A 72,089-nucleotide genomic window follows, 5' to 3' on the forward strand; every position below is an offset into this window, starting at 1 on the left:
CCTAGCTGCTCTTAGCAGCAGCAAGAATCAAAAGATTCCTGCTGCTGCAATTTGCAGCAGCCTATATTGTCGGTGTGAATGTAGTCTAAAAACTATGAATGTTATAAAAAAAAAAAAAAACACTTTGAAACAAACAGTATCCTTGGAAATATAGTGCCTAGTGCAAGATGTAGTTAAACAGTTTTTAATGGCTATTCTGTGTTCTCCACAAAATGTTATTATTATATATATATACTTTTTTGTTTTTCATTGATGAATTGCTGCATCAAACTCCTGATAAGTGGACCCTAGTGAGATCCATGAAACGCATAGAGATCCATAGATGCTACAATACATTTATTCATTTACGGATCAATTGTGCATTTTGTTGCGATGTCTTCAGGGCTAATATATACGTATATTGTTTTAATATATGTAGCGCTCACCCCCGCAGGAGCCGCTGATTAGAATAGGGATGGCGTGTTACCTCTGTGAGCGTCTAGGTGTCATGATGATGAGAGCAATGATGGAATGTCCAAGCAGCAGGTGTCTTTTTGTAGCTTTATTTCACCCAACACGACAAAACAGTAAACTTGAGGTAGATAGCAAAAGATAGGTGAGGAGGAGAATTGCAGATTCAGGCTTGAACAAGAAAGAAGCAGTCCTGCTTCAAATAACACTCTACTTTCGTCGCCCCTCCAGCCGAGGGGGTATAGTGTGCCTGGACAGGCCTCTCACACCGACCTGGCAGCCAGGGAATCACTCGGAGCACTGGGAATAAGAACAAGTCTCTGCCACAGACCTGGTGCAAATGAATATCAGGGAAGAACCTCTGCCACAGGCCCTTCCCCGTACGTAGGATTATAAAGTGAATCTTCTCCAGTGAATTTAATGCCTGAATCTCCCTCAGGTATTTTTCCTCGACTGGTTACCGACTGACAGGTCGCCAACAGACAAACTCTCAATGTCCGGTCACCTTGATCCCCAGTGGATCATCTAGGCCCTGTTGGATCGCCTGCCTCCGGGCTCTCCTCAGACTGACTCCCCACCGAACAGCACAACTCGTTTGGGATCTTCTCTCAAAGTTTGGGGAACCCAGTAGCTCCGGGGCCAACATGGCCCCGGAACTAAGGACACCTCGTAGCACGTGCGCCCCGGCCTGTTAGGCCATATGGCCGGGGCCCGTGATGTGCGCACACCCTGAAGGTGGATGCCGCACCGGGAACAAACACCAGAAGACGAACCCCACAAAATGGCGTCCGCCCAAGAAGTACCCTCCCTCAGCATGCCCCGCGAGAGACAACCCCTCCTGATTGGCTGCTGGCAAGAGGCACTTCTGACTGAACTCCACTGCCGCCACCTGTCGCCCCAAGGTGGAAAGGCACCTTTGGAACACAGAATGAACTGACAGTAAAGCCCAGCCTGAGCAGAAGCCTAATTTACACAAATTATCAGGATGAGAGTTAACTAACTCTCTCATCCCCCTCTAAATTTAAGATAGCACCTGGACTGAAAGTACACAGGTGCTACATATATATGGATCTTCTTACTTCTAACGTTTATATGACTTTCTGCATAGATATATTACATGTTTTTTTTACATATTTTTGTATAGCATGAATTTATAATAAATTAACAATTGTATCCTTGTTGTGCCTAGTCTGTGACCCACCTCATTCAAAGTCCCATAACTCCTTTGTTTGTCTTTATATGCATTACCCATTTAGCCCTCATTCACACGAGGCAGATTCTGTAGCTACGGAGTCCGCCAGCTCAGCGGAAGATCTCTCTGCTGAGCCAGCGGATGACAGGTCCCTCTCTGCTCACTGAGCGGGAAGGAGCTTGTCAAACACCGCTGTCTCCTATGAAGAGATCTGATGAAAACGGACTGCATATCCGTTTTCATCATATCTCACCCGATCCGATCCGCCATGGACGGATGGCGACGTATCGCCATATGACTAATTTTGGCAGATCGGATCGGGTTGGATGTCAGCGGACATGTCTCCGCTGACATCCGACACTCCATAGGCTTGCATGGAGTGGCCGTTCAGGTCCGCCGAAAAAACTGACAGGCGGACCTGAACGGTCCGATCGTGTGAAAGGGGCCTAACAGGTCTACCACATGTAATCAACAATCCTGAACAGCACAGGTGTCCAGAACTTTGCAGGTCTAAGACCTCGTTGACACCATAATTACTTTCCACTTGCAGAAGGAAAAACCTCTGACCATTAGAAAGGTTACAGGCAACACTTATCACATAGGAATAACCAGACCCAGGAAACCCTGCAATATCCCAAGCAGATTTTTGCACCCTGCAATATCCCATGCAGAGCATTTTTGATAGAGCTCTCCTGTCCAGGGAGGATAGCCTTGGAGGAAATCAACATTAAAAAGGATACTCCTGGAACAACACCTAGCAAAGTAATGTAGGTAACCATGTCTTCAAACTTGGGGCCAAGGGTTTGCTAGGAGCTGCTGGAATAAAATGATACCAGCCATACACTATACCACTGAGGTGCACTGGAACCGGAGACTCTCCCTGGAGAAGGGGACCCAATGAAGATGGAGAGGGTTTCTCCCCTAGACTGACCAGTGAAGCAACATTGGGATAACCTACAATTATATATCAGACAGGAGGCTCATATCTTATGCATTATCTTTCCTTTAATAATGCTCACAGCAGAAAGTGTATCTAAAACATTAAGTGTAAAAAACTTAAAACAACCACCACCCCTAGCAGTCCATGTAGTCACTAACCACGCCCCAACGGGGACTCCATAAAGAGGGGCTGCTTGTGGTGGATCCTCCTCTTTCTTTCTGCTCACAGGATCAGATAAGTACTTTAGATATTGTCATCAGGAAATATATATATATATTGATGTTGGCTAGGGATATACAGAGTTTTCTCCACTTCTGTTTTCTTTCCCTGGCTTATTCTCACTATTGTTCCCTTTTAATGATATGCTATTTTTATTTATATTTATATTTTTATTTATATATTAATTTCTGACAAGACTTTCCTTGTCTACCCGTTCCTATCGCGCAGTTTTCCCTGGCGCTCGAGACCCTGTCCCCTTTTCACATCACCTCAGCCCCTCCGCTGTCTTCCCAGCGCGCACCGGTGCTTGTCACCGCCATACTGAGGGAAAGCACGTCTCCCTCATTCACTGCTGCGTAGAGCGCGCGTTCGGGGGGGGGCGGAGCCTCTTCTCCATTCGATCGTCCAATCAGCGCCCAGCGGCCGTAGTCTCGCGAGACTTCGTTCCCGGACCGCTGGGGGAGTCCAGGTTCCTTCCCCTCTGTCGCCATTCGACGCCGACGGAGGGGAGGATAGTTGGAACCTGGGACTGTTAAGCTCAGATAGGTTTTTATATACTAACGATTTATATAACAAACGCTTATATAGCAAACGATTTATTTAAGAACGATTAATACCTAGCTAGCTGGCACTTCTGATAATTTCCGGCCTGTGACATACACCACAGGTCCAAATATTTGATAGCTTACAGCTACTTTTTCATAACCCTGCTTTAGTGCCTGCCTGCACTATTTAAGATCTGCCTGTACATTTAATATACCTGCAGTATAGATCATAAGTGGACATGTCTGAGACCAATCCCCTCAATGGAGATTCCTCTCCTGCTGCCGCTTCACACACGTTGAGTGCCACACAATTGCAGGACATTATACAAATGTCCATTCAAGCGGCCCTGGCCTCCACGGCCTCACCCGCTTGGGCTTTACAACCCACTGTGGTACACCCACCACCGCCGCAGAGCGGCGAACCACCTTTAAAAAAGGGTAAAGTACCGCATAAAAGAAAACACACCCTGGTGGTAATTGACTCCCCGGCAGGGGAAGAAAATAACGTGCAACAGGCAGCCCCTAACACGGGCTACCATCCCCAACAATTACCTGAATCTGCTCGACCCCTGGACCCCAGGGAGACTCACCAAAAGGGGTATAGAATTCCTAGAAGAGCCAAGCCGGATTCGTACGAAGATTCCTCTGCTGAGGAATCGGCTGACTTTTCTGAGGGATCAGAACTATCAGATTCCGAATCTATCAATCAGGATGCTGGGGCCATGACGACCGACACAGTCGCCAATCCTGCCACGCAGGACGATGTCCTATTGGACGCTCTAGGGGAACCATTTTTCCACCCGGACGCGATTACTCACCCGCGTTCCGGAGAGTGGACACCCCTGCCACATGTGGCACAGTATGTAGAGCTTTGGGCCAGGAAGTCCCTGGACAGAACGGCCTGTAACAAGCTGAGAGCCGAATGCCCTAGACCCTCATTGCCCAAGAAAGTAGTGGCTACCCCGGAGGTAGACCCGGTCCTCACTAAGTACCTAATTAAAACAGGTAAATTTCAGAAAAAGGGCATTGAGAGGTCCTTCCGGTCAATACAAGACCGAGTTTTGGATCTTATCGGTCCACTGACCAAAATCTTAAATTTGTCCGAACAAGCAGCAACTTCGGGACAAGCAGTTGACTTACCACAACTGAGAGGTTGGGCACAAAGAGCCCTATGCCTAGCGGGCACTGCCAACACGGCATGTTCCGTAGAACGGCGCAGGTCCATTCTCATGCGCCTGGATCCCCAACTCTCACACCTGGCTGAGACTGAACCCGGCCCATCGGCCGAGGGCATGCTATTTGGGGATTCGGTCATTAAGGACATAAACAAATTTGTTGGCCTGTTTTCCAGCCTTGACAAAGCTCAGAATTCTCTGAGACGTACCGGAACCAATAAGGTTTTCAACAGGGCCGGCAGAAGTAGAGGCCGTTCTGCCGGCCGCGCAAATTTTTACAGGCCACAAGGTAGGAACTCTACCCAATATCAGTACCAGGCTCCAAACTACTCCACCCCGGTGGCTCAGCCAGCACCGTTTTTTCCCCCCAGAGGCAGACCCTGGCGCGGACGCGGGGGACGCGGCTACCCTCGATCCAGACCCTATACCGGTGAGTATGCTTTACACCACACTCGATCTCATCCCAGTGGGGGGTCGTCTGAGACATTTTACCCACGCCTGGTCTGCGATTACGGCAGACGCGTGGATCTTAAATTCCGTAGAGGGGTTCACGATAGACATACTTTTTCCTCCTCTACTCAATATAATTCCCCCTCCCATTCGATTTGCAAAACGAAGCTGCCTTCTCATAGACAGGGAGGTGAGAGACCTGCTTACCAAACAGGCCATCGTGGAAGTAGACCCTTCTTCCCCAGGTTTCATAAGCAACCTTTTCCTGGTTCGCAAAAAAGGGGGGGGCTACCGCCCGGTTATCAACCTCAGGGGCCTGAATCAACACGTCCAGTATCGCCACTTCAAAATGGAAGGAATTCACTTCCTACGAGACCTTCTCCAACCCAGAGACTGGCTCGTGAAAGTAGATCTCAAGGACGCTTACCTGACGGTACCCATACACCCGGACTCTCAGCATCTGCTGCGTTTCCCGTGGAAAGGCAAGATGTGGCAGTTTACTTGCCTTCCCTTCGGCCTATCATCCGCCCCATGGTGTTTCACCAAGATCATGAAACCCGTAGTGGCAGCTCTAAGGAGCAGAGGGGTGCGTCTGATTATTTATCTGGACGACATTCTCATCATGGCATACTCAAAGCCCCAAGCCCTGTTACACATGTCATGGGCCATGTCCCTTATACAAAATCTGGGATTCGTAATCAACCGCGAAAAGTCGGTCTTAACCCCATCCCGTCAGATGGAATTCTTAGGTTTCACAGTGGACACCGTCCAATCTACCCTCAGCCTCCCCAAACCCTAACTTACACTTATTCGCAAGGAGATTCGCTCTGCACTTCGCAAGAGATATCTCTCACTCCGCACTCTGGCCCGACTGGTAGGCTTGCTGGCTGCCTCTATCCAAGCCATATTTCCGGCCCCTTTGCATTACAGGGCCCTTCAGAGGCTCAAGATTATGCATCTGAGGCAAGGCCTCGGATATTCAGACGAGATTCCCCTATGTCAGGAGACCACAGAGGAACTGAAATGGTGGCTACACCATGCCGTCGAGTGGAACGGCAGAACTATATTCAATCCCAGCCCAGACGTTGTCATAGAGTCGGACGCCAGTCGACTGGGCTGGGGCGCACGGTGCGGCGTAGCCTCCACAGGGGGGACTTGGTCCCAAACAGAATCCTCCCTGCACATCAATGCACTGGAACTATTGGCAGCCCTGTTCGCTGTCAGGAGCTTCATGCCTCATTCTCCAGCATGCTGTATTCTCTTTCGCATGGACAATGTGGCGGCGGTGCAATATGTCAACCGCCTGGGGGGCACCAGATCCAAAACTTTGGCTTATATCGCCAAGGACTTCTGGCACTTTTGTCTGTCCCACAACATCACGCCTATAGCGGAGTACATCCCGGGAGTCCTCAACTCCGTGGCCGACTGGAACTCTCGATATCTTCGAGATTCCAGCGATTGGAGACTAGATCGACCAATCTTTCTCCTTTTGCAGAGGCTTTGGGGTCCGCTATCCTTCGATCTATTTCCCTCTCGGTTCAATCGACAGTTACCCCGCTTCTTCAGCTGGAGGCCAGATCCAGAGGCTTATGCAGTAGACGCTCTTCGCCAACCTTGGCCGGAGGGGACGCACTACGCTTTTCCCCCCTTCCAGATAATATCCAGACTTCTCCTTCGGATAACCAATCTGGGAGCAACGGTGGTACTGATCACACCATGGTGGCCGACCCAACCTTGGTTCCCTCTGCTATTAGCAATGTCGGTGGACTCTCCCAGACACCTCCCACAATACTCTCACCTCCTCACCAACCCGAACGGGGAACCCCATCCCCTAGTTCTAGAGGGCAATCTCCCACTTCTCGCGTGGTTAGTATCGGGATCCCTACCCCTGATAGAATTCTTTCAGAGTCAGCTCGAAACCTCCTCGCCCTGGCCTGGGCCCCCGGGACTAGATCGGCATATCGATCAGCCTGGAGACGTTGGGTTCGTTGGTGTGATCAACGGCAAGTTGATCCCGTGCAAGCCCCTGTACCCCTAGTGGTCAATTATCTAGCCGATTCCTTCGATTCCGGTAGCTCGTATAGCTCCATTAATATCTACCGTTCAGCCATTTCAGCATATCACCAACCTGTTGATTCTTTACCCATTGGCAGACACCCTTTAGTATGCCGTCTTTTGAGAGGTGCAAAATTCCAACGTCCCCCCAGGCCTAGATACCAAGCGACCTGGGATGTTTCCAAGGTGCTGGATATGTTCGCCAGTTGGGGGGACAACACTAACCTTTCACTTAAACTTTTATCCATAAAACTGACGGTCCTTCTCTGTCTCCTCTCTGTCAAGAGAGTGTCTGATGTCAGAGCCCTGGACATTTCCAGACGACAGTTTTCCCCACAGGGAGTTGAATTCTCCATTGTACGCAGGACAAAAACCGGCATTTCCTCGGTCTTTTACCCATCTTTTCCGGACCATCCGTTCCTTTGTGTCGTTCGCTGTCTTCAGACGTACGAATCCCAGACCTCTGCTCTGCGCTCCGCGGGCTCTTCCCAGCTTCTTCTGTCTTATGTAAAACCCCATTTTCCAGTCTCCCCCGCCTCTCTGGCGCGTTGGGTTAGGACCGCCATGGACATGGCGGGGATAGACGTCACACTTTTCGGGGCCCACTCCACCAGGGGTGCCATGGCCACAAAGGTGCTCGTCACAGGAGGCTCTCTTTACGATTTATTGAGAGCAGCGGACTGGTCCTCGGAGACCACGTTCCGCCAATTTTACTTCAGACCTACAGATCACATCTCCAGATCAGTTCTCTCTTAATGAATATCTTATGTTGTTATGTGTTAAATTTGTGATTGCTACATTAGCTTTGAACTTGCATAAGATATGAGCCTCCTGTCTGATATATAATTTGAGATTTTCCTAGCTTGTGACGGAAAATATTGATTATATGAAGACAGGAGGCGAGTATCTTCCCTCCCTACCCTCCCTATTACGGTTGTTTTCTCTCCTTCACAGGCTATTGACCGACAAACTGCGTTCGACAGACGGATTATCCAGTTTGAAGGATGACGGAATCCCGTCCGTTGGATGAAACACATCCAGGTTTAGCTTCCCCGTTGGGATCGTTCGTTCCCGGACCTCTGTTGGGTCATGGTGAAAAGTCGTCTCTTCTCCACAGAAGACGCCCGTCGTCGACCGGCCGGTCTAGACTTCAAGGTTACATTTTTGTTCTCCTCCGATGCCGTTCTATCCTGTAAGCGTCGCATCAAGAAAGAGGAGGATCCACCACAAGCAGCCCCTCTTTATGGAGTCCCCGTTGGGGCGTGGTTAGTGACTACATGGACTGCTAGGGGTGGTGGTTGTTTTAAGTTTTTTACACTGAATGTTTTAGATACACTTTCTGCTGTGAGCATTATTAAAGGAAAGATAATGCATAAGATACTCGCCTCCTGTCTTCATATAATCAATATTTTCCGTCACAAGCTAGGAAAATCTCAAATTACAGGAGATTCAGCATTGGACCTAACACATTGGCAAACACTCTGGATTGCAAACCACTGGGGTTGGTGACAGTGACAATTGGCTAAAATAAGAACACATCAGTGTATACCTCTAAGGAACCACCAGGACTCAATAACACTTGCCTGCTCAAAACAAAGCAAACACATCCAAAACTGAAAACTGTGTGCAGAGGGAACACCTTGGTGGACTGCTTTGGCATGTTGAAGCCAGAACCACTTGCCTCACCTGGGTTAGGAACTGGGAAATCCTTCAGATTTAAGGTATTATAGCCTGCCTCAGGATAGAGGCTGACATCTGTTTCTGGTCAGTTAAGGATGGGAATGTGGGTCATCCTCGCTGGGAGGACAGGGGTACAACAGAGAGCTCTGCCACGGATGTGCCTGTTGCCGATTCAAAAGTAGTCAGTCAACTGTGTCGGGCTCCACCTAGGAATAGCTGAAAGATAAGCACAGCTTCCACAAGCAGATTGTGACAATAGTTGTGTATTCTGCAACAAAAAGACCAAGGAAAAGGAAAGTTATGTCATAGGATTTGCAGGCAGCCCAGGAATACCATTGGCCAAGGTGAGTACCATGGATAGCACATACCAGGAGTCATAAGATGTACACTAACAGCTGCAAACAACTGTACAATGCTACCTGAGCAATCCAAAGCAGAATGCTTAGTCTTATGCCCTGTACACACAATCGGAATTTCAGATGAAAAAAGTCAGACGGAATTTTTTTAATCGGAAATTCCGACCGTGTGTGGGCCCCATCAGACTTTTTTCCGTCTGAGTTTAGAAATAGAAAAAAAAAATTCCCGATGGAAATTCCGATAGTCTGTGTGGAACTCCGATGGAGAAAAAACCACGCATGCTCAGAATCAAGTCGACGCATGCTCGAAGCATTGAACTTAATTTTTTTCGGCTCGTCGTAGTGTTTTACATCACAGCGTTTTGGATGGTCCGAATTTGGTCTGACAGTGTGTATGCAAGACAGCGTGAACGGAATTTCGACGGAAAATCCCATCGGATTTTATCCCACCGGAAATTCCGATCGTGTGTACGAGGCATTAGGTTATCAGCGGTTGCATAGCAAACCACCTTCAGTACCAGATATAGCAATGCCTGAAGAGGGTAGAGGGCCTCAGCAAGTATGATATCCAACTTCCCTGTGGGGTAGGCAAAAAACCTACAGTAAGTGACATTCCAAGCCCACAACTTTAGGAGGTGGCAATGTGGTCAGGCTGTGGAACCATTTTTTCTACATAAGTGCTGTGTCCTCAGCAACAGAAAAGCCAAACAGTATTGGTCACAGAGAGATGGGTGGAGATGCAACTCAGCCAGTTCCCAGCCAGGCATGCCTCTGCAGGAATCTTATTACTACAAGTCTGTTGCAGTGACTTCCATGTTTTTAGAATCAAACATGAATGTACCTGCGGCTGTTGACTGAAGGAAGAAGAATCCTCACAAGCAAGTCTTGAACAAACAACAAAGCTGAGAAATACATCCAACTTGCCCGTGGCACCAAGGTTATGGGCCCTAGCGGCCCTTTGTGCCTAACATTTAATCTTTTGCAGAGGACATTAAAACCCACAGTTCACAAATATGAAAGACTGTGACTTAATGCAAGATAAAGAAATTTATTTTGCCGATTAAAAAAAGAAAAAGTGGCCATCTTTACACCAGCAAAAATAAGCAAAGCATGTTAAGCCAGTCTAGAACTAATAAGACATTTCTGTAGGTTCCAACACCAACTGGATCCATTGTCTTCACATCTTTTGTTCTTTTAAAACCATTCCTTATAGTCCAATGTGGAGAGCATAAAAGGTATCCAAATAGCCCTGTTTACTAGCCCATGGTGGAAGATTTAGGGGCAGATCCTCAAAGAAATTACGCCGGCGTATCTGTTTTGTGCGTTGTATCTTTGTTTAGGTATCCACCAAACAAGATACGACAGCATCTGTGTTAGATCCGACAGGCGTACGCCTTAGTACGCCGTCGGATCTAAGATGCAATTTTCCGGCGGCCGCTGGGTGGCGTTCACGTCGTAATCCGCGTAGAGTATGCAAATTAGCTATTTCCGACGATCCACGAACGTACGAGCGGCCGTCGCATTCTTTTACGTCGTTTCCGTTCGGCTTTTTTCGGCGTATAGTTAAAGCTGCTATCTGGTGGTGTACTCAATGTTAAGTATGGTCGTCGTTCCCGCGTATAATTTGAAAAATTTTACGTTGTTTGCGTAAGTCGTCCGTGAATGGGGCTGGACGCCATTTACATTCATATCGAGATCAATGACGTCCTTGCGACGTCATTTGGAGCAATGCACCCTGGGAGTTTTGACGGACGGGGCATGCGCAGTTCGTTCGGCGCGGGGGCGCGCTTCATTTAAATGAAACACGCCCCCTACTCACCGCATTTGAATTCCGCGCCTTTACGCCGCGAGAGATACACTACGCCGCCGTAACTTACGGCGCAAATTCTTTCAGGATTCAAAGATTTGCAAAGTAAGTTACAGCGGCGTAGCAAATCTCACATACTCTGCGCCGACGCAAATGTATGTGGATCTGCCCCTTAGGATTTAGAACACCAATCTACTAAGTAAATCTGCCCAGAATATATTTAATGTATAACCTGTCATTGGATTGCCTACTTCTTACATTCAGGCTGGGTTCACATTAGAACACGCAGCGGCTCACAGCAGAAGTCCGGTGCGTCTCTGTTCACCCTTCCAGGTCCGATTTCAAGGGTGGGGAAACCCATGCTGTGCTTAGATTGTCAAATGTTAAGACCTGGAAAAATCAAGTGTTCAAGCTCCTCATGCACAAACACGTTTTGAGGGTAATGTAACAGATTTTGTTTCAATGGGGATAATTGGCAAGTGTATAATAATATGAAGGTGATAAGGAAAGTGCCAAAATCAAACCATAATTTCAGAATACTGAAAAGCGTTAATGAGTGAGTGCTTGTGTAAAAGTAGAATTCTATAAGAAAATGCCTGAAGCAGAAACTGGATATATTCTCCTATAGTTTTTTTGTTCTCCCACAAGTATGCTGCCATGGATTGGCACCAGGGGAAAATTATGTTAAAGCGGTAGTTCACCCCCCCCCGACACATTTTACCATCGAGACAGGCATTGTAGCGCGAGCTACAGTATGCCTGTCCCGATTTTTTTAACCCCGTACTCACCTTGTAGTCGTCCATCGTAGATTTCGGCTCCCGCGGGGAATGGGCGTGCCTATGGAGAGGGAGGATGATTGACGGCCGGCCCTGGCACGTCACTCTCCCCGAAGACAGCCGGAGTAGGTCTCGGCTCTTCACGGCGCCTGCGCACAGGCTGTGCACACGCGTCGTGAAGACCAAGCCTATTTCGGCTATTTCCGGAGAAGCGTGACGCGCCAGAGCCGGCCGTCAATCATCCTCCGTCTCCATAGGCACGCCCATTCCCCGGTATCTTCGATGGACGACTACAAGGTGAGTACGGGGGTAAAAAATTCGGGACAGGCATACTGTAGCTCGCGCTACAATGCCTGATTTTAAGGTAAAAGAAAAAAAAAATTTTTTTTTTCCCGTCGATAGGGTGAACCCCCGCTTTAAGTCATTTATACACTTTTCTGCCTTCCTGGCACCAACTTGGCAGCATACATGTGAGAAGCCAATCAGTCAAAATGTTTTGTTTTACATGCTTTAGTTAGCCAATGCTACTTCATATACACTATGGCCCAGATTCTCGTAGGAGATACGACGGCGTATCTCCAGATACGCCGTCGTATCTCTGAGTCTGAGCCGTCGTATCTTGGCGCCTGATTCCAAGAATCAGATACGCCAAAATTTCACTAAGATACGACCAGCGTAAGTCTCTTACGCCGTCGTATCTTAACTGCATATTTACGCTGGCTGCTAGGGGCGTGTACGCTGATTTACGCCTAGAAATATGTAAATCAGCTAGATACGCCAATTCACGAACGTACGCCCGTCCGTCGCATTACAGATACGCCGTTTACGTTAGGCTTTTCCCGGCGTAAAGTTACCCCTGCTATATGAGGCGTACCAATGTTAAGTATGGAACAGCGTCAAATTTTTTACGTTTTACGTTTGCGTAAGTCGTTCGCGAATAGGGCTGTGCGTCATTTACATTCACGTCGAAAGCATTGGCTTCTTGCGGGTTAATTTGGAGCATGCGCACTGGGATACTTTCACGGACGGCGCATGCGCCGTTCGTAAAAAGCGTAATTTACGTGGGGTCACATTAAATTTACATAACACACGCCCACATCTTCCACATTTGAATTAGGTGGGCTTACGCCGGCCTATTTACGCTACGCCGCCGCAACTTTGGTTTGAGAATACTGCACTTGCCTGTCAAAGTTGCGTAGGCGTAACGTAAATAGGATACGTTACGCCCGCACAAAGATGCGCGCTTCTACGTGAATCCGGGCCTCTATTACTAAAAGTTTTGGATGCCTGCCTTTACACACACATGAACTTTAATGACATCACAGTCTTACTCATTGGGTTCAATCTGTGTCTATGGGAATGTTTGACCATTCTTCCAGAAGTGCATTTGAGAGGTCAGGCACTGATGTGGACGAGAAGGCCTGGCTTGCAGTGTGGAGTCCAATTCATCTCAAAGGTGTTCTATCGGGTTGAGGTCAAGACTCTGTGTAGGCCCCACAAAGTTGAGAGCATGAATATGTCCAAAATGTCTTGGTGTGCTGACGCCTTAAGAGAACTAAGGGACCAAGCCCAACCCTGGAAAAACAACCCCACACCATATCCCTCATCTGCCAAATGATTTAGAGCAGTGCACAAAGCAAAGTCCATAAAGACATGGATGAGCGTGTTTGGGATGGAGGAACTTAACTGGCATACACAGAGTCCTGACCTCAACCCGATAGAACACCTTTGGGAAGAATTAGAGCGGAGACCGAGAGCCAGGCCTTCTCGTCCACATAAGTACCTGACCTCACAAATGTGCTTCTGGAAGAATGGTTAAACATTCCCATAGACATACTCCTATACCTCGTGGACAGCCTTGCCCAGAATAGTTGAAGCCGTTATAGCTTCAAAGGGTGGGCCAACTCAATATTGAACCCTACAGACTAAAACTGGGATGCCATTAAAGTTTACGTGCGTGTAAAGGCAGATGTCCCAATACTTTTAGTAATATAGTATATGTGTTGCACATGCTGGCCTCCTACATCTCACATTTTTTACTTAAAGTGGAGTTTCCAGCGAAAAAATATTTTTGCTTTATAGTTGACATGAGACCGAAAAAAGAAAAAAAAAATGTTTTTACTCACCTGGAAATGCCTGTTGCTATGCTGTTCCACGTAATCTGCCCTCTGATTCACCGAGGATCCTGACGTCGGCTCCCTCGGCTCCTCCGAACGCTGATGCATTTCCCAGGATGCCGTGTGCTTCCCCTAGGGCAAGAATCGCGTTACTTCAATACCGGAAGTGACGCGATTCAATAAATGCATGTTTTTGGTTTATGGGTTGCCATCACAACGGCGTTCACTTCCGCCGCCACCACTCGTTGTGATGGCAACCCAAGTGGTTGACGGCGCTGCTGCTATCTTGCGCATGCGCGAGAATGGGGCGGGACGGGCGGCCCATTTAGGCTCGTCACCAGAGGAATCCCGGAAGTAATTGCTTGTGGGCTTCAAAATGGCCACAAGCAAAATGACAACCGTCTGGAGATTGGAATAAAAAGTGTTCGTTCGCTAGAAGTCTGCGGGACGGGGGCGCATTTTTACCCAGTAAGTGACCCTATGTGTGCAACTAAACAGACAGATGAAAGGACATACTTTAAAAAAATGATAAATGTGGTTGGAACCCTGCTTTAACTTTGCATATTCTTGAATGGCGCACTATACAATGTGCATACTCAATACATTTGACTGTACATTACATGCTCGAGATGGTTACACCCCATGCACTCCGCCACTATCACGTTCCATATGTTGACTACCTTGTAGATCAGCGTTTCTCAACTCCAATCCTCAAGTACCCCCAAGAGGTCATGTTTTCTGAATTTCACTCAGATGAAAACGGCTGTGACAATTACTAAGACCGTGAAACGGATCAAATCACCTGTGCAAAATAATGGAGAGCCTGAAAACATGACCTGTTGGGGGTACTTGAGGACTGGAGTTGAGAAACATTGTTGTAGATGACACGCTCTGGACTTCCACATTCTGCACTGTATATTACATACTTGAGACTGTCACATTCCATACGCTGCATACACTACATACTCTGGACCACCACACTCCATGCAATACTCTGTATCTTACATAGTCTTCTATTAAATGTCTATTCATTTTAAACTGTCCTTGACACCCACTAACAGTTAATATAAGTTGGTGACTGGACTCCACAACTTCTCTATATGCATAAGGGAAACAAAATTGGCTTCTCTTTCGTGGAATGGGAATCGTATTTACAAAAAAAGGATTGAATAAATATAGTCAGCGAAGCATTTTGTATGCAGTAAGGATACCTACCGTACATTGTTTTTTTTAATAATTCAGCAGCGTTTCCAATTTTTTCCCTCATGCTTTACAGTGTTCTGGCAGTGTGTTTGTGAAATGTGTAAGACAACCCTTCCCCCTACCTTTTCCCAACGTCAAGGGTTTTCTCTGAACGTCAGACTGGATATTTTCAGGAAGGTCGGAATTTCAACATCCTGTCCTACAGAGAGCTGACATTTACACTTACGATTCATTTATAGACCTGCCAATCCATCACCTAGGTCAGTGTGACATTTACCAACACAAATGTGACATGTACCCATTCACCCCTCTAACTCTTTAGGCTGATAAATCCACGTTAGGATGCAGCTGTAGTTTACCAAGTTCATCATTGTTTATGTATATTATATTATAACATAGGGAACACACTATGGGGAATTTACTAGACTGAAGCAGCAATGCATGGCAACCAATCAGCTTCTAGCTACCATAGGTGTGCACAGCCTATTGCATTATGGTGTGCCCAAAGCTCAAACACACATGACTTTCTCTGCAATCTCAGCTGGACAGGACAGTGAAAGAAAGGGATAGTGCTTGGTGCTGAGCGGCTTCTTGTTTGAACTGAAGCATAGAAAAATGGACACAGTGAGCGAGTGTGTTCACTATGTTCATTTAGAAATAGAAGGTGGCGGTAGATGACATATTTACTAGCCCCTCCTTCTGCTCTCCATCCTGAAACATCCCCTGCAGCAGCTGGGGGAGAGGAGGGAAGCCAGCAGCACTGCAGAGTGGGAGTGCCAACACGTGGGGGAAGCCCAGGCAGTAGGGGGGAGTCGGCACCTGGCACACCTATACTAGCTACAGTAGTTCTCAGTTTATTGCTACATTTAGAATTGTTTTTTTATATAGTTGCTTTCAGGAACGATGACAAGTTCTTAGGAAGAATCCAACCATGATACAAAATATACATAAACTGTTTACGGTGTATATTCTTGTAGGGTAAAAATGTACTTGTAAGGCTTTGTAAGAGCACTATAGTTTTACAAAGCATCTGTGAAGCTTTCAGGCAATTTTGTGAAAGCCTTTAAACGCAGTCTTTACCTCCAAACAGAATAGGGTGAAAAACATCCTAATGACATAGGAAAGAGACCCTGTCACCCACTTAAAAAAAAATTGTAGATTAAAAAAAAAAAAAAAAAAAAAATCAGGAATTTTAAATGCTCCCCTGTAGTGTTTTTCCTTTCTATAGAAGAAAATGATTTGATTGTAACCTTTGAATTTGCTAGCAAATTTGACATCTGCAAGAGGAGTCAATTCTCTAGAACAGCCCACACGCCTCTTCTGGAGGGCTCTAATTATTCTCCATGCAGCTGCCAGGATCAGAGCAAAGGGGGATGCTATAATATAGATTGTGAATGGAGTGACAGTTCTGATCCCCGTTGATGACATCACATCTAAGACGTTGCCATTCGGAAGCACTCCCAGTCCCTTTGAATGTCCTCACAAGGGAAGCTTTTACAGGTAAATAACATTTAAATATGTTAAAGAACTTCACCCTTACCATAAAGATGACAAAATATATTAAAGAGGAACTTGACTCTTACCATAAAGATGACAAAATATATTAAAGAGGAACTTCATCCTTACCATAAAGATGACAAGAAAGGCAGCTTTAAAACAGGCTTAAAAGAGAAGTATGGGTCCCCCCTCCTCATCATACTTACCTAGGTGGATGCATCGGTCTGATGCTGCATCCGTCTCCCGACACCTCTACACTGAGAACCGAGCGATCGAACATCGCTGATGGCTCAGTTCTCTCAGCTCCCTGAGCAGACAGCTGCTGACTGTCAATCAGCATCTCTCCGCTCTGCTCCTCCACGCTCACTGGAGCGCTGAGCTGTGGAAGGGTGGGGAGTGGCCATCTCGCTGAGATGGGCATCAGTCCAGGCACCTGGAGGATCTAGACTTCCAATGTCAGGATGACGCGGTGCCTAGACGGATTCCTGTGACGTCATTGTACAAATACCGCACTGGTGATCCCACAATAGGGATAAAACTTTTCCGTGAAAGACGCAGACATTTACTAACATGAATAGAGAGAAGCAATTTAACTTTAAACAGCGTAGAGCAGGGGTCTCCAAACTGCGGCCCGAGGGCCAGATGTGGCCCTTTAGTAGCCTTTATCTGGCCCTTGGGGCACAATTCCTTCCACTGATATGAGGCACTATTCCTCCCATTGATACCAACAATGGGGCACTATATTATCCACTGATACCAATGATGGGACACTATTCCTCCCACTAATAGGGGGAATGCTCCTCTTCCTATTGACCACCAACCCTGAGGCCATATTTATTCTCACTGATGACATTTTCTTCCCTTGCTGGCCCCAATCCGGCCCTCCTAAAGTCTGAAGGGCATAAAAGCGGCCCTTTGTTTGAAAAGTTTGGAGACCCCTGGCGTAGAGGGTTCTTTACTGTAATAGCTGTAATGATGTGGAATTATCTTCCACAAGTGGTGGTTTATACAGGGAGCATAGATAATTAAAAAAAACTATTAGACACCTAAACGACCATAACATACAGGGAAATACAATGTAATATTGACATAAAAGCGCGCACACACACAGGTTGGACTTGATGTGTCTTTTTTAAACCTCACCAACTATGTAACTATGTCAGCAGAGAGAGGACTTCAGACCGCTCTCTGCTGAAAACGGGTCACAGGAGTGCAAAAAAAATTGCACTCCTGTGACCCAGAGGAGAAGCCCAACCAAACAAGCTCAGGCTGGACTTCTCCTTTAATATTGACAATCTACAAACTGATACTTCTAGATAATTGACAGCTTTCTATTCTCTGCATACCTTATTTTATTTTTCCTTACATCCCCATTCTTCTCATGCTGCCCATTTTCATAAAGGCAGCTCCGTTTACTACCTGGAACACATGGGTCTGCCTCCTGGAACAAGTGACAGAAAGTTTCAGGGTTACATTGCCTGTGTGTCATTCAGCCAGGAAGGCAAAAAACAGAAACTGTATATGTACTTGTACTTCTGGTGAAAAGGGGTCCATTTTAAATATGCATATAATCTTACAGGAAGATTGTTGTTGAAAGTAATGGTCTGGTAACAGCGCCTCTTTAAAGGTAAAATAAGCTATACTTAGAAACTCACCTTGGAATGGGAACCCCATATTGTAAGGCCATACACGGAGAAAAGTTATTTTCTGCAACCATGGCGAAAGATATTTGCTTAATTCCCCAATCAACACAGACAGTGTTGACAGGGCACTTCCTCCCAGCGAGCCATTGTATTTACTCTCCCGGCGCAGGAAGCCACCCCCGCCGGGAGAAGACAGTGATTCTTTCTAGCAGCTATCGCGATAATCGCATGCAAGATCAGGCTGGTAGTACCCAAGTAGATCGATCGATTAACTTGGTACATTCAGCTTGCCCATACATGGTTTGAATTTTGGCCGGTTCCTGCAGAACTGGCAGCGATTCATACCGTCTATAGCCGGCCTAAGGATCAATTGCTCATTTAGTCTAGGAGTTGAAGAATAGGTTAAAATACGTACCCTATTCCTGACTCCTTCAGGATTCCTCCCTGAGCACTTGACTGGTTAAAGCTCTTCAACTGATGGTTTTTCATAGTATGTGATGAAGCTGAAGGCCCAGCCATATGCCTGGTACACACTATCAGTAGTGTGTTTTTGTTCAACCCAGCGGGCTGAACGAAAAAAAAAAAAAAAGCGGAGGAGTTAGGCAAGACCTCACTGTACTCTCTGATGTTAGTACAACATTTCTTACAGGGGGACTGCCCCTGTGCAAAAACACATTGGTCAGCGCTAGGGGTGCAACGGATCGTCATCGATCTGTGATCCGAATGGGTCAACGTCTGCGGAGCGGCACACCACACGATCCAAGGATTGAGCCCATAGGAAAGGCTGCGGCTTCGGCCTAGCTCCAGAGCAGCGGCCATCTTGTTACACCCGGCGGCGGCCTAGGTGAGCTCCCCATAGCAGTGTGCTGACTGGGGAGATGTGGTGGACATTACAGTGGGGGAGATTTTAGTGGGGGTATTGTGAGGGACATTACAGTGGGGGTGATGTGGGGGACATTAAAGTGGGGGAGATGTAGGGGACATTTGGTGGACATTACAGTGGGGGAGATGTGGTGAACATTACAGTGGGGGAGATGTGGGGGACATTACAGTGGGGGAGATGTTGTGGATATTACAGTAGGGGAGATGTGGGGGACATTACAGTGGGGGAGATGTGGGGGGAGGGATGTGGTGGACATTACAGTGGGGGAGATGTGGGGGACATTACAGTGGGGGAGATGTGGTGGACATTACAGTGGGGGAGATGTGGAGGACATTACAGTGGGGGAGATGTGGTGGACATTACATTGAGGGAGATGTGGGGGGAGGGATGTGGTGGATATTACAGTGGGGAAGATCTGGTGGACATTACAGTGGGGGTGGGGGAGATGTGGTGGATATTACAGTGGGGGACATTTGGTGGACATTACAGTGGGGGAGATGTGGTGAACATTACAGTGGGGGAGATGTGGTGGATATTACAGTGGGGGAGATGTGGGGGACATTACAGTGGGGGAGATGTGGGGGGAGGGATGTGGTGGACATTACAGTGGGGGACATTACAGTGGGGGAGATGTGGTGGACATTACAGTGGGGAAAATTTGTGGAGGACATTACAGTGGGGGAGATGTGGAGGACATTACAGTGGGGGAGATGTGGTGGACATTACATTGAGGGAGATGTGGGGGGAGGGATGTGGTGGATATTACAGTGGGGAAGATCTGGTGGACATTACAGTGGGGGTGGGGGAGATGTGGTGGATATTACAGTGGGGGAGATGTGGTGGATATTACAGTGGGGGAGATGTGGGGGACATTTGGTGGACATTACAGTGGGGGAGATGTGGTGAACATTACAGTGGGGGAGATGTGGTGGATATTACAGTGGGGGAGATGTGGGGGACATTACAGTGGGGGAGATGTGGGGGGAGGGATGTGGTGGACATTACAGTGGGGGACATTACAGTGGGGGAGATGTGGTGGACATTACAGTGGGGAAAATTTGTGGAGGACATTACAGTGGGGGAGATGTGGAGGACATTACAGTGGGGGAGATGTGGTGGACATTACATTGAGGGAGATGTGGGGGGAGGGATGTGGTGGATATTACAGTGGGGGTGGGGGAGATGTGGTGGATATTACAGTGGGGGAGATGTGGATATTACAGTGGGGACTATATATTGTGGTGATCCAAAAAATGATCCGATCCGTGACTCTGATCCGAAACGTGAGTTTTTTTAACCGTTGCACCCCTAGTCAGCGCTAACACCCATTGGCTGCCAGCGCTGATCAGTCATTAAATATTATTGTTGTCTACTCTAGAGGGCTATATGTTAAAAGTGAAATATCTTGTTCCTCACTCTCTGAGGAATAAGGTATCTGGACATAGTTATAACTTTTGGTTTTTGTGCATGTGAGAGAAACATGTAGATTGTCCGGCTGTCATTCTTGGCTTTCATACCAACTCACATCCCTGGAACAAGCATGCTGTAAGGGAGCTAAATGCCTGACATGTATAATAATTTCCAGGACAGTGGATTGGAAATAACTTTAGGTAAAAGATCAGCAAAACAACCAGGGAGATGGCATTTTCAGGTAAGGATTGAGAATAGCAGCCTACATGCTTTTCTCAGACTCTTTTTATAAAAATAAAATACAATGACTATATGAACAGTTATACAGGTGGTCATGCAAGACAGCATCCTGTGTCAGAAGTCGTTTTCTTTTTTTAAGGCATTGCGTGTAACTGCCTACCAGCCCGCTGATATTAAGACATGCAGCTGCTCAGGAGTGTACACACTCCGTGGTGCTGTGCTTGCCGCAAAAATGTAACAGCATGACACATTTAGCAGGTGTTACTGCCACAGAAAACGCCCTATGTAAGTCTATAGGGCCATGTCACAACTGTCCTGCAACTGTAAATCAGGTGGTGAGGAAGCAACATATCACCTTCTCATCTGTCAAATGCCCTCTGAGTAGTGATTCAACACATTGCTTTTCAGAAGGCACTTCAAATGTGAATGAGCCCTCAGCCTGTGTATACAGTAAAGCATGTTTATTCTATTCACTGTGGAACCTAAGGGGTTAATCCTCTGCATTGTGTAAAAAAGACGGTTTGATCCTGTCTCCTTACCTTCTTCCAGTGTCAGCAAATCATTTCCAGGAAGTACAAAGGGTAGGGGACAAGCTGTACATGCTCAGTTTGGTGTGTATTGCTAGAGAGGTCTTTTCTTGGGAGTGCACGTGATCAGTGCAGGGCCAATCAGCACTGTCCAGAGGGTCAGGGGTCCTGCATCCTCATAGGACAGCTAGAGCAGTATGAAAACTCCTCCTACAAGCTTTAACCAGACACTGATAGAAGTCACAAGACTGCTATATACTGCTGATGAGAAAAGATGTTTAGCAGTTTATATGTACTAAAACTATTGCATTTCCAACTGGCTGCTGCTTAGGCTGTAATATACTGTAAAAGCTTTTGCTACGTACAGTATGTGCTACGGTTTTCGGGGCAGCAGTACAATAGACTTTTCCACTACTCTGGGATAAAGTCAGTTGTATCTCCACCACTTAGGAGAGTATTGTATTTTTGTAGCGAGTACAGGGCTTCCTGTAAATGGCCAAGATAAAAAGGGGGGGGGGGGAGACATCACAATCTCTAACTTGGCCAATCAAAGGAAACCTTGCATTCGTTGAAAAATGACGAGGCTTCTCACAAATGGTGGGAGATGCAAAATAACCAACTATCTATAATAAGATTGATTGTGGGATCTATCACACTGTTGCTGAAACACAGCCTTGCTTACTGTTAATTGCACAAGCTAGTACAGTGTATTACAGCCCAAGCAGAAGCTAGTCTGTTTTGGCATGAAAATAATTAATTTGGTCCAAGCTGGACAAATTAAAGTAATGAAATGGCAAAGGAAATCTGGAATAAATATTTAAATAAAATAGGTTCATTGACATGCAATCTGGAACATCCGATTCTAATATAATTGATTTAAATTACTGATAATTGTCAAGGCGTACCTACTTTTTCCATGCACGTTCATTAATTTATGTCAAATGTATTTGTCTTTTGTTCATGGATATCACCTTTATCCATTTTGTGAGTGAAGATCAATTTTTTTTTTCCCCATGTTCAAACGTGTTAAAAAAAAAAAATCATGTAGGCTATTAATCTACATTAATGTCTGACTTATGCCTAGCCAAGCTCTTTTAATTCCTTCTTCAACCATTCATGGTAAAACCGGGTGGCCAGTCGGCTTATAATAAAAGATAAACATTTGACCTTAAAGCGGAGCTCTACTCTAAAGTGGAACTTCCGCTCACCGGATTCCCCCCCCCCCCTCCGGAGCCACAATTGGCATTTTTTGGGGGAGAGGGGGGACAGGATACCCGTCTTTGACAGGTATCCTTTACCACTTCCGGGAGTCCGGCAGTGACGTCACCACTGGGCTCCCTCCTCCTCCCCTGGCTGCTGGGCTAATAGGAGAGAGGAGCAGGGCCTCGCACATGCGCAGGAGGGTTCCCAGCGTGAAGCCAAAAGGCTACACTGCCAGGTTCCCTTGTCCACAATGGCGGCGGCAGTGTAGCCTTTCGGCATCAAGCCGGGAACCCTACTGCCGACATCGCTGGACTCCAGGACAGGTAAGTGTCCATTTATTAAAAGTCAGCAGCTGCAGTATGTGTAGCTGCTGGCTTTTAATTATTATTATTTTTTTCCTGGACCTCCTCTTTAGGTTTTTTGGGATGGGCATTAAAAGATTCAATTGTGTGTATGTATATATGCAATCATTTTTTTTCCCCCAATCTGAAAAAGGATTGAGGCAGAGCTCCACAGTTCCTTGCAAATGATATGCACAAAATAATTTCAAATTGTACAAAGCAATTTTGTTAGCAGATTTATGTACCAGGGAGTCAGACTCTACAACTATAAGTCAAAAGCATACCCCACTTTTAATGGGGTTTATTTACTAAAGCTGTAAAGCTCAAAATCAGGCACTTCTGCATAGAAACCAATGAGCTTCTAACCCCAGCTTGTTCAATTAAGCTTTGGTAATAAAACCTGGAAACTCATTGGTTTCTATGCAGAAGTGAGCCCGATTTTGCGCTTTACAGCGATGGTAAATAAACCCCATTGTGTACTTAAAAGTGGGGTATGCCTGTATATTCTATTCTTTCTGGGGAAAATGGCTTACTTTGAGTTGCCCTCTGTATTCACACTGACTTGTTCAGTACAGAAAAGCAAATGATAGAGGGAGGAAAAAGCTCATGTACAAAAAAACTGAAGGCTGGTCATGGGTGGTCATCAACAGGCAGATCAGTTCATTGCAGTTTTAATAATTCTCAATAAGCCTCTTCCCAAAAATCATAAAAATATACTAGGAAATGTATCAGTTCGTTCAACATTGTCTGTAGTGTGTGCATCTGTATCACTGTAGGACCATTAAACTGTAAACACCTTCATGAGATTTAAATGGTGTATGTACTATGGAAATCATTAGTGCTATACTGAAAACAGCTGACAGAAAAGAGGAAACTTATCACCATATTCACAATCATCATGTAGAAAATGTTGGGCTAATATTTGAATGTTTTTATTATTTTAGAATAATAAATCAATGTGTAGTGCCAAATTTTATGGGCAATAATAAAGCTGGGTATATCTGTATCGAAAATACATAAAAAAACAAAACATTTAGACAGGTTGGTTGTACTGAAGTACAACCATCCTGCCCATAGAAGGATCGATTCTTGGCTGGTCCCTGCTGAACCAGCCAAGATTCAGTCCATCTATGGCTGACTTTACACATCTAGACCAGTCAGATCTGCCCACCAACGTAGATAGACAATTTGATTACTGTTTGGCGGTCTGTATTGCATTTACCAAAGTTTGTAAAACGCATTGTGCCTTGATTTCTGTTTGATACACATGGCAACAATAAACAAAACTGCCATTGATCCCTTAAAAGTACTAATAAACATAATACTGCCATTAACAGTTGCATACTCCAAGTTAAGAGTAACAGGCAGTAGCACAATCCAGTGATTTTTTTATTTTATTTTCTGTGGATGCCCCTTGAGCCAGTCTAATGTTGTGAAGTACGTCGATTGGGCAGATTCGAAAGCCTGTGCCAACTGCCATTATTCCCCATCAGGCAAACCAAGGGCCAGGTTTTCTTTTTCTCCCTCCATAGTGAATACTGCAAGCTTCTCTGTGTCAAAACAGTCCATGTGTGCTTATTGACTTTTTGGACTTTCACTGAGGTCACCAGTGTGTGTGCTATATTAGCACAGTGATTGCATATGGTCAAATCGAGATATTAATTGTTTAGACATTAGAGTGTATCACATACACATTTCCCACATATACCATTTGGGATCACGTTTTCAACACCCCATTAGAGGTATTTTTTACTAGCGCCCTCTTCCCCCATTAGAATACTGCAAGCTTGGCAGTGTCCTGCTCTTCCATTCTTTTGGCGTTAATGCAGTTGGATCATGCCTGAAGGTCAAACTGCTCCTCTATGTCCATAGGTGACTTTAGAGCGAGTGGTTTTACCTTCTACAAAACAGTGGCTAAATGAACCAAAATAAAGAATGGTGTATTGTGTTTATCTTCAGCTGCCCACAGGTATGAGATGACGCTCATAGGCTCCAACTCCAAATGATCATTCTTTAGAACCGGGGTCTCCAAACTTTCTAAACAAAGGGCCAGTTTACTGTCCTTCGGACTTTAGGGTGACCAGTGGAAATAGAACATGCCCCAGCGTCAATGGGAGTAAAAAAAAAAAAAAAAAAAAAAAAAATGACATAGTGACTGTAGTCAGTAAGCGGAATAGTGCCCCTTCATTGTTATTAGTGGGAGGAATAGTGCCTAATTGTTTATATCAGTGGGAGGAACAGTGCCCCATCATAGGTGTCAGTGGGAGGAAGCATTCCCCATTGCTGGTGTCAGTAAGAGGAATAGTGCCCAGAGGGCCGGTTAAAGGCAAGCAACAGGCTGCAGTTTGGAGACCACTGCTTTAGAACAATTTGTGATCTAAACATACACACTTGCATTAACCTCATCTTGGAAGAGCAACAGGCCAGGAAAACATTCTTGCCAAACAGACCTCCCCTATATTTATTGATGACAGGCTACAAATAAAAAAATAATAGTTTCTTTGAATAATCAATCATTAGGATGACAATCAGCCAATGTCTATGAACACTTTAACTGTCTTCTGCATTTCACAGTATATTGAAAACAAATTCCCATCTTGGCAGGAGGCAGTCTTATTAAGGCATCATCAGCAGATTCTGTCACCTGCCCAGGTGTGGGTTGTAATGACACACAGGATGTGCACATTCCATATAATGACACAGAAGGCAGGAACAAATTCCTAAAATCTGGAACTCCCACAGATAAAGGGTGCATCTACATTAACGTGTGTCATGTGTGTAATTATACAGTATCATCTTGGTCATTTTCCTGTACATGTGCCTGGCTAATCCAAAAGGCACCGTATGTGCTTGCCTAGTCTGAGGAATCATTGCTGTGGAATGGATTTGCTGTATAAACGTTGGGTGTTGTAGATTTAGCATTAGAGTATTTACACAGGGCAGTTAATACAGGCCACACAGACGCCTGAATGCAGAGACCATTAATGTAAATGGTTAACACTGTGCGTCAGACTCCCCTTTACGCTGTACAGCCTTGTAAGAAAGCTATCTAGCTGTGACGTGGAGGGGTGGGGACTGCTGAGAGGTATGGGCTGGAAGGGAGGGAGGATGATCATAAAAAGGGAAAAATGCAGGGAGGGGGGAGAGGCTTCCAAGAAAAAGCAGAACAGCCTGTAAAGGAGCTAGGACAAAAGGAGGAGAGGAGGGTGTAGTAGGAGTTAACCTGTTCACTACAGATTTGTCTGTTTGCATATACCTTGCGAGCCGCCTGTGGATGAAAGGACCAACAACCTTTTTTTTTTACCAGGAGATATAAATTAAAGTCTCCCATCTAATAGGAAAGGCTATTTGCAGCCAAAAAAATATTGTCGACATGTGAAAAGGGGAGAGAAAAAAGTAGCCTTAGACAGGAGACAGATATACAACTGTTGCTATTTTCTTTAGCAGATAGAAAAAAGAAGAACAGAGGAGCTAAAAGGGTGTGCCAAAAAGTCTTTGTGAAATTTTAGACGCTCTGAAGCAATACGGAATGAGTTAACACAAGTTGGGTTTGTCACGGTCATGGCCTGGCTGAGTCACACATGACGTGTACAGGAGGAGTTGGTGACAGAACCTGATATGACCTCAGAGTGACACATGGCATTAGGGCGAGTCTCACCTGTTCCCAAACTTGAGAAACTGCAGAAAGGCATTAAAAACATTACTGACAAAGCACATTAGGCTTGCCAACACATAGATCGCTTGTCTAGCTGAGCATCACCACAGTTATTTTTTCCGGTAAGTTGCATATCAAGCAAGGACCAGGAACATAGAGATTGTGGTCAATGAGTGGAGAAACAAAAGCGGAGAATGAGTACAGACCAATTTCCTAAAAGAACCGGACCATAGGAGAGTAATATTAAACTCTTGACATTTTTAATTTGATTACAATTTATGTAATCCTAGGAGAGGGAAAAAAAAGACCCTTTGACATTCTGAAAAAATAACCTGTACATGTCCTGCGTTTCCCCCCCCCCCCCCAGGGTAAATAAAATACTAGAGTTGTGCATGAAGCAGAGCGGTGTTTGATCCCCTTTTGGTTTGACCCTAGACATACACCTATAAAACTTTATGACCACTGATGAGGTAATCAGTTAAAATTGGTGGCCGTAAAAAAAAAAAAAAGTGCTTTGCAGTTTGATGCGTATGGGGCTGTGTAGCCGCAGACTAAGGCTGCATTCACACCTTGGCGTACAAAATCGCGGCGTTTTGTCCCGCGATTTGCGGCGACAAATTGCGGTGTTTTGTACCGCGATTTGCGGCGACAAAACGCCGCAATTCTGAATGCAGCCTGGATCCTGGAGGGATGATTTAACATGCACCTCTATGAAGATGGTTTACATCTCCTATGCCGAACGCCGCCTCAAAAAAAGGTCCGGGACTTGTTTTCAGGCGGCAGGCATTCGGCATGGAGATCTAAATAGAGGTGCATGTTAAATCATCCCTCCAGCGTCTCGGGGCTGCAGCAGCGTCGCACTACAGGCCTAGGTGTGAACGGGGGCTAAATCAGTGTGCCCATGCTGACCTGTGTCCACAGCTAAAAGCACCAGAACCAGACCACAAAGCAATGGAAGAAAGCAAGCTGTCAGAGGCAGTGTGATGCTTCAGGCAAAGTTTTGCTGGGAACCTTGTGTCCTGCCATTTATGTGGATATTACTTTGACACATACCACCTACCAAAACCCATCGTTGGTGACAAAGTACAGCCCTTCATGGAACTATATCCCCCAGAAGGCAGTGGCCTCTTTCAGCAGGGTAATGGGATCTGCCACACTGCAAAAATTATGCAAGAATAGTTTGAGAAACACAAGTTGAGATGTTGATTGGCCTTCAAATCTCAATTTATCAAGCATCTCTGTTGTGTACAACTTATGGAGTTCCCACTTCACAACTTACAGGAATTAAAACAGCCCTGGCTTATCAAGGCATGGAAGTCATATCTCTAAAGGTATGCTGTGGTGTCTGGCACAAGGGTGGCAGTAGCAGATCCTTTAACAGAAAAAGGGGGACCTACTCAAGATTAGGTGGGTGGTCATAAAGTTATGGCTGAGTGGTCTATATAAAGAACACAGGAGTCGATGACAAGTAACTTAAGGGAAAAAGTTCACAGGCTGCACCATTTCCTGGATAACAGGGCGATCCCTTATCACTCCACCCAAAACAGAATCAGCAGGGGGTTTATTTGGTAGAGTTCCCTTTAACACCACTCCTGAATAAAGTACACAAAGCTAATGCCACTAGGTTAAATAATAGTATAAAAAGAAAGTATGCCCCATATGCCTAAAAATAGAACACGAGAGGGGGCACACCGACCTAGTGCTTTACCATAACTCAATTTTATCAAGTGAAAAAGTAACAAGTGAATACTCAAACATGCATAGGCATAACAAAAAAAAAAGCGAATGCAACCCCCTCCAGATGCACAATAATCCGCTGATGGCATGGGAAGACCTGAGCGTAAAGGCTATTCCTTTTCCACGTTTTGGAGGGCCAAGCCCTCTTCAGAGCCAAACCTTGGCTGTTACTTATTAACTTAATAAAACAGAGTTCTGCTAATAGTAATGCACCCTCTCTTAGGTTTTATAGTTTGCCGAAGGATACTCATAGTTCTTAGAGGGCAGAAAAAGACAGTTGTGCAAGATTAGCCAAGGACAATCCTTTTTTCCTTAAAAAGGTGAAGCACAGCCGAAGCTTGTTTGGCTGTATATCTCCTGTGGATCACAGGAGTGCAGTTTATACCGTGACCCATTTTCAGCAGACAGTGGGCTGACATCACAGAGCCAATTCTGCCGCGGGCAAGACTGCCACAAAGTTGGGGATCCACCCACATGCCTGAACCAGCACTCCAGTGAGCATGTGGATCAGTGGGAAAATTGCTCTCTGCTCATGGAGCTCTGAGTGCAGAGCAATAAGCTGACTTTGAGGCTGCATTCACACCTGAGCGTAGCGTTTTGCCACGATAGAGTTTTTTACTGCGATTTTGGACAGGTCTAGGGTCACCAATGTTAAAAAACAGAAAAACGCCCAAATACGCTTAATTCGAGCGACAAAAAAGGGTCCAAAACTTGTTTGAGCTTCAGGCGTTCGACGTCAGGCGTTTTGGAGTGGAGATGTGAACCATCTCCATTGAGAATAATGTATTTTTTACCCCTCTAGCGTTTTGGAGCTTCATGCTTCAGGCGACAAAACACTCAGGTGTGAATGCAGCCCGATTGCTTGGTTCTCAGTCTTGGAGCCGGCAGGGGACCGAAGCTACATCCATCTAGGCAATTATGATTTTTAAAAAACAAGCCCAACTTCTTTAAGCACAACAGGAGGTTAATGTCTTTTAAAATATATACAAGGTATTTCTATCACTTGGAGAATTAAAAAAAAAAAAAATTTATATTTATTTATATATATATATATATATATATATATCTCTATCTCATCACACAGTATGAAAAATAGAAAAACTATTTAGATGAAAAAATTTAAATTGCATAATGACACTCATAATAATGACTCAAGAACTCAACAATTTTTTTTTATTGTTTGGGGGGACGGCATATGGAAGCAGTGCTGTAGAAGATATACAATTCCTGAAAGAGAAAATTAAAATGAATCACAAATCATTTAAAAATATTGTCTTCAGTACAGTTGCAGCTACTGACAGAAATGAGTGAGTGAATTACTTATATATAGCGTTACAAATGCGAACTGAATCGCCTCAAGGCGATTGGCATCCATTTTCCTTCAGTTTAACCCTCAGAATAGATGGGTCTTTAGTTTTTTTTCTGAAGGCCAGGTGATCAATTTCCATTCGGATATTAGTTGGTAAAGCGTTTTTATCGTAAGTAAAATTGGGGTATTACTGCCACCTTGTGGTATAGCTCTATATGAGCAACCTAGTTAAAAGGATGCATTGTACTTAAATTAGATGCCATCAGCTGTGATCACAAAAACTGTGTTATCCTGTATATAATTCTCATTGACCCCAACAATGCTGTTTAATGAAAAAAAAAAACAAGGCAGAGTTTCTTTCCCCCTTACTACTCTACACGAAAAAAAAAAAATCTAATGTTGAAGTTTGCATTTGATCTACTTTTCATATACTACCAGCATATGTGCAGAACTTAAGATTGTAACTGTATTGAGACTTCCACACGTGCTAGAAAAGCCTGCTCTGTATACGATTCCTCATAGGCAGGATGCATATGGGGCAAGAATATGTATTTAATGTGACACATAAAAAGACAGAAGGGGGCACATGCACAGAATGTAAAAGCATTTGTCTCTGTATAAAGGATGCCTGTGAGGGGATGTGGTATGAGCAAAGAGCAGGGATGCCAGATGTAAGGTGGGTGAGTGATGTGTCAGAAGTGGGTGGAAATGCACAGAAAGACTGCCAGAGGTTAAAGCATGTTGTAGAGGAAGTACATTTAGAGGGAACTGTTGGAAGGTTGAAAGATTATGAAGAGAAGAAAAACAAAAACAAAAAACACACTAAAAAATTATAATATATATATATATATATATATATATATATATATATATATATATATATATATATATATATATATATATATATATATATATATATATATATATATATATATATATATATATATATATATATATATATATATATATATATATATATATATATATATATATATATATATATAGACACAAAACTAACCAGCATTGTGGGAGTCCAGAACATTTGTTCTACTCTAACATAACAGGTTATCATCAAGTTGCATGCGTAGTAAGCCACAGAAAACAGCACAGCTCGTGTAAGCAGTATGTGAAATAAAAGCAACCTTGTAACTATAGCAAATTTTTTAAGTCAAGGGTTTAAAAACTATAGTTACCATTCCTGCTTCTGCAGACATCCACAGGGAAACAGCCACCTCAGAGTTTCAATCTTCTTGATCCTCCACAGCTTAATGGTTCCTCAATGTCACTAGAGGACACAGTAATGATATGGCAGTCAGCAGGAGGAACCAGTGAGCTGCAGGGGACCCAGAACTGTTTATTTGCGGACTTCTGTAGTGGAGTTCAGTAGTGTGGGCAGCATAAAGCAAGAATTTACACAGTCCTTTTACAGATATTCATTGGTTTCAAAAGTGAACTGTAGCTACAAGGTCACTTTAAAAAAGAAATTTGAGAAATATGGAGGCCACCATTTCTGACCTGCCGATTTAGACATACGAATAGATTTCTATTGTTTGGCCTGCAGACTGAGTAAAAAATCCAACAGATTCCTCCATCCAAACATGGAAGTGTGAGCTCCTGCTGCAGCCATTTTTTTTTCTTACAGCACTGGCTTTCAGAATGCCTGAACAGTGCCCTATATCTGATTGGAAGCAGGTACTGTTCAGTGGATAAATTTCATCCTGGCTTCGATTTTGTTGTCAAAAACCCTATCCATGCAAGGAGCAGAGCAAAGACAGACCGCACTCTCTTGCTACAGGTGATCGGATGTAAACAGTCTGTCCGTTTACACCCGACTACCATCCAATTCGTTAGACAGATGGCGAACGAGTTTGATGGATTGGATGATTGTAATTGTAAACAGGCACATATCTGTATACATCCGCCGTTCCATAGAGAATGGAGGGTCCAATTCAGTCCATCTTTGTGAAAGGGGCCAAAGAATGTTGGGTGGATGGCAACAGGGTCACCCACTGATTGAATTTAGCCAGTTGATTAGGAACCAGCTGAAATTTGCTCAGAGCAAGGCAGCATAAGCCCAGGTTCAAACTGATCCGATTTGCGATGCGCTCCAGAACACATGGAATTGCATGACAAGTAAAATAACATACAGCAGGTAAAATAAGTATTGAACACGTTACAATTTTTCTAGGTAATTATATTTCTAAAATGTGCCATTGACCTAGAATTTTCACCACGTGGTCCGTAACAACCCATGCAATCCATACACACAAAGAAACCAAAGCAAATAGGTTCAGAATTTATGGAGAAACTATTCACGTGCATTGCTTAGGTGCGATTTTGGCTCATTCTTCCACAGTCAAATCTTGAACATTCTGTGGGCCTCTTCTATGAACTCTGATCCTTGGTTCTTTCCATAGATTTTCTATTGGATTCACATCAGGTGATTGGCTGAGCCATTCTAGCAGCTTTATTTTATTTGAAACCAGTTGAGAGTTTCAGGATGGATGTTCAGAGGCATTTAACCACTTGCCGTCGCCGCACCGTCATATTACGTCCACAAGGTGGCTCTCCTAGGCGAGACCACGTAAATGGACGTCCTGCCTTTTAGCCGCCACTAGGGGCGCACGTGCGCCGCCGGAGGCGCGCGCCCCCCCGCTCGCCCCCGACTCCCGTGCGTGTGCCCGGCGGGCGCGATCGCCGCCGGGCACACGCGATCGCTCGGTACAGAGCGGGGAACGGGAGCTGTGTGTGTAAACACACAGCTCTCGTTCCTGTCAGCAGGGGAAATGCTGATTTTCTGTTCATACAATGTATGAACAGAAGATCAGTGTTTCCCCTAGTGAGGCCACCCCCCCCCCCACAGTAAGAACACACCCAGGCATACTTAACCCCTTCCCCGCCCCCTAGTGTTAACCCCTTCACTGCCAGTGGCATTTTTATAGTAATCTAATGCATTTTTATAGCACTGATCGCTATAAAAATGCCAATGGTCCCAAAAATGTGTCAAAAATGTCCGAAGTGTCCGCCATAATGTCGCAATACCGAAAAAAAAAAAAATCGCTGATCGCCGCCATTACTAGTAAAAAAAATATTAATAAAAATGCCATAAAAATACCCCCTATTTTGTAAACGCTATAACTTTTGCGCAAACCAATCAATAAACGCTTATTGCGATTTTTTTTTACGAAAAATATGTAGAAGAATACGTATCGGCCTAAACTGAGGAAAAAAAATGTTTTTTTATATATTTTTGGGGGATATTTATTACAGCAAAAAGTAAAAAATATTAATTTTTTTCAAAATTGTCGTTCTATTTTTGTTTATAGCGCAAAAAATAAAAAACGCAGAGGTGATCAAATACCACCAAAAGAAAGCTCTATTTGTGGGAAAAAAAGGACGCCAATTTTGTTTGGGAGCCACGTCGCACGACCGCGCAATTGTCTGTTAAAGCGACGCAGTCCCGAATCGCAAAAAGTACTCTGGTCTTTGGGCAGCAATATGGTCCGGGGGGTAAGTGGTTAAAATGCCAAACGCCTGTAACAGCTTATAAACGTGGTAACTCGTGTTTTGCGGCGCTTCATTTACAGGCGTTTTTGACCATTTGAAAAAATAAAAACTGCTTCTAAAAACGCAAACACTGCTAAACGCAGCACGTAAACGTGGCAAATTGGATGTTTTTAATCGTTGATTACCATCTTTCAAGTTAAATCGTTCAGGAGAGGTTGTAAAGAACGTCCCGAGTACATTAAGCCTTACATGCTTTTTCTTCAGCAATGGAGTCTTGCGTGGTGAGCGTGCATACAGGCCATAGCGGCTGAGTGCATTGCTTATTGGTTTCTTTGAAACAATTGTACCTGCTAATTCCAAACAATTGTACCTGCCAACTCCAGGTCTTTCTGAAGATCTCCACAAGTGGTCCTTGGCTCTTGGACAACTCTTCTGACAGGAGTGAAAATTATTATCAGAAGGAGCACCGGTCATGGCCAGTTTAATGGCAAAATGATGTTCTTTCCACTTCCAGATTATGGCCCTAACAGTGCTCACGGGAACATTCAGAAGTTTAGACATACTTCTTTAAACCAATGCCATCAGTATGTTGCAAAGGTCTTTGCTTTTACCCATCATGAGATTTTTTTTTTGTGTGACACCTTGGTAATGAGACACCTTTTTATAGGCCATCAGTTGAGACTGAGCAAGCCGATATTAATTTGCACTGACAAGGGGCAGGATTGCCTTCTAATGACTGATAGATTTCAGCTGGTGTCTTGGCTTCCCATGCTTTTTGCACCTCCCTTTCTTCATGTGTTCAATACTTTTTCCCTGTGCAATTCCATTTTCTTACACATAACTTAATACGTTCTGAACACATTTGTTTTTGTGTCTTTGTATGTACGGATTGCATACGTTGTTATCGAGATGTGGTGAAACTTTAATGTCAATAGCACCTTTAGAAATACATTAACCTAGAAAAATAATGACATGTTCAATACTTATTTTACCCGCTGAATATGCAGTGTGAATCGATGAGATTTTAAAAAAGGATCTTGTTCCAGTTTAGACCGGTGTAATTTTTAGCTCTATAGACTAATGGTAACACGCTTTTCTGTACTAAAGTAGCATAATTCCGATAGAGATAATAGCAGTATCCAAATCGCATCAAACACATTAGAATCGCATCTGAACTGCATCAACTCACACTGCTGCTGTTCCTTCAAATCGCACTGCAAAATGGATTCAACTTGCAGTACATCAGTGTGAACCCAGGTCAAATCACAGTCCCAGAACAAGCATGGAGATCTAAAATTGGAATATCACTCTGACGTCTCTCCAATATACTTGTTCTGGGTCAGTGATTCCAAGTAGCAAAGCCAGAGACAGACAGCAAACTCGAATTGTCAAGATCAGGTCGGCAAACAGAGCTTCCATATTTCTTAATGACAGGAATTTCCAGATAAATCTATGAAGGAGGTTAGTTCTATGTACTGGTTTCAGTTAAGGAAGTTTTATTAAATCATGCACGCTAAATGCAGAAAGTGGGGGCATAATGACATGGATACATACCAGATTTTATTCCAGAGCTTTAACAATGGCTTCACATGCCTCAACATTAACCAGAGCTTCTGCTTTTGCGACTTCATCTCCCGCACTCTGCAACACTGCCTGTGCCTTTTCCAGGTTTGACCTTGCAGTCTGTCAAGAAAAGTTAAAGAGAAGCAACAGTTTTTATGTCTCCAAGTAGCTATATTTTTATTTATTTTTTACACTGTCCTTTTAACCACATCCCACCCGGCCACTGCATATACACGGACGGGTGGGTGCTTCCTCCTGAGTGGACGTTCAGGAAGGAGGGGGATCACACGCGTGTGATCCTGATGCGCTTGTGTCACCCGGACACGGCGCATCTCCAATCGGCAGGAGGGCTCTGTGATTGGCCCTCCTGATCACATGTCTGATGTGTCTTATCACAGCCGTCATGCAATGTAAATACAGTGACGGTTTCTAGAGGATCAGCTCTCACACAGAAGTTGACAGTGAGGAGAGGGGGAGCAGATCGCTGCAGCCGGCCAGTGATCAGCGAGTATGAGCCGTTTTTTTTTTTACAGTGTAAACACACAAAGTCCCCACACAGTAAAAACACCTGTCCCCCACATATGCAACAGTAAACATGTCCCAATGATAATCTGTGCACATCTGTACATGATCTCAGTACATCTGTCAGTAATCACAAACCAATTATTATACACTTAAAGTGGTTGTAAACCCATTACAACAACTTTAACCCACAGGTAAGCCTAGATCAAGGCTTACCTGTAGGTGCAAGAAATATCTCAAATCTAAAAGGTTTAGGAGATATTTGCAAAAAATAGCGGCACCGATGTCTACGGCGCATGCGCCGTAGACATGGGGTGTGGCGGCACCCACGCACATGCGCGGGAGTGACGTCATCACTGCTCCGGCCAGTCACAGTGCCGGAGCGGCAATACCCGGAAGTCACCCCAGGTATCATGGCGTCTGAGGAGGAGGTAAATGAGGGCCACTGCCGGGGCTTCGATCTCAGGCAAGTAATTCATAATGAGCTAGTATGCTATGCATACTAGCTCATTTGCCTTTGTCTTGCAGGTTGTCTACTTATTTTATTTTTTGGACGAGAGGGTTTACTTCTTTTTTGACAGGATTTTTTTCTACCAAAGACATGCAGCAGAATACATTTTGGCTTAAATTCATGTCAAAATTTGATTATTGGATTTCTTTTAAAATAGAAAGAAGAAAATGTTTTTTCCCAAATTTTTGCTTATTTTTTCTCGCTTATATCACAAAAAAAAATAAATAAAAAAAAACAGTCGTGAATAAATACCACCAAAAGAAAGCTCCATTTGTTCGAACAAAATGATAAAAATTTCATTTGGATACACGTTGCATAACCGCGCAATTGTCATTGAAAATGCGAGAGCGCTGAAAGCTGAAAATTGGCCTGGAAAGGAAGGGGGTGAAGTTGCCCTGTATTGAAGTAAATTTTTAATTTACTATCACTTTCATTGGCGTCACAAGGAACGTCAGAGCAGGGCTGGCTCTGACAGGTCAGTCTCGGCACAGTGAGTGTAGACAGACCTGTTATCCGCCTGCTCAGCGGATCGATCCCTCACTGAGCAAGCAGACAAGCCTGTGTGAAAGGGCCCTTAAGGTGTACGTTTATGAACCACTATTTCAGCAGGTTTATGAAATTGTGATACGGACTGGAAAATATGTTTTCAACTTCTCACTGCAGCTCAGTAAGAGGACGACAGCTTAATATTTGTATTAATGTCTTCATATAAATAAAAACACATTTGTAAATAGCCCCTTTAACACAGGACTTTTCTTAACTTTAATTGTATTTTCTAACTCTTATTTTGTCATCTTTTATACTTTACTTTTCATTCAGGAGAATTTGAGCCCCTTATCTTGCAAGATCATAGGCTCAAGTCTCACTTCTACTATGCATCGCAGTCATTCATTGGGTTGATTTACTAAAACTGGAGAGAGCAAAATCTGGTGCAGCTGGTGGCAGCCAATCGGCTTCTAACTTCAGCTTGTTCAATTAAGCTTGGACCAAATAAATAAACCCTGGAAGTCGATTGGTTTCTACGCAGAGCTACACCAGATTTTGCACACCCCAGTTTTAGTTAATCCCCCCCCCCCCCAGTGAATGACTGGCTTTTTAACCACTTTTTTCCCCCCAAAGGCTTTTTAACCACTATCTGACCATATATACTCGCGGGAGCTTGCCCAGCGGACACCCACGATCGCTGTGAAGAGAGGCAGAGCGGGGATCTGCCAATGTAAACAAGACGGAGACTTGTGATCCGGAACAGCGATCTCTCTACTCCCGGTCAGTCTGTCCCCCTGACAGTTAGAAACACCACCCTAGGGAACACTTAACCCCTTGCTGTCATTTATACAGTGATCAGTACATGTTTATATTACTGATCACTGTATTGGTGTCACTGGTCACCAAAAAGTGTTACTTCGGGTCAGATTTGTCTGCCGCAATCCCACTAAAAATTGCTTATCCCTGCCATTACTGGTAAAAGTCCCCAAGTCTTTCCCCCATTTTGTAGGCACTATAACTTTTGCACAAATATACGGTTATTGAGATTTTTTTTAACCAAAAATATGCAGCAGAATACATATTATATTTTTTGGGGATATGTATTATAGCAGAAAGTAAAACTTTTTTTTAATCGTCACAAAAAATAGAAACCGCAGAGGTGATCAAATTCCACCAAAAGAAAGCTCCATTTGTGAAAAAAATAATAATTCAGTTGTCCGTTAAAGTGACGTAGTGCCGTATCTCAAAAAATGGCCTGGTCATTAAGGGGATAAATCTGTCCAGGCCTTAGATTGTTTAATAAACGTACACCTTAATGTGCAGGCAAGCTGTCAGTTTTGGCTGAAATGAGCCGCTGTGAGGGGGCGGTGTGATGTGCATTTCAGCAAATTATACAGTTCCCCTGTCAAATTTATTAGAAATGCACAACGCGACACTTTAGTCATATCTCCACAAAGCAGCACGTTGAGTTACAATGTTGTGCAGCAACATGCAGTACCTACCTTAGACTCCTTTCACACTGAGGCATTTTTTTATGCACTTTAGCGCTAAAAATAGAGCCTGAAAAATGCCTGATCTGCAGTCCCAGTGTGAAAGCCTGAGTGCTACACAAGAGCTTTTAACCTGAACAGAGGTGCCGAAGCACCGATCTAACAGCTGTAAAGCACTGCTAAAACTAGCTGCGCTTTACCGCTACCGCCCCAGTGTGAAAGGGTTTCAAGTGCTGTAATAAAATGCAGCATGTCTGCATTTAATTGCAACTCACTGCACCGAACATCTGGGTTGCATTGCAGTGTAAACCGTGCCCTAGCAGTGACTGGCATTCATCCACTGAGAAAAAACTCCAGTCACCACACTGTGTGTGAACAGGCCGTAATCGGAACTGAAGATGGAGATGCAAACCGATCAGCTTTCATCTTTTTTTTTTTCTTAGCCCATGTGAAAGGTCGCCAAATTCCTTGAAGTCGGTGGCACATATTCACTATGCCCTGTGGACAAATACTGCTTTGCCACACATTTCACAGAGCCTGCCTTCTGAACTACATAGGAGTTAAAGTTATAATAAAGGCTTGTTTTTTGTTACTTACCTGCTCTGTGCAAGGGTTTTGCATAAAGTGACCCTGATCCTCCTTTTCTGGGGTCCCCGGGCAGCACTCCTGGCCCCTCCGCATTCCATGGGGGCACTTGTGCAGGCACACTCCCGAGTCCTGCTGCTGTGTCCATTGACACAGACGGGACTTGACCCCACCCCTGGCTATTTTGTCACTGGATTTGATTGACAGCAGCTGGAGTCAATTGGTTCCTGCTGCTATCAATCTGACCTGAGACAGTGGCTGGAGCTGCTGAGGTTGTGCTTGTCGCTGGAACGAAAGGGGGGCTCTGTAAGGCAGCTGCAGCACAGAAGGTTTTTCACCTTAATGCAGGGATCCTCAAACTACGGCCCTCCAGCTGTTGCAGAACTACAAATCCCATGAGGCATTGCAAAACTCTGACATTCACAGACATGACTGGGCATGATGGGAATTGTAGTTCCTGAACACCTGGAGGGCCGTAGTTTGAAGACCCCTGCCTTAATGCATAGAATGTACCAAGGTGAAAAAACAAGAGACTTTAAAACTCCTTTAAAAAGAGAAGCATCAGGAGGCGGAGTCAGTACAGGATTCAATGCTTGCAGGCAGCAACGTACTTAGAAATCAAACAGCAGAGGAAAAGCTGCAAAACAGGCAGCGAATACAAAAGGTTGTAGAATAGCCAGCACTCATAAAAGATTTTTCAAGTAAGATTACATTGGATTGTCAAACTCCTATTTGTATTATTATAAAGTTGATGTTACAGAATGAGTGTATGCTGTGACAATAGAACTCCTTTAAATTATACAGAGTGGTCCTATTCCAAGGGCTGCAGAACCTGTCTCCCTGTCTGCCAGAGAAGTGTTTGATCATTTATCCATGTAATAGCACAGCTTTATACTTACATTTGGATCCAACATGTCCAGTTTTACTGCTTCCTCAGCCAGCAACTGTACAGTGGAATCGGCATTCACTGTCACAGACCCGCTGCTCACTAAGACAAAAGAAAAGAACAATGCAGTTATTATACTCCTATATGTATTCTGCTTCAACTCATCTATCATTTCATTGTGGCACTTTTAGCCATTAGTACTTTTTAGATCTGTCTAAATAAATGTAGTGTAATTAACAGTTTTTCTGCAGTAATTTGCCATAAAATATGATCTGCCCCACATCTAAGCCACAGCAATAGACAAACACAATGTGCTTAAGCTGATCACAATCCTAATATCTGGTGTCTTTACTAAACGCACCCATTAAACATTCAAAAGGATGGTGGAAAAAGGTGAACCCATAGACTAGTTACTTCAAAGGAGTCAGTAGTTTGCAAACTGGAGTCCAATTAATGAAATGATTTTGGAGGTGTGATTTAGAGCTACTTTGATTGATAAAAAGCACTCAAAAATGTTAACATTGCTGTTCATAAGAAGCCGATATATACCATGCTTCACAAAAAGGAGCTCTCAGAAGACATAGGATAGAGAGTAGCTAATCTGAATAGAGCTAGAAAAGGATACAAAGCAATCTTAAAGCAGGGTTCCATCCACAATTTTTTTTTTCAAAGTCAGCAGCTACAAACAGTGTAGCTGCTGACTTTTAATTAGGACACTTACCTGTCCTAGGCGCCCACTTCTTCCTAGAAGTGGATACCCAGCCAAGACAACTCCCAATGCACAACACAAAATACAAAGAAGAACCCACAAGTTAACAGCTAAAGACATCACTAAAACAAACATGACTAAAAAAAAAAAAAAACAACACATTGCAGAATACCTGAAGTTTGACAAACAGCAAATTGGCAAACTGCAAAGCTACTCGAAAAAATGTCTGTATTCTGATGAAACAAAAGTGGAATTGTTGGGGGAAGAATATTCAGCACTATGTATGATGCAAAAAAAGTCATAGGAGCAAGGGTGGCTGTCCATCAGCTGAAGCTTATGTGATGTATCAGGATGACCATAAGCAAAGTAAATCCACTACAGATTTTTTTTTAGAAAAATAAAACGCGTCTTTTGGAGTGGCCCAGTCAGAGCCCAGACCCCAACTTCATAGAGAAGCCGTTTAAGGGGTGTGAATACTTTTTCAAGGCACTGTAACTTCAGCTAGACCATTTACGCTTTGAGGTTTGCTTTCCTCTATTTTTATTTGGTCAGTAAAACTGGCCATACATGGATCAAAATTCGGCTGATTCAGGAGGGACCAAACAAATTCTAATCCATTTATGGGCAGGCTGATGTACCCAAGTCGATCGATCAACTTGGGCACAACCAGCATGTCAGATTTTTCTACATATAGTTGCCAGTGGCTATAGCTGCTAGCATTAACAATTGTATTCTGCTAGCCAGGAAAGCTCCCTGCGCACCCAGCTGGCAGAATAGAACATTGCAGCGAGAGGCATTCCCCCAGCAACACAGACTGTGTCCTTCCACCAAGTTCTGCACAGAAGAGACTCAAAAAAAGTACAAGGACTTTGTTTAAAGTTTATGATGATGCACTTCCTGTTCCTGGAGGAGGTGGTTCCTACCTTACATGCGCTGTCTGAGAAGACAATTTGGGAATACAATGTATGCCTTGTGTGGGACGTGATACCGTGACCACGCTTTGGAGGAACGACGTTCTGATGTCACCGCGTTGTGCGCCAGACCCGGAAGATACAGGCTGCTGAATCAAAAAGCCGGCCGGCTCGATTGTATTTTATATGCCTTATCTCACTTCTATATAAAAGTGTGCATTTTTATGTTGCCTATTAAATTTGAAAGGGTTTCACGCTATGCCAGTCCCTTTTTTTTTTATGTGGTGCATCCTGAATTGCTACGTTGTTTGAGACATCTTCTATGCAATATTGGACTACACTAAGGGATTTATACTACCAATAGAGACCCCAGGCTGGGATATCAACCATATGCGCATATTGATCTCCTATAATTAGAGATCACATCCATCTGGTAAGCGATTGTGTTATTGTTTGGTGGAGGTACTATCCTGTCAGCACCTTTTCCTGGACTATTGAATTAGTTGAACACTGGGGATATTACAGTTTATATGGACACTATGCATTAGTATTTTTTAATACATTCACATTTTTCCATCTTTGACGCTATTGTTAATGGTATTCCTAAGGATTTTTTTGGTTTGTTCACACGGACTGCTATTTATACACTTAATAATTCTCAGGTTTCTACCTAATTTAGGAATTAACCTCTTCTTGTTATCTTATTGAGGTCTCACAGACCCATTTACAGATATAATATTTTTTCACTCAGTCAGTGTTTTATCATTTTAATTGATATTTATCTAGCACTTCATTGTCACTAATGTCACATTTTAGCTTACAACAGCGCAGCTCTTCATTTGACTATCATTAGCGTTGTATAACATTTTCAGTTGTCGCTTTACTATTTATCAAATTAGTGCAGTACACCCCTCTTTTTCACCTAATACCTGAAACGGTGTTTAATTTTTGTCTCCCAGGCAGAGTCTCTAATGTAAAAAGAAGGGCAAAAGAACGCTCTCAAAAGGCCAAGTCTATTCAAAAGTAATTTTCCAGTTTTTGTAGTTAGACAAGCCAATTGACACTTTTGCGCTCTTTTCATGGGGTGCAGTTTCGGTATTGTTCATTTTACATGCCTTACCATTCATCACCTTACAAAGCGCTGCTGAAAAAAACGCAAGGAGAGTTTTTTTTTTTAAGGCACCAAATCCATAACTGCTAAAAAAACAGCAGACTGCCACTCCAGTGGTAAGACATAACTATTTTGACAGTACCACTGTAATCTATTACGACAAAAGGATGGTGTCACACACTTCCACTATGCAATTTTAGAAATAATTAACAAATGAGGCGGGGGGGGCTGAGCTGGAAAGCAAGCTATGATACCCTTTTTAATGGCCTTGTGCAAATGTTGTGTGTGTGTGTGTGTGTGTGTGTGTGTGTGTGTGTGTGTGTGTGTGTGTGTGTGTGTGTGTGTGTGTGTGTGTGTGTGTGTGTGTGTGTGTGTGTGTGTGTGTGTGTATATATATATATATATATATATATATATATATATATATATATATATATATATATATATATATATATATATATATATATATTTTTTTATTTTTTTTTATTTAAGCTGAAGCTTTTCAATGATATTGAAAAAAAAAAATTCTATAAAAAAAATAGATATGAAAATCTGGCAAACAAAATACAATATTAAAGCAGAACAGTTTTGCAAACCAGTACAATTCAAAGCATGCTGTGAATTTTAACAGTCACAGTTGCTTGTGCTCTGAAAGAACCGTCAAGCCATCAAAAAGCTGGTTTCATAATTGATCACAAGTGCAGCACCATGGCATCCACAGATCAAACAGAGGCCAAGATGGCAGCTTCCTTGGCTGTAAAGGATAGGAAGGTTTAGTTCCACTTTAAATACATACTTCATGAGGCAGTGCTTTGTATCTCAGAGACACTCACCAAAGTACTTGGTTGCAGATCCATCGTCACTAAACACTGTGACAAGTCCAGGTCTGAGAACTTGCAATGTTGGGACATGACTTGCTAGGATACCAAACATTCCCGTAGTTGTAGGAACATCCACTTGTTTCACGTTGGCTCCATTGTAAAAGACCTAAGCCAGGAAAGACTAGTTATAGCCACCGCCTTAGAAAAGTGTTTTATTTATTACTTTCATGCATTACAAAAAAAACAAAAACATTTAATTGTATTTTTTACAAACTCTTCAAGAAATCCCATTTTGAAAGTGGATATGTCCACTTAACCACTTGATCCCTGGAAGGTTTTACACCATTTATGACCAGGCCATTTTTTGCTATTCGGCACTGCACTAAATTTAACTGGCAATTGAACGGTCATGCAACACTGCACCCAACCAAGATTTATAACATTTTTTCCCCACAAAACACAGAGCTTCCCTTTGGTGGTATTTAATCACCACTGGGTTTTGTTTATTTTCTATTATATAAAACGGAGGGAAAAAAAAAACCAACACTTTCTGCTATAAAACATATCCAAAAATTTAAAAAAATTAAAATTACATTTTCTTTATAAATTTAGGGCAAAATGTATTCTGCTACTTGTCTGTGGCAAAAAAAAAAAAAATCATGTACGATGATTGTTTGTGTGAACGTTATAGCGTCTACAAACGATGGCATATATACTGTACCCGGAAGAGGCCAGTGACATACAGGTACGTTGATGTGCCTGCAGGAGCAGCCCGTCTGCAGTACAACGCAGGCAGGCAGTACTAAAGTGGTTCCCAAAAGGTACACACCAAGAAATGTGTGGGTGCAACTTCCAGATCTTTTACCTCCCACAAAGATGACTGTACATCCTACAATGACTCCTACAATGCTTTTATGTGCTTTGTTCTCTGGGATGGAGCCAGCTTTGTTGGGTCATTAACTATTAACCTGGGGGTTTATTTGCTGCCCCCCATCCCCAAACAAAAATGGGAGCACCAGCCGGCACCGTTACAATGTCTGACAAAAATGCACCCCTGTTTTGCTGCCTTTCACTTTATGATTTGCTACAAAGTTATTGCTGCAGTCTAATCACTGGGGAGAGAAGATGCTTCCTTCTGCCAATTGATATCAGCTTATTCTAAATAAAGTCACTCAGCTGGAGCTCAAGGACTTTCTTTTCTCATCTCGATGCTGTACTTTGTGACACATTTGGAACGTTGTTGTGGATTTTTTTTAGCACTAAAAATCCAACATGAGTTTTTTTTTTCTTGCCCTTCCCTTCCCCACCCTATCCAAACTAAAAAAAGGAAAAAATGTTTTTTTGACATACACTCTAGGGCCTCATGCACACTTGGTGTCAGAAATTCTGCTTTTAAGGGCATTTGACTTTTTCTACCTCAAAAATACCCCTTAGCTATGTCCATACACACATAGGAGCCTACAGGGTTTTGGGGGCCCCATCCCTAGCAAGTTCAGGCAAGGAAAGTTTCAGCAGAAAAAACACCAGACGCTCCTAAATGCTAGGCGTGTTTAGAGATTAATATTACGGCAAATGGAATGAATGCCCAAATGCTTGATGCGCCTAAACACATTTGCAAAACAGGGCCTTAGGTTTTTTTCCTTTATACCTCTTTCACATTGGTGCCTCCGTTAAGTGGAATCTGCTTGCTCAGCATGGAATCTCTCCGCTATGCAGAGCAGACACAGATACAGCCTTGCTCTCCTCTATGGGGCAATCGGATGAAAAAGGACTGCCTGTCTGTTTCGATGGATGGAAAAAAAGCACCACCATCTGTCTGTTTTTGGCAGACAGAATTAGATTGGATGGCGGCAGGAGTCAGAGGACATCCACCGCTTCATAGAGAACAATGCAGGGTCCGATCAGGTCCACCAGAAAAACTGACCTGTGAACAGGATTAGACTGCCCATGTGAAAAGGGCCTTAAAATGATTGTAAAGGCTCTTTTTTTTCTTCTAAAGGGGTAGTAAAGGTTTGTTTTTTATTTTTCAAACAGGTTCCTTTAAGCTAGTGCATTGTTGGTTCACTAACATTTTCCCTTCTAAATGTTTTTTTTCTTTGTCTGAATTTCTCACTTCCTGTTCCTCCTCAGTAAGCTTTCCACCATCATCCGAGTGGTGGAAAGTCATTTAGAACAGCTTACTGAGGAGGAACAGGAAGTGAGAAATTCAGACAAAGAAAAAAAACATTTAGAAGGGAAATGGAAGGAAAAGGTAAGTGAACCAACAATGCACTAGCTTAAAGGAACCTATTTAGAAAATAAAAAACGAACCTTTAGAGCCAGTTCACACTGGGGCGACCTGGGATCCGACTTCAAGTCGCCCCAAGTTGCACGGTCGAGAAAATGAATGGAAGTGAATGGGAGCTGTCTTATTGTACACTACTGATTGAAGTCGCTCGGACTTCAGAAAAGGTTCCTGTACTACTTCAATCTGACTTGTAGGCAACTTGTGGGAATGAAGTCTCGCGCCAATGTATAAGTGAAATAAATATAATGAATTAGTAAATTAAGCAATATATAAATAGCCGAGCTGCTCTCTGTGAAATTACATAAATGTAATTTTGTGGACAGTGAAGTGAAAATTTAGAGGCGCTAGCTGATAGTGTGTATACACTGAATAAATAATAAAAATTGTATGCATCAATATATAAATAAGTGGATATAACAATGACATGTGAATAAATAGTGACCATATATAGAAATTAAACCACAATGGTGGTTATAAGCAAATGGTGAAAGTCCACAATGCAAATAGAAATAGAAAATAATTGTGCCAAAAATAGAGTCCATATATATGATGAATCCTCAAAACTATAAATAGAAGATCTTCCACCTTCACCAAGATAAAGAAAGACCACCAAAAAAGTGCTCATAGATGGCACCTTACCGCAAATAATGGACCACTTTAATTAAAAAGAGGTCGATCAGGCAGATAAAGATAGTATTCCAGACCCAGATCTCTCAGTATCAACTATCTTGATAGAGCAATACTCCACGCCACATGTGATATCTCGGTGGAAACTCCTCCCCCACACTCGGTCGGCCGATCCGGTCGGTAGGTGGGCGGGGTCTGGCGGTAGCGGTGAGGTCGGTGGGCGGGGCTCAGGCGGACACTCAGCGGTGACCTACCCACACCTACCGACCGGATCGGCCGACCGAGTGTGGGGGAGGAGTTTCCACCGAGATATCACATGTGGCGTGGAGTATTGCTCTATCAAGATAGTTGATACTGAGAGATCTGGGTCTGGAATACTATCTTTATCTGCCTGATCGACCTCTTTTTAATTAAAGTGGTCCATTATTTGCGGTAAGGTGCCATCTATGAGCACTTTTTTGGTGGTCTTTCTTTATCTTGGTGAAGGTGGAAGATCTTCTATTTATGGTTTTGAGGATTCATCATATATATGGACTCTATTTTTGGCACAATTATTTTCTATTTCTATTTGCATTGTGGACTTTCACCATTTGCTTATAACCACCATTGTGGTTTAATTTCTATATATGGTCACTATTTATTCACATGTCATTGTTATATCCACTTATTTATATATTGATGCATACAATTTTTATTATTTATTCAGTGTATACACACTATCAGCTAGCGCCTCTAAATTTTCACTTCACTGTAGGCAACTTGTACCCATTGATTTCAATGGAAGTCGCCTCAGAAGTCGGATCACTGTCTTAACTGAAGCAACAATACAGGAAAAAAACATACATTTCTCAGGCAAACCCTTCCCTCCCACAGAGCTGATTGATTGACCACTGGAAAGCCTCCTGTCCTTGAAGTTGCCTTGTAAGTTGCCCGATTCATACTCAAGTCGTGTCCAAGTTGCCTCCCAAAGTCGTGCTAGAAGTCGTGTTGCCCCTGTGTGAATGGGCTCTTACAACCCCTTTAACCACTTCCCGACCGCCGCATGTATATGTACGTCCACAGAATGGCACGTACAGGCAAATGGACATACAGGTACGTCCTTGCCTTTCCGTGGGTCGGGGGTCCGATCGGGCCCCCCCCCCCCCCCCGCTACATGCGGCGGTCGGATTCCCGCGGGGAGCGATCCGGGACGACGGCGCGGCTATTCGTTTATAGCCGCTCCATCGCGATCGCTCCCCGGAGCTGAAGAACGGGGAGAGCCGTATGTAAACACGGCTTCCCCGTGCTTCACTGTGGTGGCTGCATCGATCGAGTGATCCTTTTTATAGGGAGACACGATCGATGACGTCAGTCCTACAGCCACACCCCCCTACAGTTGTAAACACACACTAGGTGAACCCTAACTCCTACAGCGCCCCCTGTGGTTAACTCCCAAACTGCAACTGTCATTTTCACAATAAACAATGCAATTTAAATGCATTTTTTGCTGTGAAAAGGACAATGGTCCCAAAAATGTGTCAAAATTGTCCGAAGTGTCCGCCATAATGCCGCAGTCACGAAGAAATTAGTAGTAAAAAAAAAAAAAAAAAAGTATCCCCTATTTTGTAAACGCTATAAATTTTGCGCAAACCAATCGATAAACGCTTATTGCGATTTTTTTTTTACCAAAAATAGGTAGAAGAATACGTATCGGCCTAAACTGAGGAAATTTTTTTTTTATATATGTTTTTGGGAGATATTTATTACAGCAAAAAGTAAAAAATATTGCACTTTTTTCAAAATTGTCGCTTTATTTTCATTTATAGAGCAAAAAATAAAAACCGCAGAGGTAATCAAATACCACCAAAAGAAAGCTCTATTTGTGGGGAAAAAAGGACAGCAATTTTGTTTGGAAGCCACGTCGCACGAGCGCGCAATTGTCTGTTAAAGCGACGCAGTGCCGAATTGTAAAAACGCCTTTGGGCATTTAGCAGCATATTGGTCCGGGGCTTAAGTGGTTAATTATCAAACATGTTATACTTACCTCTGTGCAGTCGGTTTTGCACAGAGGAGCCCTGATCCTCCTCTTCTCATGTCCCTCTGTCTGAGTGTCCCAGACAGCTTAAACATTCAAGGGCATTGCTGGAGAGAGATGGGGCCAAGGTAAGTAATTAGGGAGGCTGCTACACACAAGGGTAGAAGTTTTTTTTTTTTAACACATTTAAGCTGCTTTTCTCCTGTCCGAAATTGTTTGTTACAGTAATGATCACTGTAACAGCAATCATTTGAACGTTCATGAATGGCTTTCATTCATGATGCATTATTTACTATCATGATGCTGCGATTGGCCCACAGCTATCAAATGGTACAAGGTGCTGTGATTGGCCCAGGTAAAATGTGATCACTGATGACTAATCACAGATTACACACAGTGGTAAATAATGATGTCCTGAATTGGATTCCATTCTTGACTATAATTTACTACCGAGATGTGATCTCACAGGGATCACGTGGTATCATGGCTATTCACAGCAGCCAGATATTGACAATCGCAATCCGCTGTGCCCGTTGCAGATTGCACCCAGGGGGCACACGCAGTGCACATAACCACCATGGCATATAGTTACATCGCACCCACCAGCAGTAAATGTCCTGTTAAAGCAGACCTTCACCCAAAACTAAGTCACATCATTCTGTCCCACCAGCCTGTTCCATTCCTCCACCCCCCTACCAAGGAGGCTACAGACCAGTCTGTGCAGTGGGGGACTGGCTGTGGGTGATCAGGAAGTGACAGTTGGCTCGGAATGCAAGATGGCAGTGAGGAAGACCAGAAGGCCTGCCCTGTGTGGAAGACAGAGCTAGACTTCATGGGCTAGTATGCATTTTTAAAGGACAGCAACTTGCTTGCATAAAAATTAATTTGGATAAAGTGTTGCATGACAAAAATTGACAAACTATCACAACACGAAAAACTCAGAAATGTCCTGGTAAGGAAGGGGGTGTATATAGGATAGTACCGAAGTGGTTAAAGAAAAACGATTGAGAGAAATACGGGGGCTGCCATTACTAAACGCTTTCCAAAAAAATGCTAGTTGACCGCTATGTGGAGCCAAAAACTGACCGAGAACAAGTAGAGCAGTTCATCGTGGAGAAGAGCTTGGTTTTTTACATCAGCTGAAGATGCTTCTGAGATCAATTAGAATTCATTGTAGATGCAGTTGATCTGCATTTGACATGCTTCAAGTTGCTACTGCAGGTGTACAAGGACATAAGTAGTTCTGATAGGGAGAGAAAACTGGACCCAATTATATCAGAAAAGTCCTGATCAGTACACATGTTGTAGCATAGCAACTCAACGTATGGAAACAAGAGCTGTTTAACATTCCAGAAGAGGTCAGCAATGGCAGCCCCTATGTCTCTCATGACAAAGCTCCATTAAGGATGCAGTATGCACAAGGGCAGACTGGCAGGTACGTAACTTTATTGCAGAGGAGAAAAGATAGTCCCTTCTGCATTCAAATTCCTGCCCTTTTGTAGGCCTAAAGGTCCACTTTAAAGCAAAGCCAATCAAACCACCACCAATAAGGGGCAGAAATGGCAACATCCAGTACAACGTTTTGTAGGTCACCTACATATTTACATTGCTGAAACTAGTGGAAAAAAACCGGAGTTAGGCTTACCGGTAACTCTATTTCTAGGAGTCTTCCAGGACAGCCTCTGAGACCTTGGGCTCCTCCCTCCGGGACAGGAAACACACACACCCCCATTTGTTTAAAGGCGGTCCTCCAGGCCTCCATCTTCAGTTCATACAAGAAAACCACCGGAAGGCTCTGAAAGACATAATACCCTAACACAATGTTAGTTCATACCTCAGATACCTAGGTAAAGACCCCGGGTGGGAAAACCCCGGCTGTCCTGGAAGACTCCTAGAAATAGAGTTACCGGTAAGCCTAACTCCGGTTTTCTCAAGTCGTCTTCCAGGACAGCCTCTGAGATGATAAGCAAGAAAACACTTACTTGTTAGGGGGGGGCAACTGCCTGGAGGACCTTGCGTCCAAACGCCTGATCCCTGTCTGATAACAGGTCTAGCCTGTAGTGTCTGGCGAACGTAGAGGAGGATGACCATGCCGCTGCCTTGCAAATGTCTTCCATTGATGCTCCGGCTTTCTCCGCCCATGATGCCGAGACTGCCCGGGTCGAGTGTGCTTTAACCAAAGGTGGGAGCCTGCCCTCTGACTGGTAAGCTTCTGTGATCGCTGACTTAAGCCACCTTGCCATGGACGATTTTGAAGCCTTATATCCTTTGCGGACTCCCGCAAAATTAATGAAAAGGGATTCAGAGTGCCTAAAATTCTTAGTGGCCTCTAAATAAACTAAAAGACATCTTTTGACGTCTAGTAAACTTATCGACTCCTCTTCATTAGCTTCTGAAGTGGAGCGAAAAGTGGGTAAGATAATGTCCTGTGTCCTATGAAAGTTGGACGACACCTTGGGCAAAAAAGAAGGGTCTGTTTTAAGCACTATCTTATCCTCTAGAACTAACAGAAAAGGCTCCTGGATTGACAGGGCCTGCAGATCACTGACCCTCCTGGCCGACGTGATCGCTATCAAAAAAATAGTTTTTAAACTTAAATTCTTTAGAGAAGCTTTCTCCAAAGGTTCAAAGGGGGATCTGGTAAGAGCCCTAAGGACTAGAGATAGATCCCAAGAAGGACAAGCTCTTACTCTAACTGGCTTGGACCTTACTAAAGCTTTGAAAAAATTCTTAATGAATTGATTTTTCTGGAGGGAAAATTCAAGGAACACACTCAGGGCCGCTGTCTGAACTTTTAACGTACTGGTAGATAGGCCTAACTCGACCCCTGCCTGCAGAAAATCCAATATTTCCGAAACACCAGGCTGGACAACCCCTCGTTCTGCCTGCCAAGAACAGAACTTTTTCCAGACCTTGCCATAAATGGCCCGGGTAACCGGTTTGCGGCATTCTAGGAGTGTTTTAACCACCTTCTCTGAGAACCCATGAGATCTCAACAGCTGTTCCTCAGATACCAAGCTGTGAGATTCAATTTCTCTATTTCTGGGTTGAGAACTGGACCCAGGGAAATTAGGTCTTCCTTCCATGGAAGAGTCCAAGGAGGGTCCACAGCTAGCCTCCTCAGGTTGGCAAACCATGGTCGCTTGGGCCAGAATGGTGTTATTATGATCAGGTCCGTGGGTTCTGTCAGAAACTTCTGGAGGACTCTGGCTATCAGCCTTATTGGTGGAAAGGCGTACGCTAGTCTGAAGTTCCAAGGATTGGCAAAGGCGTCTACCCCTATGGCTAGATCCTGAGGATGAATGGAAAAGAATCTCATTACTTTCCTGTTTTTTTGAGATGCAAAAAGGTCCACCTCTGGTTCCCCCCAGTGGGACACTATCTGATTGAATACTTCCGTATTTAAGGACCATTCGTCCTGGCTGACTGGCTGGCGGCTCAGAAAATCCGCCAGAGTGTTGTGAGAGCCTTTTAGGTGAACTGCCGAAAGGAAAGACGAGTTCACTTCTGCCCAGTTCATAATCTTGTCTGCGATAGCCTGCAGGGGAGGACTCCTCGTACCTCCCTGCTTGTTTAAATAAGCGACGGTCGCCGCGTTGTCTGTCCTGACCTGCAGGTGCCTCCCTGATATCAAGGGCTGGAAGGACTCTATTGCCCTTAGGACTGCGAGAAGTTCTCTCTGGTTTGAAGACCGTTGAGCCTCTCTTGGAGACCAGGAGCCTTGAGTCAAGCTGCTCCCTAGGTGGGCTCCCCACCCCAGCGCGCTGGCATCCGTAGTCATCACTATGGCCGTGGGCGGATTCCAAGACAATCCGATCTCCAAATTGTGGTGGTTCCGCCACCACCACAGGGTTCTTTTTAACTTGGTCGGAATATGCATAGGGAGGTCTAGGCATTCTCTTCTTCCATCCCACTGTCCTAGCATCGCATTCTGTAAAAAACGCTGGTGATGCCTGGCCCACGGCACTGCTGGAAAGCAGGCCGACATCAGTCCCAACACTCTCATAGCTTCCCTGATTGAAGTGATCTGATTGGTTTGTATCTGAGCCACTGCCTGCCCCACTTTCTGAATCTTCTCTACCGGAAGAAATACTTTCCTTTCCACCGAGGAAATCCTGTACCCTAAGTACAGGACTTCCTGGGACGGAATAAGCTGGGACTTCTCTCTGTTCACCAGCCAACCCAGGGAGCAGAGTAACCTCTGGGATTCCTCTAGGTCCTCTTCCAACTGGGGACCGGAGGAGGAAACGAAAAGCAGATCGTCCAGGTACGGTATTACAGTGATCGCCTTGTTCCTTAAGGGTGCTAGGGCTTCTGCTAGTACTTTTGTGAAGATCCTCGGAGAGGAGGCTAGGCCGAAGGGAAGTGCCCTGAATTGGTAATGGACCACTTCCGAGCCTCTCTGTACTGCCAACCTCAAAAATCTTTGGTATTCCCGATGTATGGGGATATGGAGATACGCATCTCTGAGGTCTATTGTTGCTAGGAAGCAACCCGGGAACAAAAAATTTGTTACTGAAAATATCGATTCCATCCGGAATCTTTTGTATCTCAGGAATCTGTTCAGGGGGCGGAGATTCAGGATCAACCTGAACTTCCCAGATGGTTTTTTTACTACAAACACGTGTGAGTAATTCCCCTGCCCTTCCTCCTCTCGAGGAACTCTCACCAAAACCTTTTGGTCTTGAAGATCTCCCAATAACAGGTTTAGAGCTTCCGCCTTCTCTCGGTCTCTTGATAACCTGGTTAGCAAAAACATAGGAGGAGGAATTACATCGAATTCCAGCCTGTACCCGTTCCTGATGATATCTAGAACGAACGGGCTTGGCGTACACTGAATCCACTGTGGGAGGAACTCCCCCAATCTTCCTCCCACAGGGACTAAGGCGTCACTGGGGTTTTGGGGTGGCTTGAGGAGGATTGAATAAGATGTTTCCTCTACCACGCCCCTTATTCCCTGTCCAGTGCTTCTTGGGGTGACCACGCTCTGACCCTGACCTCTGTTGCCTGAAGCCACGAAAAAACTGTTTGTCGCCTTTTTTCTTTTTCTCAGGAAAAGATTTCTTTTTATCCTGGGTTCTTTCTAAGGCTTCCTGCAGACCAGGCCCAAACAAATGATCGCCTGAGAAAGGCAGCCCACAAAGTTTTAATTTGGAACCAGAGTCCCCCGGCCAAGTTTTAAGCCATACAGCCCGCCTGGCGGCGTTGACTAAGGCCGCCGATCTGGCTGCCAGTCTGACAGACTCAGCCGAGGCATCTGCTAAAAATCCCACAGCTTTAAACAATAAGGGAAATGAGCCTAGCAGTTGTTGTCTAGAGGTACCTGCTGATATATGTGACTGCAACTGTGTAAGCCAGCATTCAAGATTCCTGGCTACACAGGTAGCCGCTAGGGCTGGTTTTAAACCAATGGACGAAGCATCCCATGCCCTCTTGAGCAGCACATCTCCCCTCTTATCCATGGGATCCTTCAGTGCGCCTAGATCATCAAAGGCCAAATCTGTATTTTTTGAAATTTTGGCCAATGGTGCATCCAATTTTGGAATTTTATTCCATGGTTGAGAGACATCGGATTCAAACGGGAATCTCCTTTTAAGACTTCCCGAAAAAAATGGTCTCCTTTCTGGATGTTCCCACTCCAGTAAAATCAATTCAACAAGAGATTTATGTACTGGGAAAACCCTGGCTTTCTGTGCATTAGACCCTAGATACATCTGGTCATGCTTAGAAAGAATGACTTGCTCCTCCTGAATTTCTAACGTGTCGTAGACCGCTTTTAGCAGATCCCCCACGTCTTCTAGTGTCAGTCTATACCTAGATCCTGTGGGGACATCTTCCCCGTCCTCGGACCCCGAAGCGGAATCTGCTTGGGAAGAGGTCGGACCTGAAAGAGACCACCCACTTGATCTGCCTTCTCTTTCTAGTTCCTCTTCTTGTACTGGAACCGATAAAGAAGGAGTACTGGCTGCCCTGGGTAGAGGGACTGGTACTTGTACTCTATCCATCATTCCTCTAAATGATGAAAAGGTGGACGCTAATTCATCCTTAACAGAAGACAGGATCTTTCTGCACTCTGCTGCTGAATCGTCCTTAACTAGGTCATTGACACATTCTGGGCATACTGGCTTCTTCCAATTAACGCTCATTTTAGCCCCACACACGGCACACTTCTTCCTGGGAGTCTGAACAGGAGGCACCTTAACCTGAGAAGACAGACAGGAAGCTATTAGAACATCCCTTTAACTAACACCTCTGTGCAGTAAGGAATGAGTGTGCGCTAAAAAAACCCTCCACCACAGGTTCCCCACCTTAGGAGAGTGAATAATAATAGAGTGCCACCCTCCCAGTGTAAGAGTAGTCTACCCTCACCACCTTACCTGGGAGGTACCGGAGCTTGCTGCGCATGGTTCTGTGGCCTGAATCGCCTCTTCCATGTCGCTGGGTCTTTTTTCACGGCCTGGCCGAGGATCACCCTTGCTCCGGGCCTGTCTCTTCTGCCGCGCCGTATCTTTAAACCAGGAGATCGGAACGCATCTCCGCGGCGCCCTCCGATGACGTCGTTCCGGCGGAGGTGAGTCACTTCCACCCTTTGGAACGCAAACCCGCCCCTCGGCTTCCGGAAGCAGGAGCTTCCGCCCTCTCTCGCCTTGCAGCACGGAGGAATGATCGTGGCTGGTAAGCGTCTCCCGCCTCCGCCAGTCCGCCGAACCTTAAAGGTAAACAGGGGTTTTAAGGGAAAAAACGCCATCGATGGTCCCACTCTCCCCGAGCTAGGGCAGCATTAGATACGGCACCATACTCTCCCCCTAACAGGTCAGAGGGGTGCCCAGGCAGAGGAGGTCATAGCCAGGTGCTCCTTCACAGGACAGTCCTGAGACCTGGAGCTCCCATGTTCCTTGCGTGCGTGCTCCTTCCCGTCCGGTAGGAAACACAAATAACTGAAGATGGAGGCCTGGAGGACCGCCTTTAAAGAAATGGGGGTGTGTGTGTTTCCTGTCCCGGAGGGAGGAGCCCAAGGTCTCAGAGGCTGTCCTGGAAGACGACTTGAGAAAAAGGCATATCTGCAGCCATTTGAGAAGCAACCTCAATCCTTGCTTCTGTATTTTTTTACTTGGATAACTCAAGATCAAGCAAGTTTGAAAACAATGTTAAATTATAACAGAAAAGTGGATACGTTCTAGGGGTCACATCAATAACATTTCCTAACCCAACACCATTTGACCTCTGAAGACAATGGATCTTAGGGTGGCCATCCAAGGATAGAAATTTGGCCAGTTCAGCAGGGACTCCAGGGAGCGGCTGAATTTTGATTTACATATGGGCAGGCTGGTTTTACAGCAGTCAATCATCCGATGGACTGCTGTACAACCAGCAGTCAGGTTTTTCCTGAATGAGCAGAGCCCGCCAGCACTGATCACTGTATGTAGTCAGATTTTTTGCATGCTATAGCTACCAGCAGTGACCATTGTGTTCTGCCGGCAGGGAAGGCTCCCCCCCTATTGGCACAACACGATAACACTACAGGAGGTATATTGTCCCATCAACACTGGGAAATGCAACTTTACTTCCTTCCACACTATGGCTTGCTTTACAGTGATTTGGCACTAAGAACACCATAATCCTTTTCTATGGGGCTGCTGCCAGCAAAATGTTGTAAATGTTTTGCTGCTCAGCGATTTAAATTAATCAGTGTTTCAGCTTTGTGGCAAAATTTCTAATGACAAATCCCTTTAACAGTAGTTCAAGAGTCAAAAATGTTTCACCTTAATGCATTCCCTGCATCAAGGTAAAAACCATGCCACTACTTGTTCTGCCCCTCTACCTCATCCTTAAACACTTATCCGAGTCTTCTCACCGATTCAGAAATGCTGTTCTCCCCTCTTCCTAGTCTCACAGGAGACCGAGAGCAGCAGGAGCTATGCTAGTGCTACTGTCAAACTCCTACGAGGAGGAAGTGGACCTGAGTCGTGTCTATGGACGCACATAGCCCACCAGCACAACATGACTGCCCCCTAAGCACACACCTTGCCAAGGGTGAACCAAGAGGAAGAAAAAGGGATGGGGCGCATTCCATTCAATATGATTATGCAGAGCAGGTAAATTAACTGCTCACCGCCCGCTGGGTGTCCGACGGCTGGACGGTGCGGCTCTTGTTCTGAGCGTGTGTCATATGACGTCTGCCGCATCACTGGGGACCTGATACGCGTGCTCGCGTATCGGGTCCCCAGGGTGAAAAAAAAGGGTGAAAGTGCCCGGTATTGAGGTCGTAAAAGAGGTTGTAATGTGTCCTTTAAAAAAACAAAAAACAAACATGTCATACTTGCCTCCTCTGTGAAAGGGTTTTGCACAGATGGCACCCGATCCTCCTCTTCTGGGGTCCCACCGTGGCGCTCCTCTTCTCGTTTGCCCCGATGGCCAAGCGCTTTCCCTGGGGGCACTAATGCGGACGCACTCCTAAGTTCTGCTGCTGCGTCAATTGACACAGACAGCAGGGCCCGTGTCATTGGATTTGATTGACAACAGCGGAAGACAATGGCTCCTGCTGCCATCACTCTATCCAATGAGGACCTGAGACAGCAGCTGGAGCTGCTTTGCGCGTCCCTGTCACTTGAAAGATCGGGTTCAGGTAAGTAAAAGGGGGGCAGCTGCAGCACAGAAGGTTTTTCAATGCGTTCTAATGGTTTACAACCCCTTTAAGCAAAATAAATGAGTCTTTATTATTGCTTTTAAAGCAGAACTAAACCCCCCCTATCCCATTCACACAAGGAAGCTGCCATCTTGGCTTCTGTTTGATCTATAACTGCCATGGTGCTGCACATGTGATCAGTTATGACACCTGCCATTTAATGGTTTGACAGTTTAGTTGAGGGTCCAAGCAAGTATGACAGTTAGCATCCTGGCACGCAACGGTTTAATCAATGGGTTTAGTTCCACGTTAAGCCCTTGTTTCGTAAAAATATGGCGACCCATCACATTTGGCTACCCGTTGGAGTACGCATGCGCGACACCGTCATAATCGTTCCAGCACTTTTACAAATGCTAAATTCTCATCGATAAGCAATTACTAAAACATTCACAAATTCCTTTCAGATAAATTCTATTCTTTGTCACATTCGGCTACCCATCACAGCTGTAAAAGCGTTGGAACGTGTATGGCGGCGTCGGCATGCGCACGACAGCCGGTAGCCAAATGTGATGGGCAGCCATATGTGATGAAACAACCTCACTCACAATGGAGCAACTTGTCAAGCGACGCGACAGGTCAAATTGCATGACAAGTCACACCATTTTGTCGGCAATGGCACTGTTCGAATCGGTGCACCGCCAACTTTGCGGTGCTGCATCGATTTGGAAAATCAGTTCCTGCGCCACTTTAGGCAATTTCGGGTGCCACTTGCATAGACATGTCTTCAAAGTCACACTGACAGCTTTGAAATTGTGCGATTTCAGATAAAGCCACATTCAATGTGAACGAGGGCTAATGCTTTTCTATGAAATGTTGCAGGAATTGTACCATTACAAAACAGGCGAGCGATCTGTAGCAGCACACAACCCAGCAACTCTTAACCATTAAATTGTTACCTACAAATCGCTATTAGTGACTTGAAGCAGTGCAGCAATAAAGGTCACCCGTGTGTCACCAATCTAAACAGATCAGGAGGACATCAGAGGCCAGATAATAAGCATTTCCCCCATTGCAAGCCTAGAATACCAGGTCCTCTACAATGACCCACACAGGCAACTCATACTCCATACGATACAACCTGGCTAGGGGAGGCGAATGTGAAGCTCATGGCCGACGTCCCACTAGGTGCGGCTTCAGCATAGCTTCGTACATGGCGGGGTACAGCAGAACGGAAAAACCGGAGAGCCCGAGAGGACAGCATGGTGAAGACGGGGAATAACTCTGACCGAAGCCAAGGGCACCGGATACCAAGACAGGCCGCCGCGCGGGAGCTCACGGGAGTTGTAGTATGACCCTGAGCCTCACAGCACCGCCCACTGCCTGATGCAGACTACATGTCCCGGCATGCAATGGGGGAACGCTGGTGAAGCGAAACTCAATTTGCCTGTCAGGATGTGGACATGGACAGTCAATTGTGCGGACTGTAGTACATGAATAAAGATTTACTGAAAGTTCTGCTTACAACAGCTTGTTATTTTTTTTTTTTTGTAAGGTGAAAATACCAGAATTTTTACTGTATGTTTCCGAAGACTGGAAACTATTGAAAAGTTTCTTATCTGGAAAAAGTGCAAGTAATAGCACTTCCTGTGTCAGGATGATAGTGCTAAGACACTGCTTGTCAATTAGGCCCCGTTCACATGAGGTGTACCAAAGCATACCCCAGGGGTGTCAAATATTATGGTCACCCTCAAAGGGCCGGTGTTGTATCCATAAGACCAGAGCTTTTTTTTCTCAGAAAATAGGTGCAGGAACTCCACCACGACCCCGTTCAGATTTCACAAACAGTGGAAGGGTCTTAAAGGGGCATTAAATTCCAGGATTGCATTACATACAGAGTTCAGGGGGTTACACACAGAGTGCAGAGCTGTCACTTGTAAACACAGAAACCAGACTTTGTTGTTTACAAGTGATTGTGGTGAGCAGGCACCAAAGGGTCTGAGCCAGAGGTGGTGGAACTGAGTTCCCCCTGAAAAAAAAGCCCTGCATAAGACTAAATGCATCCATTCATACCACATTCACACGGTCGTGGGGATAACGTCTCCCCGACGACCCAGGGTGACACACCTTGCTGGCAGGTATGTCACCCCCACATTCACACACCAGTGTGCATACACTACTACAGAAAAACACTCATCACCTGAGCATAAATTAAAAAAAACGCTCATCACCTGAGCAAACATAATCCAAAAAAGGCAATCAATTGCCCTGTCTTGGGCTCCGACTGTTGCCACGGCTATGGCTCCTCGGGGGGAGCCTCAGGTGGGGGTGGTGGGGCATCAGGAGGAGGCTCATCCTCAGGTCTGCCACTCCTGGCAGGTGCTGGCTGCCTGCCCTCCAACGCCAGGGCAATGCGGGTGAGGACCGCATTTGTTTCAGCCTGCATCCGCAGCTGGCGGGTGGTATTGTGCTGCTAGTGGCGCCTCCTCTGCCTCCCCTCCGCCTCTATGGCAGCCTTATTGGCCTTTACAGCCACTGTCAGGCTCTTGACCTCTGTCACCAGGTGTGATGTCGTGGCCTGCAGCTACCCAACGCAGGTCACTATCGCAGCACAGTTCCCACTAATATCCTGCAGACTGTCGGGTATCTGTGCCGTGGAGGCCAGGCTGTCTGCTACACGCTGCAGGTCCCGGGCAACAGCACCCATATGGCGGGTCTGGCGGGCCTGATCCCTGGCAAGATTCTCCTGGATGGCTTAAGGAATACCCCTGGTCTTGCAGGTAGCCTTCCTGGGGGCAGGAGAGGCTTGGGGCCGTGTATACGGGGAGGCCCTTGAGGAGCTTCCCCTGATGGTGGAGGAGGGTGAGGGGCTTACCCTGATGTGGGAGGAGGGTGAGGGGGTACCCCTGATGGGGGAGGAGGGTTGGGAGGGTCCAGGGATGATGGGATCCTCCTCAACGAGGTAGACCACTTCCTTCAGGTCCCCGTGCTCCTCCACTACTTCCTCAAGAGGTGAGGTGTGGGCACACTCATCCGTGGATGGCGTGGGTCGGCCCAGCTCCCTCCAGCACATCTGTGGATGACACAAAGCATTCACATGTTGGTGGACCCACACACTTGTCACATGTTCCCTTCCACCCCCTCACATGCTACACACTGTAAAGGAGATAAAACACACTTACCTGTCCTCAAGGACTGGTCACCGGAGTCGAATCCCTCCATGCCCTCCACCTGCTCACGCTGCAAACATTCGGCAATGACCTCCTCCTCATCCGTCAAGCGCACAGCACAGGCTGGTCCTCCTCCCGTGCCCCTGGCATGTTTCCTTATAAGGGCCAGCTTCTCACGGACCTGACGTCTCAGGTCATTGATTTTTTTGCTCACATCCTCGGGGGTCCTGGTCTCATTCCCTATGGCATTGACCTGCAGGGTGATCTCCCCCAGGATCTCCTTCTTACCTGTCTTGCTGGTCTGGGGAATTAGGGCACCATGGAGGTACTTATCATATTTGGCTATTCCAGCAATTATAATAGCCTTCTCCTCCTTTATAAAGTTTTTCTTCCTCCTCTCCTTGCCTCCAGTTCCAGCTGTCGCCATCTCTCAGCAAAAGTACCTTGCTTCAGGCGGGGAATAAAGCAGGAGGTACTTTTGCACCGGACGGGCGCATGTCTGGGCGTATTTATGCGATCGGCGTAAGCCGGTGGGCCGGCGTATCCCAGGAAAGTGCGTCGGCGTAGTTGTGAGCATGCGCACATGGGAGCGATCATACGTCCACGTCACTGCGCATGCTCCGTTCATGATACGCAGGGCGTAAGCCACTGCTCCACGCTCAGACCATCATTAGCATAAGGTCACACCCACTTACACTTACGCCGGCTTACGCCTTCAAATTTACGTTACGCCGGCGCAACGTTGGGAGCAAGTGCTTTGTGAATACTGTACTTGCCTCTCTGAGTTACGTCGGCGTAGCGCATATGAGATGCGCTACACCGGTATAAAGATGCCCCATCGCTGGTTCAGATGCTCCAGGCCAACATGGTCCCGGAACCAAGAACACCACGTGGCACGCACGCCCCAGCCAGGTAGGCCATAATGCCGGGGCGCCGTGATGTTGCCACCTTAAAGGTGGGTGCCACACTCGAGGAAGAAGACCCAGAACCAATGGCGTCTGCCCCATAAATACTCCTCCCCAGCATGCACAGCGAGGACAAACCCCCGTGATTGGCTGCTGGGAAAGAGCACCTAAACCTCGACTCCGCTGCTGCCACCTGCAGCATCGGGGCTGGAAGAACACCCCAATACGGCAGAATGGACAGCACAGCCAAGCTGAGTAAGAGATCGCATAATTGCTCTAACAATCAGGATCAGAGTTTAACTACACTCTGATCTACACATAAATTTAGATAGCACCAGTACTATATAGTACATGCTCTCCAGGTTAATAGCCCAACAACCAACTAAAAAAGCACCTATCGCAGACTGACAACACTCAGGGCCGGATTAACAATGGGGCTGATGGAGCTGCAGCTCCAGGCCCCTTCCTCAAGATAGGCCCATTTGCCCAAAAAATTTTTTTTTTTAAGATTTTTTTTTTTAAGATCGAATTTGGGGGGTTGTAGCTCGATGACCAGAGGTCACAGAAACCCCAAATTTGGGGGTAGGCATTAGAAGAGCTACCCCACAACTGGTTAAAATATGGGACGGCTATCATTTATGGTTCCGGAGATACGGGCCTGCTTGCACAGCCTGTCAGAAGCTACATTCAGAGCGGCCAATATAAATACAAGCTGACACACTACAGCAGACTGATAGGATCACAGTGCTTATAATAATTATTTGTATATTACTCATGGTAATTAACCCCTTGCCACCCAGGCCAATTCTGACACTTCTCTACTACATATAAAAATCATCATTTGTTTTTTGCTAGAAAATTACTCTATGGTGGTCTTTGCACTTTTTATGTTGCAGGGTACAGAGCTGCACGATTCTGGCTAAAATGAGAATTGCAATTTTTTTGCTTAGAAGATAGATCACGATTATCTAACGATTGTTGCGGCGTAACATCATCTTTCACATTAAAACAAACAAAAAAAAAATGGGCTAACTTCACTGTTTTGTTTTTATGGTTTTTATTATTCATTGAAGTGGGAAATGCAGTGTGACATAACATATTGCAGCAATTGCCATTGTATTCCCTAGAGTCTCTGCTAAAATATATATAATGTTTGGCAGTTCCAAGTAATTTTCTAGCAAATAATATTGCTTTTTAACTTAAGAAACAAGTGTTGGACTTTAAGTGGTTAAATTTAGTTACAATGTTAGTTAGTTACAATGTTTCATTTTGTTTACAAACTTCGCAGACTGCCCAGATTTGTTCTTTACACACCGAAGTGTATCCCTTTGATCTAAGAAGGAAGTGTCAGTTACAATGTTTCCTGTTAAAAACTTGGCAGACTGCCCAGATATTTTCTTTTGACAGCTGAAAGTCTTTCCACTTGTTATATGAAAGAATCAGCAAACTCTGCATTGGAGATTGTCAGGGGGGTTGAATCGAGATCACGATTTTTTAAACGATTAATTGTGCAGCTCTAGCACGGTATTTGCGCAGCAATTTTTCAAACATGTTTTTTTGGAAAAAAATGTTTCATTCATTAAAAAAACAGTTAGTTAGTTAAGTTAGCACAATTTTTTTTGGTATCCTAAGCGATGCTTTACATTTTTTTAGGTTACATGTTTAGAGTTACAGAGGAGGTCTAGTACTAGAATTATTGTTCTCGCTCTAACGATCGTGGCGTATGTAACCTGTGTGTATCTGGCTCTGATACTACCAGTGCCTACCCAGCCACTGACTAGTATCTCTCCCCAGCCTGTCCCCACACACCCTCTCACCTGCTGACCTGTGGATGGGGGAATCACTCCTGCAGTGTTATTGTGTTCTGCCAGTGCGTACAATGATCAGTGTTGCTAACTATAGCTGGCAGCACTGATTGTTTTAAGAAAAAAAAAACAGGCTGGTTGTACTCAAGTTGATTAATAGATTGACTTGTGTAAAACCAGCTAGCCCGTACATAGATTGACTATGGCTGGTCTCTGCATAATTGGCGTAATTTCAATCCATGTATGACCCGCTTAACCACTACTCAGTCCCTAAATATCCTTCCACTCCTGTACATAGTGCTCACTGTCATACTCTCCACACTCCTCTCCTGTACATAGTGCCCACTGTCATACTCTCCACACTTCTCTCCTATACATAGTACCCACTGTCATACCCTACACACTCCTCTCCTGTACATAGTGCCCACTGTCATACCCTCCACACTCCTCTCCTATACATAGCGCCCACTGTCATACCCTTCACACTCCTCTCCTGTACATAGTGCCTGCTGTCATACACTTCTCTCCTGTACTTAGTGCCCACTGTCGCACCCTCCACACTCCTCTCCTGTACATACTGCTCACTGTCATACCCTCCACACTCCTCTCCTATACATAGTGCCCACTGTCATACCCTCCACACTCCTCTCCTATACATAGTGTTCACTGTCATACCCTCCACACTCCTCTCCTATACATAGAGCCTACTATCATACCGTCTACATTCCTCTCCTGTACATACTGCCCACTGTCATACCCTCCACACTCCTCTCCTGTACATACTGCCCCATCATACCCTCCACACTTCTCTCTGGTACGTACTACCCTCTGTCATACCCCCTCACTCTTCCTGTACATACTGCCCATTGTCATACCCTTCACACTCCTCTCCTGTACATACTGCCCCATCATACCCTCCACACTTTTCTCTGGTACGTGTCATACCCCCACACTCTTCCTGTACATACTGCCCATTGTCATACCCTTCACACTCCTCTCCTGTACATAGTGCCTTTTGCCGTACCCTTTGCACTCCTCTCCTGTACATAGTGCCCACTGTTAGACCCTCCACATTCCTCTCCCTCACCTGCACATACTTCCCACTTATATACCGTCCATACTCCTCCCCTATGTCGCTTACCCACAAAAACAGTTCTTTAAAATTATACTGAATATCCTCAATGTTACCAGCTCTAGAATGGACACACTTTTGTTAGTTCAACTAAAGGAAATATCAGTTCTCATATTTGTTCTGCCCCATTATTAGTACTCATTTAATTTTGTGATTACTACTATGATGTATAGAGGAACATCGGGGATCTCAGCTACTCTAAATATAGCACTTATGTAAAAAAGTGGCCCTGAAAATATTTTTTAAATGTTGGCAACTGTGCACTTAGGCACTGCCCAAGGGCCACCGTCCACCGGGTCAGTAGGGGGCCCCATGAGAGGCTCCTGGGATCCTGTGATAATAAAGCGGTAGTAAACTTTCCTGACATTACTACTTTTTAGAGGCCCTGGGGTAGGTTATGCCACAACGTACAAGTATGCACAGCATATTAGCACATTAGTGTACACTTCAATTTTCAGACTGAGCCCTCCAGTGCTGCGATGAATCAGGCGGGGCCTGGACACTTCCATCTTCACCCGGTCTTCCTTCTGGGTTCTGTGCCTTTGGTCACTTGCCTTGGCTGGGCTGCGTTCATGTCATTCCCACGCATTTATTTATTATTTATTACACCCCATTCACACCTCCGCGACAAAACGCCCGACGCCGGCCGCTCGTGCCGCTGGAGGGGAGAATTCCCATTGCTGTCTATGAGATGGTTCACATCTCATAGACGCCGCACACCTGCGGCATGAAAAAAAGTCCCGGACCCTTTTTTTCAGGCGGCATTGGCGTTCGGCCATACAAAGCAATAGAAAGGATTTGTAAAAAAAAAGTTACACTATTCGCGGCAAAATACGCCGCGTACGCGGCGTTACTTGTCGCGGAGGTGTGAATGCAGCCTAAAAGGCCCCACCAAAATCCTCAGCACCAGGCCCATGATGTTCTTAATCTGGCCCTGACAACACTGGTATAATTTATGAGAACTGTATGCCATAGTTGACAAGTGTCCTAGATCCCACTGGATAGTCCCAGGATTTTAGATGCTGTCCCACAGTATCTGGGACACCATGCAGAGTAGTAGTTGGTACAGAGAGATTGTATGCTCTCCTCTTTCCAACAGCATTGCATATATTGCCAGCACTGTCAGGATCTGAACCCATGTCCCCTGTTGTGAAGGCAATAGCCCTTCTTACTGTGCCACCTGAGATGCTGGATAGCTTCATGACCGATCCCTTGGACACAGTGCTGGGACAAGACCATTTGATGCCCAGGTCGAAGATGGCAAACTCAGTGGCTGTGTTTGATAGCACAGCTGAGTGGCTGTGTTTGATGGCACAGTGGCTGTGTTTGATGGGCATAGCTGAGTGGCTGCATTTGATGGGCACAGTGGCTGCGTTTGATGGGCACAGTGGATGCGTGTGATGGGCACAGTGGCTGCGTTTGATGGGCACAGTGGCTGCGTTGATTGCAATTGATGGGCACACTGGCGGCAATTGATGGGCACACTGGCGGCAATTGATGGGCACACTGGCAGCAATTGATGGGCACACTGGCGGCAATTGATGGGGCAAAATGGCAACAATTGATGGTTACAGTCTGTAACCGTCAATTGTTGCCAGTTTGCCCCATCAATTGCCGCCAGTGTGCCCATCAAACGCAGCCACTGTGCCCATCAAATGAAGCCACTATGCCATCAAACACAGCCTCTCAGTGCCTGTGTTTGATGGCACAGTGGCTGCGTTTGATGGGCACAGTGGCTGCGTGTGATATCAGCTCTTATTGTCCAGCCAAGGTCCTTTTAACGGGAGACTTTAATGCCACATTGTCCCCGGACCTAGATAGACCTTCTACGCCAATCTGACACTCTGGGAATCTTTCCAGTTGAGTACTGGCCTCTAATATGAACGAAATCTGTAGATGGTGACACCCCACTGATAGAGCCTAGTTGCATACCTCCCAACTTTTTGAGATGGGAATGAGGGACACCTATTAGCAAAAGCATGTAGGCATAGGACCAGGGGCGGACTGACAACTCATGGGGCCCTTGGACAATAGGAGATTATGGGGCCCCCGGGCAATAAAAGATTATGGGGCCACACAGTATACACACACATACAGTATACACACACAGACACACAATATACACACACACAGTATACATACACACAGAATACACATACAGACACACCATAGCCCTGTATTTCTGATTCTGCGTACCTCTCAGGTTCATAACAAATCACTCCTCCTCCGCCTCTTCTGCTCTGGTCTGGGTGCCATCAAGGCGTGCATGAATGGCCAATACATCTCTATACAGAAAACCATAACATCTGATCAGGCGTCCTGCACCCAGCCTTTACAGTAGGCTGACTAATATGCCTCCTCCCCTTCCAAAGAAAATTGTTATCTTCTTATATCTGTGAGGTGGGATCTACAGCTCCATCTATCAGAGGCTACTAAAACAGAGTTGTACAGATGAAAATAGGACATTTTTTGAACAGGGATACATGTTGCGAGTGCACGTTGGTCTGCAAGTGCACATAGGTCTGCGAGGGCACATAGGTCCTTTGGTTTGCGAGTGTACGTAGGTCTGCCAGTGCACATAGGTCTGTTGGTCTGCCAGTGCACGTAGGTCTGCGAGTGCATGTAGGTCCTTTGGTCTGCGAGTGCATGTTGGTCTGCGAGTGCACGTAGGTCTGCGGGTGCACGTAGGTCCATTGGTCTGCGAGTGCACGTAGGTCTGCGAATGCATGTAGGTCTGCGAATGCATGTAGGTCTGCGACTGCACGTAGGTCCGTTGGTCTGCGTCTCGGTGTACATCTTGCGGCATGTATGTGTTCCTTAATCATCCGATCGAGGGCAAATACTGCTGTGCAAAATGTAAGCACATTGTTTCCCTGGAGGCCCAGGTTCTGAATCTGGGGAAGCAACTGTCAGCACTGAGAAGACCCTCCACACTAAAGGAAAGCCGGGAGCGTACCCGGCAGGTGACGGCAGGGGTCAGCACAGAGCTGGGTGGAGACAAAAGTGCAGGCACTAGAAAATAGTAGATGGGTGACAGTCAGCAAGGGTAGAGGGGGAAGTGCCAGGGAGGCTCCAGGGCTAGAACATCCGAAAGTATCCTAAAGAACGATTTGAGGGACTTGTGAGCTAAATTTAGGGAAAGGACCTCCAAGGTAGTATTCTCAGGAATACTACCGGTACATCGAGCCACACCAGAAAGGCAGAGGAGATTAGGAAAGTAAACAAGTGGCTAAGGAGCTGGTGTAGTAAGGAAGGGTTTGGGTTCCTGGAGGAATGGGCCGACTTCTCAGTCGATAACCAGTACTATAGGAGGTGATGGACTGCACCTAAATCAGGAGGGTGCAGATAAGCTGTGAATGAAGATGGCCAAAAAGTTAGAGGGGTTTTCAAACTAGGCGATGGGGGGAAGGTCCAGAGGTAGTCAGCGTGGAACATATTCTAGAGGGTAATATTGGGGGCATTAGTGGTAAGGTAACCAAAGCATAAACCCAAGGTAAGTATAGTAACAAGTCCTATTTGCAATCTCGGAACACCCCATAAGAGGATAGTATGTGACTGGTCTAAACTACATGGCATGTTCTCCAATGCCAGGAGCCTGGCGGACAAGATGGGTGAACTAGAGATACTGTTGTACGAGGAGAATTTGGATTTTATGGGAATTTCAGAGATCTGGTTCAACATCTCTCATGATTGGCTGGCAACAATTCAAGGGCATACCCTTTATTGCAAGGATAGAGAGGGTAAAAAAGGGGGAGGCGTATGGCTATATAGATCAAGAATAATGTACAAGTGAATGTGAGAGATGACACATCACAGGAAGCACCTCCATGGTTAACCGAGGACAGAATTAAAATTAGACTTGGGAAACTTAACATTAATAAATCACCGGGACCAGATGGCTTGCACCCGAGGGTACTTAGGGAACTCAGTCAAGTAATTGCCAGACCATTGTTCCAAATTTTTACTGACAGTCTACTGACTGGAATGGTACCAGCTGAGAAAAGCCAATGTAGCACCAATATTTAAAAAGGGCCCAAAATACATCCCTGGGAATTACAGACCAGTTAGCCTAACATCAATAGTATGTAAGCTCTTGGAGGGGATGATAAGGGACTATATACAAGATTCTAGTAATGAGAACGGTATCATTAGCATTAATCAGCATGGATTCATGAAGAATTGTTCTTGTCAAAACAATCTATTAACCTTCTATGAGGAGGTGAGTTGCCATCTAGATAAAAGAAGGCCCGTTGACGTGGTGTATCTGGATTTTGAAAAAGCAACTTTTACTGTACAAAATAAGGTTTGTTGGAATTGAACCATGGGGTGAGTACATGGATTGAAAACTGGCTACAGGGGTGAGTTCAGAGGGTGGTGATAAATGGGGAGTACTCGGAATGGTCAGGGGTGGGTAGTGGGGTTCTCCAGGGTTCTGTGCTGGGACCAATCCTGTTTTACCACTTCACGCCCGGCCTATAGCAAAATGACGGCTGGGCGATGGTTCAGTTATCCTGACTGGACATCATATGACGTTAAGCAGGATAACAGCTGCCGCGCGCCCGTGGGGGCGCGCATCGTGGCAACCGGTGGTGCGGTGTGTCAGTCTGACACACTGCTACACCGATCTCGGTAAAGAGCCTCCGACGGATCAGACGTGCCCATCAGTGCCACCTATGAGTGCCCATCAGTGCGGCATACCAGTGCCACCTATCAGTGCTGCCTATCAGTGCACATCATCAGTGCCCATCAGTGCCACCTCATTTGTGCAAACCGCATCGTGCCGCCTTATCAGTGCCCGTCAGTGCAGCCATATCAGTGCCCGTCATTGAAAAATAAAACATTCTTATTAACAAAAAATAACAGAAACAAAGAGAATTTTTCACATTTTTCAGTCTTTTTTTATTTGTTGCGCAAAAAATAAAAATTTACAGAGGTGATCAAATACCACCAAAAGAAAGCTCTATTTGTGGGAACACAATTATAAAAAATTTGTTTGGGTACAGTGTAGCATGACTGCGCAATTGTCATTCAAATGGCGATGGCGCTGAAAGCTGAAAATTGGCTTGGACAGGAAGGAGTATAAGTGCCTAGTATTGAAGTGGTTAATTTGTTCATAAACTACCTGGAGGATGGGGTGGGCAGTGCAATTCCTGTATTTGTGGATGATACCAAGCTAAGCAGGGCAATAACTTCTCCGCAGGATGTGGAAACCTTGCAAAAAGAGCTGAACAAATTAATGGGGTGGGCAACTACATGGCAAATGAGATTCAATGTAGAACATTTTTAAATAATGCATTTAGGTGGCAAAAATACGAATGCAATCTATACACTGGAGGGAGAACCTCTGGGGGAATCTAGGATGGAAAAGGACATGGGGGTCCTAGTAGATGATAGGCTCAGCAATGGCATGCAATGTCAAGCTGCTGCTAACAAGGCAAACATAATATTGGCATGCATTAAAAAGAGGATTAACTCCAAAGATAAAAGGATTATTCTTCCGCTCTACAAGACTCACCTAGAGTATGCTGTCCAGTTCTGGGCACCAGTCCTCAGGAAGGATGTACTGGAAATGGAGAGAGTACAAAGAAGGGCAAAAAAGCTAATAAAGGGTCTGGAGCATATTAGTTATGAGGAAAGGTTGTGAGCACTGAACTTAGTCTCTCTGGAGAAGAGACGCTTGAGAGGAGATATGATTTTAATTTACAAATACCATACTGGTGACCCCACAATAGGGATAAAACTTTTTTTGCGGAAGGGAGTTTAACAAGACACGTGGCCACTCATTAAAATTTGAAGAAAAGAGGTTTAAACTTAAACTACGTACAGGGGAGGGCTGGCAGCCTTAAGCCTGGGGGGCAAGTCCAGTCAAGTGGCCCATTAACACCTTGCCGATCAGCCGCCGTCGTTATACGGCAGCAGGTTGGCTCCCCGGCGCCCACGGCGCGGTGCTGTAGCTGATGCGCGTGGCCAGCGGCTGCGATATCCACCGGCGACCCTATGGAACACTTAACCCCTTGATTGCCCCCTAGTCTTAACCTCTTCCCTGCCAGTGACATTTATACAAAAATCAGTGGGTATTTTTAGCTCTGATCGCTGTATAATTTTCACTGGTCCCAAAAAAAGTCCCAATGTCGCAATCCTGCTAAAAATCGCTGATCACTGGTATTACTAGAAAAAAAATTAAAATAATAAAAATGTCAAATCTATTACTCATTTTGTAGATGCTATAACTTTTGCACAAACCAATCAATACACGATTATTGCGATTTTTTTTTTTTTACCAAAAATATGTAAAAAATAAAAAAAAAAAATACATATTGGCCTAGACTGATGAAGAAATATATATTTTTGGGGGATATTTATTATAGCAAAAAGTTAAAAATATTGGTTGTTTTTTTTTCAAAATTTCTCTCTTTTTTGTTTATAGAGCATAAAATAAAAACTGTGACCAAATACCACCAAAAGAGAGCACCATTTATGGGGAAAAAAAAGACGTCAATTTTGTTTGGGTACAACATCAAACATCAATTGTCAGTTAAAGCGACGCAGTGCCGTATCGCAAAAAATAGCCAGGTCAGGAAGTGGATAAATCCTTCCGGGGCTGAAGTGGTTAAACCACCAAATCACCTCACCATCATCAGTGCCCATGAATGCAGCCTCACCAGTGCCCATCAATGCAGCCTCATCAGTGCCCATCAATGCAGCATGATCAGTGCCCATCAATGCAGCATGATCAGTGCCACCTCACCAGTGCAGAGAGTGCCCATCAGTGCAGCCTCACCAGTGCAGAGAGTGCCCAGGCATCAGTGCAGCCTGATCAATGCTCATTAATGCAGCCTCATCAGTGCCTATCAACGCAGCCTGATTAGTGCCCTTAATGCAGCCTCACCAGTGCAGAATGTGCCCATCAGTGCAGCCTCACCAGTGCAGTGCCCATCAATGCAGCCTCACCAGTGACTATCAGTGCAGCCTGATCAGTGTCCATCAATGCAGCCTTACAGTCACCAGTGCAGACAGTGCCCATGGGATGTGGGGGTCAGCTGGGGCCCAGGGTGTCAGGGCCTGGGTCTGTCTCACAGCCCTCTATACAGAACTGGGAGCTCAAAATCTCTCCAGCCAATTGCAAGAATGCATTCTTGTGGGATAGTGAACTCACAGTTCTATGTAGTATACATAGGCGTGCGCAGCCCATTACACCCCAAAGCTCAAACACGTGTGCGTGTGTGTATTATATATATATATATATATATATATATATACACACACACACACACGTGTGCTTTTAGAAATAAATTGGTACATGTGCACAGGTTTTTTTTGTTCAGTTTGCTGGTTGGAGGGAGGGCTGAGAGAGGTGTAGGAGGGAGGGCTGAGAGAGGTGTAGGAGGGAGGGCTGAGAGAGGGAGAGAGAGGTGTAGGAGGGAGGGCTGAGAGAGGGAGAGAGGGGTGTAGGAGGGCTGAGAGAGGGAGAGAGGGGTGTAGGAGGGCTGAGAGAGGGAGAGAGGGGTGTAGGAGGGCTGAGAGAGGGAGAGAGAGGTGTAGGAGGGCTGAGAGAGGGAGAGAGGGGTGTAGGAGGGCTGAGAGAGGGAGAGAGGGGTGTAGGAGGGCTGAGAGAGGGAGAGAGGGGTGTAGGAGGGCTGAGAGAGGGAGAGAGGGGTGTAGGAGGGCTGAGGGAGGGCTGAGAGAGGTGTAGGAGGGCTGAGAGAGGTGTAGGAGGGAGGGCTGAGAGAGGGAGAGAGAGGTGTAGGAGGGAGGGCTGAGAGAGGGAGAGAGAGGTGTAGGAGAGAGGGCTGAGAGAGGGAGAGAGGGGTGTAGGAGAGAGGGCTGAGAGAGGGAGAGAGGGGTGTAGGAGAGAGGGCTGAGAGAGGGAGAGAGGGGTGTAGGAGAGAGGGCTGAGAGAGGGAGAGAGGGGTGTAGGAGGGCTGAGAGAGGGAGAGAGGGGTGTAGGAGGGCTGAGAGAGGGAGAGAGGGGTGTAGGAGGGCTGAGAGAGGGAGAGAGGGGTGTAGGAGGGCTGAGAGAGGGAGAGAGGGGTGTAGGAGGGCTGAGAGAGGGAGAGAGGGGTGTAGGAGGGTTGAGAGAGGGCTGAGAGAGGTGTAGGAGGGCTGAGAGAGGGCTGAGAGAGGTGTAGGAGGGCTGAGAGAGGGCTGAGAGAGGTGTAGGAGGGAGGGCTGAGAGAGGTGTAGGAGGGCTGAGAGAGGGCTGAGAGAGGTGTAGGAGGGAGGGCTGAGAGAGGTGTAGGAGGGAGGGCTGAGAGAGGGGGGCTTAGAGAGAAGAGAGTGGGGCTTGGAGCGAGGGGGGCTTGGAGAGAAGGGAGGGGGGCTTGGAGAGAGGGACGGGGGAGGTGGAGGGAGATAAGAGACCCCTAGCCCGGTTCCTGCAGTCCCACCTCTGTCCCAGTCTATGTCTGCAGGTGTGTATACCATGATGACAGACAGTACCTTCAATAACATGATGTGAGTCCCGCAGCAGCCTGCGCCTCCTGTCAGTCCTCTGCGACAGCTCTGTGTCCCCAGTGAGCGGCGAGCCTGTCTGTCCTCCAGCTCCAGGCCTCGAAGAGCGCGGAGAGGAACTTGGAGCAGTCCATGCTCTGGAAGCATGGGCTGCCTCTGAGACTCCTGGGAGGTGGGAGTTGTAGTTTGCTGCGCTGATAAGTTCCTTAACTTTAGCACAGCCAAACTACAACTCCCACAATGCAGCACAGACTGTGCAGCATCAGCAGCCAGCCAGCCAGCCAGCCAATCGGTGGCCGCTGCGGACAAACTACAACTCCCACAATGCAGTGCAGCAGCCAGCCAATCGGGGGCCGAGTCCTAGCAAAAAAAATAAAAATTTACAAACAGCCAGCGCCGCGGCCGTTTTAGAGATAATGTAAGCGGCCCGGGGGGAAAACTCCACTTTTCCACCTGGGCCAGTCCGCCCCTGACTACGTAGAGGGTTCTTTACTGTAAGAACGGCAGCTTTTATTTTCATTCACATTACACAGAGGCACGCGTCAGGGTTGTTCCCTTTCCCT

The 72,089-nt window shown here is 45.4% G+C and overlaps 1 protein-coding gene across 1 annotated transcript; it reads right to left on the reverse strand.

Moving 5' to 3' along the window:
* Positions 1 to 29,260: 29,260 nt before the first annotated feature.
* ATP5F1D (ATP synthase F1 subunit delta) lies at positions 29,261 to 57,400 on the reverse strand. The gene is made up of 5 exons (XM_040323856.1): positions 57,205 to 57,400; positions 42,525 to 42,678; positions 38,974 to 39,062; positions 34,472 to 34,600; positions 29,261 to 29,328 (listed from the first exon to the last, which is right to left on the reverse strand). The coding sequence occupies exons 1-4, from the start codon at positions 57,325 to 57,327 to the stop codon at positions 34,478 to 34,480; spliced, it is 489 nt and encodes a 162-aa protein (XP_040179790.1). The 5' UTR covers positions 57,328 to 57,400; the 3' UTR covers positions 29,261 to 29,328; positions 34,472 to 34,477.
* Positions 57,401 to 72,089: the final 14,689 nt, after the last annotated feature.

Source organism: Rana temporaria, chromosome 1, assembly GCF_905171775.1.
Source record: "Rana temporaria chromosome 1, aRanTem1.1, whole genome shotgun sequence".
NCBI lineage: Eukaryota > Metazoa > Chordata > Amphibia > Anura > Ranidae > Rana > Rana temporaria.

Bases quoted from the DNA above. Each gene is read 5' to 3' on its own strand.
- ATP5F1D (XM_040323856.1), bottom strand. From the start codon at position 57,327: ATGCTGTCCTCTCGGGCTCTCCGGTTTTTCCGTTCTGCTGTACCCCGC. The intron at 39,063-42,524 runs GTGAGTGTCTCT...CTTTTGTCTTAG, and splicing joins ATCTGCAACCAAGTACTTTG to TGAGCAGCGGGTCTGTGACA. The intron at 34,601-38,973 runs GTAAGTATAAAG...TTTTCTTGACAG, and splicing joins TGGACATGTTGGATCCAAAT to ACTGCAAGGTCAAACCTGGA.